Source organism: Manihot esculenta, chromosome 9, assembly GCF_001659605.2.
Source record: "Manihot esculenta cultivar AM560-2 chromosome 9, M.esculenta_v8, whole genome shotgun sequence".
In the NCBI taxonomy this organism is placed as follows: domain Eukaryota; kingdom Viridiplantae; phylum Streptophyta; class Magnoliopsida; order Malpighiales; family Euphorbiaceae; genus Manihot; species Manihot esculenta.
In genome coordinates this window covers 31049727-31120592 of record NC_035169.2, presented here as the reverse complement: position 1 = coordinate 31120592, position 70866 = coordinate 31049727, and the positions used below count along the sequence as shown (strand labels likewise).

The 70866-nt window shown below is 37.2% G+C and overlaps 7 protein-coding genes and 1 long non-coding RNA gene across 8 annotated transcripts; 3 read left to right on the top strand and 5 right to left on the bottom strand.

Moving 5' to 3' along the window:
- Positions 1-10229: 10229 nt before the first annotated feature.
- On the bottom strand, positions 10230-11322 carry LOC110622362. Its single transcript, XR_002489092.2, has 2 exons — positions 10779-11322; positions 10230-10702 (listed from the first exon to the last, which is right to left on the bottom strand). It is a non-coding gene; the product is annotated as an uncharacterized LOC110622362 (long non-coding RNA).
- Positions 11323-21729: 10407 nt separating this feature from the next.
- LOC110622449 (nudix hydrolase 11) lies at positions 21730-23162 on the top strand. Its single transcript, XM_021766945.2, has 4 exons — positions 21730-22359; positions 22440-22582; positions 22656-22775; positions 22869-23162. Exons 1-4 carry the CDS (start codon positions 21987-21989, stop codon positions 23097-23099), a joined length of 867 nt encoding a protein of 288 aa, XP_021622637.1. The 5' UTR covers positions 21730-21986; the 3' UTR covers positions 23100-23162.
- Positions 23163-24924: 1762 nt separating this feature from the next.
- Positions 24925-27713, top strand: LOC110623300 (ammonium transporter 2). Its single transcript, XM_043960263.1, has 4 exons — positions 24925-25654; positions 25721-26006; positions 26109-26212; positions 26952-27713. The coding sequence occupies exons 1-4, from the start codon at positions 25019-25021 to the stop codon at positions 27384-27386; spliced, it is 1461 nt and encodes a 486-aa protein (XP_043816198.1). The 5' UTR covers positions 24925-25018; the 3' UTR covers positions 27387-27713.
- A 129-nt stretch (positions 27714-27842) lies between these two features.
- Positions 27843-28624, top strand: LOC122724653. The gene is made up of 2 exons (XM_043960264.1): positions 27843-28380; positions 28484-28624. The coding sequence occupies exons 1-2, from the start codon at positions 28134-28136 to the stop codon at positions 28591-28593; spliced, it is 357 nt and encodes a 118-aa protein (XP_043816199.1). The 5' UTR covers positions 27843-28133; the 3' UTR covers positions 28594-28624.
- On the bottom strand, positions 28596-31422 carry LOC110623153 (BAG family molecular chaperone regulator 4). Its single transcript, XM_021768070.2, has 4 exons — positions 31097-31422; positions 30140-30459; positions 29912-30058; positions 28596-29006 (listed from the first exon to the last, which is right to left on the bottom strand). The coding sequence occupies exons 1-4, from the start codon at positions 31272-31274 to the stop codon at positions 28812-28814; spliced, it is 840 nt and encodes a 279-aa protein (XP_021623762.1). The 5' UTR covers positions 31275-31422; the 3' UTR covers positions 28596-28811.
- A 3559-nt stretch (positions 31423-34981) lies between these two features.
- Positions 34982-43913, bottom strand: LOC110622656 (pre-mRNA-splicing factor CWC22 homolog). The gene is made up of 7 exons (XM_021767247.2): positions 42686-43913; positions 42385-42574; positions 40428-40531; positions 40234-40336; positions 39828-40129; positions 38411-38716; positions 34982-35635 (listed from the first exon to the last, which is right to left on the bottom strand). The coding sequence occupies exons 1-7, from the start codon at positions 43664-43666 to the stop codon at positions 35213-35215; spliced, it is 2409 nt and encodes an 802-aa protein (XP_021622939.1). The 5' UTR covers positions 43667-43913; the 3' UTR covers positions 34982-35212.
- A 1322-nt stretch (positions 43914-45235) lies between these two features.
- LOC110623611 (UPF0098 protein CPn_0877/CP_0992/CPj0877/CpB0906) lies at positions 45236-45988 on the bottom strand. Its single transcript, XM_021768612.2, has 2 exons — positions 45534-45988; positions 45236-45463 (listed from the first exon to the last, which is right to left on the bottom strand). The coding sequence occupies exons 1-2, from the start codon at positions 45954-45956 to the stop codon at positions 45389-45391; spliced, it is 498 nt and encodes a 165-aa protein (XP_021624304.1). The 5' UTR covers positions 45957-45988; the 3' UTR covers positions 45236-45388.
- Positions 45989-54329: 8341 nt separating this feature from the next.
- On the bottom strand, positions 54330-58063 carry LOC110622288 (receptor-like protein 7). Its single transcript, XM_021766754.2, has one exon. The coding sequence runs from the start codon at positions 57903-57905 to the stop codon at positions 54528-54530; it is 3378 nt and encodes a 1125-aa protein (XP_021622446.1). The 5' UTR covers positions 57906-58063; the 3' UTR covers positions 54330-54527.
- Positions 58064-70866: the final 12803 nt, after the last annotated feature.

Sequence of the window (70866 nt, the reverse complement as noted above, 5' to 3'; positions counted from 1 at the left end):
ACCTCAAGAAGGTATAAAAATAACCAGGATCCCGAAAGATCTCCTGGCGCAAAAGCAACCGGCGAGGCCCCGAGGTCGTCCCGGAAATACAAAAATAATCAGGATCCCGTAAGATCTCCTGGCGCAAAAGCAACCGGCGAGGCCCCGAGGTCGTCCCGGAAATACAAAAATAACCAGGATCCCGTAAGATCTCCTGGCGCAAAAACAATCGGCGAGGCCCCGAGGTCGTCCCGGAAATACAAAAATAACCAGGATCCCGTCAGATCTCCTGGCGCAAAAGCAACCGGCGGGGCCCCGAGGTCACCCCGGAACAAAAATAACCAGGATCCCGTAAGATCTCCTGGTGCAAAAGCAACCGGCGAGGCCCCGAGGTCGTCCCGGAAATACAAAAATAACCAGGATCCCGTAAGATCTCCTGGCGCAAAAGCAACCGGCGAGGCCCCGAGGTCGTCCCGGAAATACAAAAATAACCAGGATCCCGTAAGATCTCCTGGCGCATAAACAACCGGCGAGGCCCCGAGGTCGTCCCGGAAATACAAAAATAATCAGGATCCTGTAAGATCTCCTGGCGCAAAAACAACCGGCGAGGCCCCGAGGTCGTCCCGGAAATACAAAAATAACCAGGATCCCGTAAGATCTCCTGGCGCAAAAGCAACCGGCGAGGCCCCGAGGTCGTCCCGGAAATACAAAAATAACCAGGATCCCATAAGATCTCCTGGCGCAAAAGCAACCGGTGGGGCCCCGAGGTCACCCCGGAACAAAAATAACCAGGATCTCGTAAGATCTCCTGGCACAAAAACAGCCGGCGAGGCCCCGAGGTCGTCCCGAAATTACAAAGAAGACTGGGACCCCCTAAGAACTCCCGAAAACACAAAACAAGAACGGTCGGTGAAGGTCCAAAAAAACCTCCCGAAGTGAAAATTCCTCATATTGTATGCAGGGACAACTTATAAAAATACTGTTCCAAACTCACAAAAATCAGATTCCGACCTCCCGAAGAGGTTCCGACCTCCCGAAGAAATTCCGACCTCCTGAAGAGGTTTTGGGGCATAACGAGCTACAAAACGTCGACCTCAAAATGACTGCTAATACTTAAAGCCTGGGTAAAAGGAAAAGGCCGAACCCCAGTTCGGATATTCCTGTATCCTAACATTCAAAGTATAAAGGCCGAGCTCCCTCTATAAAAAGCCGAGCCCCCAGCAGGAAGATAAATAAAGGTAAAAAGGCTACACTCAAAGCCCAAATCAGTTTGCATAGAACGGACATCCGAAGTCACAACCAAAGGGTAAAAACAGAAAAACAGACATTTTAGTCGCTATTAAAAGATATGAGACTTGATCTCTCAGACAATTAGCAAAGAACTGAGCTCACAACTTAAGACTGATTCAGTAGAGAAAAAAGCTTATGAATGAGAATACATAGTGTAAATATTACAAGTATGAAAAGCAGAGATAAATATGAAGAACAAGAGTAGTTCAAGGAAAAAGGAATCAAAGTTTCATTAAAATAGCTGTTACAATCTATTTTTCGGATGAAGTAGGAGGAAAAATAGTCCTTAAAGGACTCACATCTGTGAGAACATCCTCGCCTACACTGCCTTTATTTACAACTACATCTGGAGGAAGCACGGCCTCCTTTGGATCAGGCCTATCAACATTAACAACAGGAGCAATCTCTGACCCTAGGTGGGGGTCCTCCTTCTCAGAACTAGGGTCATCTCCCTCTGACCCAAGAACTTCCTCGTCCTCCCCCTCCGGCTCGGATTCTTCTGAAGAAGACACAGATGGCCGTCGGCCTACGACGCGACAATCTCCTCTGGGCATAAGGAAGTCATCTTCCCCATATAACACCTGCTCGCCATCCGAGTCCAATTCGGGCTTACGAAGCTTTTCCAAAGGAATATCAGGAGCGTGTCTAGCTTCCCTTAAACCGCGATTGTAACCGGTTACGTACATACGGAAGGCTTTCTTAAAAATAGCCGACCCCATCTCAGCAGAAGCTTTATATTCATCAAGATGTTCTTCACAAGCCTCAGCTACAAACGCCTTCAATTCAGAAGAATCCTTGTAGTCCTGAAGGTGAACCTCACAAGCCTGCTCGATTTTCCTCTTCAGTTCATCAGACTCCTGGTACTCCGCTATACATTGCTCATGCTCCAGCTGAGCCCTGTCTTCAACATGTTTTACTACCTTGAGCAGGGCTGAACACTTACGTTCCAAGGTCCTGACTTCTTGGTTCAGCTGTTGGTGGCGAAGGTTGAACTCTTCAGCCGACGAAGCCAGGTCCCTGATACGATCAGAGCTTGTACTCAACTCCTACTCAAGGACCTCCACCCGAGCTAGGGCCCCTTCCTTCTGAGCTTTCACCTCCTCCAGGTGAACCTGCAGTCCTTCAGAATCAGCCTTTAAGGCCTCATATCGACGCTGGATCTTAGTTTTCTGGCTCACAGCCTCATCTCTCTCTCGAAGGGCCCCCGTCATAGAGGACAGCTGCTTTAAAACCTCTGCACAACGAGCCTCCACGGCAGCTGCTCTCTCATCAGACTCCTTGAGAACCTTGCGAGTATGAGACAGCTCTGCTTCTAAAGACTTGGTGTGCTCTGCTGTCTCGGCCGCCTTCTCCTCAGCCTTTTTAATGACCTCCAGCGCAGAGTGCAACTCTACCTGGAGGGACTGGGAATGCTCCCGAGCCGCTGCAAGGTTACTCCTGGCGTCACTAGTTGCAGACCAATTTTCATCCAGACGTGCCTCTTCAATCTGACGGTCTACAGACTCCCGCAAGGAGTAATCACGAGCATCCACCTCCATAAAGAGGCCCGTCACCTAGCACAGAATAACAATCGTCAAGAGAAAGAAATAAATCAAACTAAAAGAGAAGTGGAAAAGTAATTTACCATCAGAAGCATCTCCCTAATCGTCGATCCGAGCTCCTCCCGAGAGCGAGACCGAAAGGACGCTTGTTCCTTGGTAAAACTGGCTAAGAGACCAGTCAGGGCAAGAAGACGCGAATCAGAGGCCTCGGTAATTCCGCCGAACATTCGCTCTCTAAGAAGTTCCGCAACAGCACTGGCCGGAGACTCAGAGGTAATGTCCGACGCGTTCAGAACGTTGTCAGAAGAAGACAACAAAGGCGTAGCAGAAACACCTTTCCCCTTCCCAATGGGAGGAAGAGCTGGAGAAGAACATGTGGCAGCCCTGGATTTCTTCCGAGCAGGAGATGGGGAAGATGTTCCGGAAGGGGCTGAGCGCTTATCCCCGGTCTTTAGTGGAATGCCTTCAGAATCCTCAGGCCCAGTTCCCATAGAGGCAGGGGCATTTTGGATAGGAACATCTGGGACATGGTCCTCTATGAGGATGATCTCCATCCCTGTCCCAGAGGCCTCCTTCTCTTCAGTAACGGGGGACTTAGATTTTCCCCCTGACACCCCTTCAGGAGAATGAACAAGACCCGACTCCACTTGTTCAACGACTTGGGTCTGCTCCACAATGGCTAGGGAGGTTTCCCTCGCACCCTCCGAGGAAGCTGGAGTAGATTTAGACCCTTCAGCGGGCTTAAGAGTTGAGCTCGATCCACCGCGGCTAGATGGCCGACATGACTTGGTGCCGCGCGAGCTTGGTTTAGAAGCCCGAGAAGACGCTTTGGCAGGAGGTCGGCTAACCTTTTTGGAGGAAACAGCTTGAACCACCTCCGCAGCAGCCTCAGCCACTGAACGCCCAGCTGAAAAAGCGTCGAAAACCGCGTGCATATTATCCCGAGACAGGACAAAATTCTTGGGGAGCTTGAGTTCATCCATTTTAACCTCAGAAGCTACAAAAAACACGAAATTATAAAGAGTCAGTATACTTTCTGATATCATGAGCAAAGAAGAAACAGAATCGCTAGACAGAACAATATACCCGTGTCCCGGACATCCCTAAGATTGGACACGAACATACACTTCTCGACGTCATACTTCCTTTCAACGGAAGTCAGTCGAAGCAACCCCACCTGCTCAATAAGGCTCAATTGGGGCAGCTCGTTGCAACCCGGATGGACCTCCTCCCAACTTAAATCCACCTCCCACGATCGGGCGGACTCTAATTTCAGCTCTACCACAAGGAAATTCTCTACCCATCCCTTTATGGAATCCTTGTAGCCCGTGAAAAGAGACAACCCACTACGGGGGGAAAAGTAATAAAAATTCTGAACCGCTCTAACCAAACGGAAAAAAGTGACAAACAGACACGCTGTGGGGGTAAAACCCCAACTCAGGCAGATAGACTCAAAACATGACAGAAATAAAATCGAATTTGGGGATAACATTTGAGGGGATACCCCGAAGTAATCAAAAACCTCAATAAAGAAAGGGGTGAAAGGAAACGGTAGATCGAAATCCCTCTGTTTGAGAAAGAACACTATACTGCGACCCCTTTGGGGATCAATCAAACCAGGAGGAGGAGGATTAGGAAGGACTATCCTTTCATTTTGAAATGGCGCTCGAATGAGATACAGAGGAGTATCTAAGAGCCTCTGGGAAATGTGCTTAGTTATGTTGGAAGGAGTAATATGCGACCTAGTGTTAACGACATCGGGGAGCTTTGGACCCTCCATAGAAGAGCAAAGAAGCGTACCTGAAAGCACAATAAGATGGAAGAAACAGAAGAAGTTGCAGGAAAACAGAGAGCAGAAGAGAGCGAGTTTCTTCAGAAGACAGGGAGAATTCGAAGGGAAAGGCAATAATGAGATGAAACGTTGTTCTGAGCAGTTTTGTCTTGGAGCGGAGCGATCATTAATTGCTCTCGAAGTTTACCCTCTCAACAGTTAGATAGTAACCGGCGAGAAGGTAAAGGGGCAAGGAGATGACCGCTGGGCTTCTCCACCTCTACAAAGGGCCCGGCCCACGACAATGGCCCATCAGCTGAAGGCCCGCACGTTATTCGCATAAGACAAACAAGTTGTCAAAACCTCAAAACCGAGCTCCAGTCGAATCTCTCCCTCAGGACGACCTGACACACAAAATGCACATCATCACCGCTCAGACAGTAAAAACTAAGGAAAAAGAGTAAGTCATAGAAAGACCCAAGGAGACAAACAGGGGGAAGCATGATAAAAGTCAGACCAGCCTATCACCTAAGAAGGATCACCATTAAGTAAAGGCCAGGAGCCCAGAACGAAGTGATGAAGACGTCTCGGAATCTTACAAAGTTATGGGTCAGAAGCTCAACCTTTTTGATTAAAAGCAAAGCTCATAGGTCGGTCAGTTCAGCTCGGAAAAAGTAAAATCGAAAGCTAAGGAAACTTAGAGCTCGGATCATTGAACACAGACAGAGCTCACAGGTCGGATAGTCCAGCTCGAAAATAGAAAAGTGAAAGTTATGGATCAGAAGCTCAACCCTTTGGTTAAAAGCAGAGCTCGGAGGTCGGATTAGTCTCGCTTGGATAAAGTAAACCGAAAGCAAGCTCGCAGGTCGGTCGGTACAGCTCGGAAAGAGTAAACTAAAAACTCAGACTGGCTAAATGGATTCCAGGACGGATCAGAGAAAATCATGCATAATAAAGAACAGTTCGGATATGAACGAAAAAACGAAAGTTTCATTACAGCACGTCACAAATACCCACATTACAGAACAAAAAGCTATCCTTAGAGGATTTACATGACCAGATACATCGTCTACGTTTACATCACTATCACCTATCACTATCCTAGTCTTCGACATAGAGGAACTCTTGAATACGGGAAACAAGCTCAGTAGGTCGGCCGAACCCTGCGTCGTTATTATAGGGGAACTGAACAAGTTGATTTCCATAAGCATTTCTCACTGTTCCCCTATGGACAGACATTCGGTTGCCCAAATGTGATGCGCGGTACATTCGAACAAGCTCAGATATTATATGCTGTCCGGATGTCGCGCATGAAAAACATAAGTGTTCGAGTTACGGCCTCAAGAAGATCACAGAGCATATATTCGAAGGCATCGCCGAAAGCTTGACTGAGTGCAGCAGATCTCAGCCTTTCATAATACGGGTACTTCACACCAGAGGGGGTAATAAATTGATCATTTTCGCCACTTCCATTTATATCAAAAGCGGACAACATGGACATCGGGGAAATTTCCTTCTTGAAGGAAGATAAAGTCAAAACAGACCTCTCAGCAGCCCATAGCCTCTTTGGAGCCCGAACAACAACCAAAGGGGGAAGCCAGCCAGACGATCTGGGTAAAACAGTTTCAACAACCTGCCGAATGACTCCACCCACCAACCGCCCTGCTAGAAGGACCTCAGAAGCAACATTCAGACTCCCTCGAGGTAATATTAGATTTTCAAGAGTTTTGGACTGATCCATCTTTATCTCAGGTACTGCAAAAAGTTCCAAAAAGAGAAGTTAGGACAATTTTTCGTTAAAATAAAGAAAGCAAGGATAAAGCAAATCCCTGGGGCAGCAAAGCAATGAAGCCTCCGGCTCACCTTAATCTGTGTGAAGAAAACGTCAAATACATCCTTTGCGGAAAAAACAAGAGAATCTCGCTGGAAGGAAAGACTCCTTTTCTCCGACAAAGGGCCTAGAAGTGAAGAAGAGTCCACACTGATATATACTCGAAATCTGAAGTCTTAGCGCAAAGTAACTCTAGACTCCAAGACCACAATGTCAGGATCTTTAACAGATATTCATGGAAAAGGAAAAAGAAGCGCGTCCAGGCAATAATGACAAGAAAGTAAAGAAGAGCAGAGTATTTGAGAGGTAAGGAAAGGCCAGAAAGGGAAAGAGGCAGATAGAATTCAAGAAATGAGGAATGACAAAAAGATGAAAGGGAGTTATGAAGGCATCTGTACGCGAACAGACGCGGTCATAATGGTTCTCGATATTCACCCCCTCGGCAGTCAGAGTAATAACTACCGAGAAGGTGAAGGGGCAATTGATGACCGCTGGATTCCTTCATCCCGGTCCAGGACCTCGTCCACAACCTAAAGCCCACAAAGTAAAGGCCCACGTACTTGGCACCCAAAGCAGGTCCTGCTCATCCAACTTCCAAAGCCGGGCTCGACCAAGCCTCCTCACCCAGATTGACTCAGTCCGCACAAAACAGGCCCTCTCCTCTCTGGCCCAATTCTCGGCCCGACCCAGTATCCAGAATGACACTCACCAGACAGCCTGGCAGATCCGTTCGAACGTACGCGCAGGGAGAATCAGAGACCGTTACGCATGGGGCAGGGGCCTGATACCCTCGTACATCCGAATCTGTATGGCAGAGACGCGTGGCCCAATCCTGGAGAGACCTTTACACGTCACCAGCAAGCAAGACGAAATAGATAAAAGGGGAGTCCCCTCCTCAGAATGTTTAAGCTTTATTCTCTAATACAAAAACCCTTGTAAAACCCTATTCTATTGGATTTCAGATTATCACATTCTACTTAATATTTTTATTATTTTTAAATTTATATCTTTAATTTATTAAATAAAATAATTTAAATATTTTTATCAATTCAAAAAAAAAAAAAAACAGAAAGTTCCCCTCTAGAAATTTGGAGCCTTTGCTGTCCTAATAAAGCTACAAGTATACTAGCTAAAATAACTTCTAGATATTTTTTTTTTTTGAAAAAATACAGTTCATTCTAATTGATATTTACATTTGAAAACTCACCCATAGCTCTAAAAGCAGACTTTAAAATCATTGAGTTAAAGGTTTTTCGTAAAATAATTCTTAAATTATATTAAAATATTATCGATATATATAATAAATATATTTAAATAAATTTAAAGCGTTAAAATTCCTGACTAGATAATATATATATTGATATTAAAAAAGAACCTATAAAAAATATAAAAAAAAATTTAGAATATATTAACTTTTTTTAATAATTTTTTTAAAATAAAATTTAAAAATTAAAATAATAAAATTTAAAATTTTTTATATTTATTTAAATATATTTATGGCTGAATTAATACAGGCTTTAGTTACCAAAATTAAATTTCCTACCACCCGTGGAAGAAAATGACAATATGCAAACCCTATCGGACATATATCAATATTCCCTCAATTATTTCATCCCCGAAAATTAAGAACCAATCAGTATTGTACGAGGGAATGCTTGGGCGCAGACATACTTATTAAATCTAAGTTGCATCAATCAATCAACCAGCAAAGAGCTAAAGACTCTCTCTCCACGTTTTAGAGAGAGATTTTTGAAAGTTTTCGTTTTTCCATTTTTTTGTGAGGTAAAGAGCGTTTGTGTTTGCTGCCTATTCGTGGCTGTTCATGCTCCACCTCCTTTGGAAGTGGATTTTTTTTTTTTTTGGAGTAAGGGTCTAAATAATTTTTAGATTGTGGCTACTGACATAATGTGATTATTTGTGAGGGAATATTTATTTTCTACTTTGAAATTTTGATTGTTTTTATATTTTATTTATATTTTTTAAATGAAGAATGATTAATAATTTTTTTTAATATTTTTTTTCGTCAATAAAATAATAATAAAAATTTATTTATTCTCATGTTTCTTTCAATATTCTTTTTATTTTAAATTTTTTAACTCAAGAGATGACCCGTTTACTCAATTACAGAAATTTTTCTTTTTTTTATTTTTTTCTTGTTCTTCGTTCATCTCAATCTTTTTGGTATTGTATACAATTTCTTTGCTTTGTATTACTCTTTATTTCTATTGCTTTGGCTGCCGAAGGCTGACTAGGGTCCTTTTGCTGGGTCATCAGTTTATGATATAATGCTTTCCTAAGACTACTATTGGGAGAAGAGACCATTTCTTATCGGTGATGGCAATGGAGCTTCTGGACAGAGGGTGGCGCTTAATCGACTTCTGGGTCAAATAGGTTATTGGATCTTAGAGTTTCTGGGATCCTTGAGCTATGTCTTTTTCTTTTCTTTTCTTTTTTTGGGCTCTAAAACCCTCTTTGTTATTGTTAGGAGGCCTTAAGGACTTTTGGATATAATGCTTGAACTTACTAGTCTTCTCTTCAATGAACCTTTCTATCTTTGATAAAAAAAAATCAACTTCAATGAACCTTTCTATTTTTGATAAAAAAAAAAAAATCAATTCATCGAAAAACACTTAGCATTTACTTCACTTTTTATTTTAATTTAAAATTTTTAATTTTAGATAAATTGAATTAATGTTTGTATTCATGCATAATTTTAACTGATATTTAAAATTTAAAATATGAGATTTAGATCTCATGCTAAATTTAATATTTTTATAATAATTTATCCAAAATTATTTAAAATAATTAATTTAAATTATTTAATAATTTTTATTAATTTTAATGTGGTTCACTTGTGCTTCAAACGACTCTATCTCGTCTCGATTCTTTTCTCGTAAACCCATTAAATTCGTATAATTTTATTGATTCAAGGTGGATTGTGGTTTAGATATTAATTGTATTGTTCGATTCAAATCGATCTAAATAACTTTTAAATCTATTTTTTACTTTATTCGAAATAATTAATCGAAATTATTTAGTAGTTTTAACCGTCTTACATATATAATTTTAAATTTTTTTTAAAATTCAGTGACGTTTTAAGTTAAATTTTTTTTTTAAATATAAACTAATTTCATATATAAAATAATATTAATATATATTTCCTAGAGTGAATTGAGATTCAATCTACAATTTCAATCGGAAATAAATTTTTGTTTTTCAGTAATAATTATAAAGATTTTATATTAGATAGCATATTTTGCAATAATAATTATAAAAATTTTATAATAATATTATTATTGAAGGTGAGGATTGCATATTTAATAATTGAATTATTTATTTTTAATTTTAAAAATTAATTAAAATTATATTTAAATATAAATATTAAATTAATTTATTTAAAACTTAAATATTTAGATTAAATTGTAAATGAAGGTAAACGTTAAATTTTTTTTTTCCACTAATTCATCAAAACAAAAATGACAAGATCTCGGAATTGACATCGCTTTCCATAATTTATATTAAAATTTCAAATATTTTATATATGATAAAAAAATAAATCATGATAAGAAATCATTCACCGATGTGTCAAATGCTAATTCATTTCATAAAAGGTAAAGAAGAAAAATAGATTATTGATGGGAATTAAAAAACATTATCTACCACTTTTGAAAAATGTGATAAAATTATACGAGTTCTTTCTATTTTAATCAGAGATTTAAATTTCAATTTTAAATATAAAATATTTTTAAAACTTGAAAAATAACCATACGAAAAAATAATAATAATATGATATTTTAGAGGAAAAATTATAACACCATTTAAACAAAATCTCTAATATATATAAGCTTCTCACAGCTTTAAATACACCAATAACGGAGAAGTTGAAAGAAACAAATTCCGGCAAAAAAAAGAAGAAGAAAGAAACAAATTTATCAAAAAATTATTTAATGCAACAATTGAACATATATTGATTAAACATTAAGCGTCGATTAAGGTGAGACTCAGTGGATTCGATGACAATGGCATCTCCTTCCCTGACCTATACTGGAAGCAGGCATGTGGTTCCATCTTCAACTTCTACAAAGATGTAAGCAATATGACTGGCAATTCCAGAAATCAGGAATCAGCCAGATATTATGGAGAAGATTGGCCTATTGCTGCTGTGGTAGCTGAGGAACTTGCATCATATTTGTCCCATCTTTAAACTGAACCTTAAACGTACTGCCGGCCGAGGGATTCACCGGCGAAACAAGTTCCGATTGACTGAGCTTTGAAGAATCATTGGACTTACTTTTACACAAAAAACAGACAATAAACAGAAGAAAGGAAGCGAACAGCAAGACTAGAACTAGAAGCATAATCTCACCATGGATGGCGAAGTTCCGGTCACCAGAGAAGAGAAGCTCGTCATTCTGGGGATTGTTATTAGGGGCCAGTGAATCTGATAGTTGGGCACCAGCATTATTATTAGCCATGAAAACAAAAGGGTTAGCTACTTCTCAAGGCAATGAACTGCAGGTGGCCGCAGCTGGCTCGTGGGTTAATAATGGGTGGTTGTGTACAATTTTTATCAACGTGGCTAGCTCATGTGGCGTCAGTTTCATTAGCTACAAAGTGAAAGCGTTCAGTTTAGGTAAACATAGAAGGGAATTGATTGATTTAATGATGGAAAATGATACAAGGTGAATGGCTGGCTGGCTTTTTGTAGGTGATGTGAGAGATGTTAGAGGGAAAAATACAGGGATTTTGCGAGGATGTTGCCAAGAAAATAAGGAAGAACAGGCTGAGAGTACGATGGTGACCATTTACCAGGGCATTCAGAGAAGCAGCCAATATTTGTGGTCCTTGTTACTGAATTTTAGTCCTATAGATAAGCATCTTCTTGCTAGATTTTTATTGCGAGGTATTTACATGATTCACTCTTTTAACATATACATAATAATTATTTAATTTCACTGATTTTACAATCTATTGTTAAACGGTAAAATTTTTCATTATTAATAGATTTTGTTGCTAATTTGTAATTAATTTACTAATGCGCTATAATAATTTTTTTTTTAAGAAATCGTTCTACTTGATTTACTAAAATTATCGTTTGATCTGATTTTTTTTAAAAAAATTATTCGACTACATTGTTTTAGTATCGTTAAATATTATCGTGATCTAATTAAACTAAAAATTGAATTCAATTTACATATGTAGTAAAAAATTTATACAAATGCTATTTAATCATAGAAAATGATAAATACAAAAATTAAGTTTAGCTAACGTTCAACTTCATAGTTTTAAGGTATTTTAATCTATAGAAGTTTTAAGTGACAAAATTGAGTTGAGTGTGAAGATGGATAAAATTATTCAAATAATTTAAATGGAAATATATAACTTTTTCTCACAGAAACTATTGATCAATGATACAAGTGTTTCCTGGAACGTGAAAATCATGTTAAAAAAAAAAAAACATTGCAATGTCCATGGGACCATGGTTCCATCGGACATAGGATTAGATTACATTGTATTGATTGCTTTCGTCTTAACTTGGAGACAGCTAGACAATTTGATTCTGGCGGCTCAGTGTCAATTATTAGTGAGATATGAAAAAACTTGCTTAAACAATTTCTTTTCTTTTTCTTTACTTATTTGTATTTTAATTTATTTAATAATTATTAATATGAAAATTTTTTTTATCATATATATACAAAATTGGCCACGTAGGATGCCAATGGTATGACAGGTGAAGAAGTGAAGTTCAGACATTTTTAATTATCCTTGGTTGGTTTTGTGAACTTCTCACTTTCATATCCGCTTGGATTTTGGCACAATGTGGGGAAGGTGACTTCTGAATCATTATCCAATATGGGAAAAATCATAAACAGAAGAAGAAAGCGGCAGATTCTTAATGTGGGCTTTCTCAAATCTAGCTCCGACGAGTTAATAACAAAGATATCTAAAACGGTACATTCTGGGTTGAGTTTATGTTGAATGGTTTATTCATATGGGTCGGGTTATTGGGCCTGAAATTTGTCTGATCTCTCGAAATGTTGAATGGTTGAATTCCCAATTGTTCTCAATTTATCTATTACTATTTGCCTTTTTTAATATTATTATTAAGGGCATGTGTATTTGATTCAGCAAGCTTCGATCAACTGTTTACAATCAACAACTAATATTTGAAGAATAAGTAATAATTTATTTATTACTAATATAATTATAATTTTATTCTATGTATCTCTGATTTTAATTATATACAAATTACTATTAACAACGGTGGCTATTGAAAAAGGAAGAAAATTTCTCAATAGGACAATTCGCAGTCGTTTTTGCTTCTTTAGAATCCCATTCTTATTCCAGCTCCACTTGAAGCTCATTGTTATCCAAAGGAATCAAGTGTGGAAATTGGTTTCAAATGAAATCCTTGTCCTGCCAAGTAGAATCCTTGTCCTCCACTTGTTGGCTTTTTATGCGAATTGATGACTGCTGGATTTTTTCACCCCGGCCTAAAGGCTAGGCCCACGAAAACAGTCCATGATCCGAAGGCTTCAATATTCCCCTCGAGAGTCAGGTCCAGCCCGCTCAGTCACAGGGCCGGACTCCGCCTAGACCCCTCAATCAAGCCGGCCCAAACCTCTCGACCCAGTAATCAGGCCCTCACCAGGCTCAACTTCAGCCCTACCATTCAACCCAGCCCGGAAAGGGGAAAATGACCAAGATGCCCCGCTGGTAGGTCCTTCCGCATGCGTATCAGAGGAGAATCATACGTATCAGAGGAGAATTAATGGCCGTTACGCATGGAGCAGGCGCCTGACACATCCGTACATACGGAGCTAGGCGACAGAAGACAGCTAGCATTGTGGCAGAGAGACAGATATATATATCACGGTAGAAGCCACGCAGAGGGGGGCTCTCTTCTTCTTCTTTCTCCTTCCTGGACACCATTTTTATTCTTTCTGTAACCCTTGCCTAAATATACTACTCTGAGCCATAAAATCTGACTTGAGCGTCGGAGGGCCTCTGCCGGGGCACACCCGGTAGGCCCCTGACCATTCTTTCTTATTTACAGGTCCTTTCACCAGGTAGAACATGGAGAGACCCATCAGGGAGCCCAACAAGAAAGGACCCAGAGGAAAACCAGATCTATCATGGACCAGGAAGAGGAAAATATTTATCAAATGGCGCCGTCTGTGGGAAACGAAGGAGATCTTTTCATCACCGGAGTTTTCACTTTCAAAACCCACTGAGATCCACAATGGCAAACCACCAAGAAAATAACCTTAACGTCATTCCAAATAATCTGAGCTCTGCCCAAGAGGGGCAACGGTTCTTATTTTCTAGTCCTACAACTCCAAACAACCAACCACCCATTCCTTTTAACCCCTCGCCGAGCTTGGCCGGGAATGTGCCCTCCACAAAAGAGATTTTACTATCTCAAAAGTTTTCAGATCCACCCATTGAGATCCACATAAGATACGAAAGTTTGAGCAGATAACCCAGCTGAAAAGAAAGGTTCATTGTGCTAAAGAATATTTTGATGGTCTTTCAGATAATTTATTTTAATATTTATTAGATTTTATTATTACTAATCTTTTCTTTGAAGTCTGGTGAATATTTTCTGTAAAAGAAAAGAAAAAAAAAAAGGGTGAGGAATATATGTATTGTTGAAATTATGAGGTCCGCTGTATATATAAAAAATAAAAATAAAAAATAAAAAAAAAAGAAGAGAAGAAGAAGGTGAGAGAAAGAGAAGAGGAGTCCGTGAGAAAAAAGGAGGTCGGAGCCGTGTTTAGCAAGACAGAAAGGAACTCAGCAAATCCGACAACCACAGCGATAGATTGCTCGTTGAGGTCGGATCCATGTTCGAAACTAGATTCGTGGTCGAGGTTGGAGTCGCATTTCAGGACAGATGGAAAGCATCGGGGTGACAGGGAGACAATACAAAAAAGAAAGCTTACACGAAAAAGAAAGCTGGAGATTTACAGTAACCCAGCTGAAAAGAAAGACCCAGCTGGTGTAAGAATATCTTGACAGTCTCTTAATCTTCATTTTCCTACCCTCGTTGTTTATTTTAACATTTATTGAATTTTATTACTAATAACTTTTTCTTTGAGAACTGATGAGGTGAAACTTCAGATCGAAATGCTTGTCTCTGAATGTAGATTTTAATCTTTTCTGTAAAAGGAAAAAAGGATGAGAAGTATATATATATATTTGTTGAAGTTGTGAGGTCGGCTGTAAAATATCAGGTTAGCAAGTTAGAGAGAAAATTAATAAATGAAAAATAGACAAGGTCGGACTAACATTTCAGGTCGGAGGCATGAGGTCGAATGGGACACGATCCACAGCCATCCAACTTGATTGCAGACAACGTCCCTCAAGTATCGGGGTGACCTGAAGACAATAAGAAGTGATCAAACATCCAGGCAGATTAAGGTGGATGAACTCAGACTTCAATGGTTTTGCTGACCGGAGTAGCAGGACTAAAAAGAAGCTCGACAAATCCAACAATCACAGTATTATTACTTGTTGAGGTTGGATCCGTGCTCGAACTTAGATCTGTGACCGAGGTCGGAGCCGTGTTTGAGGTCGGGCTCACATCCCAGGTCGGGTAAAATAATGTTGCCAAACTCATATTCAAAGGCGAAGTAAAACAGATGAGTATTTATAGAGCAACCTCGATCGATCAAGCAATGCTTGAACTGTCCCGAGGCCGCGCCAACGAAGTGCTTGACCGTCCATCTGGTGCCATCAGAAACCGTGTAAATGGAACTTTCCACCTGTGACATCCACGCCTTCGTCATCTCTATTGCCCGCTGTTACAGTACTAAATCCTTTCAATTCGCTTTCTCTGGATTGTTGAGGTGGGGGATTGAGCTCGGCCACCTGAGCCCGGTGACCTGAGCGGTCTAAAAAACGGCCAGAGCGGATTGCTCGAGCTCTGGACCACCGGTTAAGCCGAGAGCTTCCCTTCAGCTTCCGAGGCTGAGGCTTGTCGTCTGAGGCAGAACAGGCTTGGGTCGCAGGTAAAGGGAGCGATTTAAGATTGGACCGAGGTTCGGCAAGTGAAGAGGACAGCGGTGCTAGACGAAGGCTCAGGCTCGGCGGTCTCAAGGTTGAGAAAGAAATCATCTTTGCTAATGCGTCATTCTCTGCCACGAATGGGCTGCGATGTGGAATACAGTTACACGTGGATCTCAGCCATTGGGAGTATTATCATAAATGCCTTCACTTCAAGAGTTTTTAAAGAAGAGGAAAACTATTTGAGTCTATCAGGCAACCGTGTAACCACCCCAGCCACGTGTGGCTGAGAATGACCCTTCGATGCTCAAGGTCAGAACTCGGTGCGTCGTCCAACTTGAAGACGAGGTCGGTGAGGTTACGAGGTCGGCAATCCTTTAACCTCTTATTAACAGACCTGCTCTAGTACCAGGACGCTTGATCGAGGCATCGAGGAATCTGTATAGTTAAGACCGTAGGTCGGAAAATCAAAAGCTCAACAGGTCGGTCAGGGTATCAGGTCGGCAAGCCTTCAACCAGAACGACAAGCATTCAAAATTGAATTGTACAAGCTGACGATGCTACCCGATTGGCAGATCTCAAGAGAAGGCTAAACAGGTTGGGTCCTCAGCAACCATTTTGCTAAAGCCCTATATATATATATATATATATATATATATATATATATATATATATATAAAAGGAAAAGAGAAAAAGAGAGAGACAGAGAGAAGAAGAAGAGAAATGGAAGAAAACTAAAATCAATTAGCCACTAGCCAAGCCAGGTGACGTGGGTTCGTAACCCAAGGGGGTGGGTCCAAGAGGGAGGCCCGCTCAAGCGATTTCTGCAAAGTAAGCGGCGTCAACGCCCGGTCAGCCTGTACCTCCTCCACAAATTCATGCACACAATTGATTTAGTGGTGCGGTGAGCGGATCGGCGTAATTTCTGGCACGACCTGGAGTTTGAATCAAGGTATTCAAGCGCTCGTACAGTGGAGGATGCCGCGTGAGGTTGGCTTCACAGAGTAGAGGCTACCTGGGTCTACACAATCAGATGGGAAACTTTGGACCACCAGATCTTAAGAAGGGCCTCCATGATGAATTGGGTCTTTTGACTAATTAAAAAACCATTAATCAGATACCATGTGAGCAGATCGGCGTGAACCCGCACACCATGGATTAGCGTGAACCCGCACTCACTCGATTTTCGAGAATCTGCACTGCTGGCTATATTTTGGACAATCATGCCAATTAATATTGAAATAAGGTACACAACTTGCCACGTGACATTAACACAATTACTGTTTGAAAAATTTACAAAGCCCTTAATTACTTATCTTAAATACTCGTGACATATATATGCTCCAGTTACCCGAATCGTACTTTGCTGTGTATATTTATTATTTTGCTTCAGAATTTCAAGAATGTCTTTAGTTATTGGCAGTCATTTTTAAGTAAATATTATCGAATACAAATGACTTCATAGATCATTAAAAGACATGTTTCGCATGTAAATAGTAAGACTAAATTTAATCAAAATATACCTCTATGAGTTCAGATATCTTGATAACTGCCTATGTTCTATAGATTGAAAAATCCTGGAGAAAATTTACACATGCAAAAATATTGTTCATTGCATCCCTGAAATTGCATGAGTTAATACTTGCATGTATCTGAAAAATAAAACTAAGTGACATGTGCGACATATTATTGATTGATGAATATCATTGAATTAACAACGAGCACCCTCGTTATATGTGCTCTGTGCAAGTTCTTATTTTGCAGAAAAATTCTGAATCTTTCAGAAGACTCTGAGACATAGAGACCTCAGAGGTACAAGGCTGGCACAAAAGCAACCGGCGGGGCCCCGAGGTCACCCCGGAACAAAAAGACCAGGATCCCGTAAGAACCTCCTGGCACAAAAGCAACCGGCGGGGCCCCGAGGTCACCCCGGAACAAAAAGACCAGGATCCCGTAAGAACCTCCTGGCACAAAAGCAACCGGCGGGGCCCCGAGGTCACCCCGGAACAAAAAGACCAGGATCCCGTAAGAACCTCCTGGCACAAAAGCAACCGGCGGGGCCCCGAGGTCACCCCGGAACAAAAAGACCAGGATCCCGTAAGAACCTCCTGGCACAAAAGCAACCGGCGGGGCCTCGAGGTCACCCCGGAACAAAAAGACCAGGATCCCGTAAGAACCTCCTGGCACAAAAGCAACCGGCGGGGCCTCGAGGTCACCCCGAAACAAAAAGACCAGGATCCCGTAAGAACCTCCTGGTACAAAGGCAACCGGCGGGGCCCCGAGGTCACCCCGGAACGGCCGGTGAGGATCTTAAAAGACCTCCCGGAGCATGAAGACCGGGATCCCCTAGAACTCCCGGGAAAACAAAATAAAAACAGCCGGTGAGGATCTTAAAAGACCTCCCAGAGCATGAAGACCGGGATCCCCTAGAACTCCCGGGAAAACAAAATAAAAACGGCCGGTGAGGATCTTAAAAGACCTCCCGGAACATGAAGACCGGGATCCCCTAGAACTCCCGGAAAAATGAAGAAGACCGGGATCCCCTAGAACTCCCGGGAAAATAAAATAAAAACAGCCGGTGAGGATCTTAAAAGACCTCCCGGAGCATGAAGATCAGGGTCCCCAAGATCTCCTGGCAAGAGAAGACCTCAATAAGGTCTTGACAAAGGAAGACCTCAATAAGGTCTTGACAAGAGAAGACCTCACTAAGGTCTTGACAAAGGAAGACCTCAATAAGGTCTTGACAAGAGAAGACCTCACTGAGGTCCCACCAAGAGAAGACCTCACTGAGGTCCCACCAAGAGAAGACCTCAATAAGGTCTTGACAAGAGAAGACCTCAATGAGGTCTTGACAAAGGAAGACCTCAATAAGGTCTTGACAAGAGAAGACCTCACTAAGGTCTTGACAAAGGAAGACCTCAATAAGGTCTTGACAAGAGAAGACCTCACTGAGGTCCCACCAAGAGAAGACCTCACTTAGGTCCCACCAAGAGAAGACCTCAATAAGGTCTTGACAAGAGAAGACCTCAATGAGGTCTTGACAAAGGAAGACCTCAATAAGGTCTTGACAAGAGAAGACCTCACTGAGGTCCCACCAAGGGAAGACCTCACTGAGGTCCCAACCAAGAGAAGACCTCGATAAGGTCTTGACAAAGGAAGACCTCAATAAGGTCTTGACAAGAGAAGACCTCACTAAGGTCTTAACAAAGGAAGACCTCAATAAGGTCTTGACAAGAGAAGACCTCACTGAGGTCCCACCAAGAGAAGACCTCAATGAGGCAGAAGACCTCAAAGAGGCAGAAGACCTCAAATGAGGCAGAAGTCCCCAATGGGGCAGAAGACCTCAATGAGGCAGAAGACCTCAAAGAGGCAGAAGACCTCAAATGAGGCAGAAGACCTCAACGAGGCAGAAGACCTCAAAGAGGCAGAAGACCTCAAATGAGGCAGAAGACCTCAACGGGGCAGAAGACCTCAATGAGGCAGAAGACCTCACTGAGGCAGAAGACCTCTCGGAGAGGTAGAAGACCTCATTAAGGTAGAAGACCTCATTAAGGTAGAAGACCTCACTAAGGTAGAAGGCCGGCGAAGATCTCAAAGATCTCCCGGACCAAAAAATGGCCGGAATCCCCAAGATCATCCGGTGCTACAAGCAAAAACAACTCATAAGAACACAGTTCTGATCTCACATAAAAGATTGGGGCACGGAATCATAAAAAGCTAAACTCCGACCTCCCAAAGGACCTCGAGTCATCAGGTAGAGAGACTTTGATCTCACACAACAGCCAAAAGTACCAAAGCACCATGCCAATCTCAAGAAAACGAGCGCAGTACTGGTAAAACCAATAGGCAGACCGAATTAAGGCAAGGCGATTCTTAAGCAAACTGCATACCAAAATACAAAGCCAAACAGAGAATCAGGGGCAATCATAAGAGGCACCGATCTCGAGAATTGACCACTCACACTAAACCAATTCAGCTGACCTAGAGAGAGGTCCGGGCAACAAAGAGCCCGCAAAAGGCTCGAGAGCAGACAACCCATAAATACTCGGGGGCAAAAAACATACACGAGAGTCCAAACGCTCAGATAAAGAATCAAGAAGGCAAGACGGTCAAATCCAAAAACAGATAGTCCGACCCTTGCAATTCAAGGTCGACCTCCCCGGAAGCCTGGAGGGGCCCCACATCTGGACCGGCAAGGCTATAAGCCTATAAAAGAAAAGTTAAAACCAAACAAATGAACAGTCAGACTGAAACACAGCCCGAATAAGGCTCGACAAGAAAGTAAGAAATTAAGTCCGACTTCACAAAAGAGCTCGGGGCACCAAAGTAAAGAAAGTGAAATTTCGAACTTCGGAGCTCGCGATATAGACACCGTCACAGGCTATAGGCACAAAAGCCTAAACGAAAAGCAAAGAACCGAGCTCCCAGCTCGGATGAACTCGTAACAGGAAAACAACAAAAGAACGAGTACTCTATCCCAGTGGAGCTTACAGCTCAAACCACACCGATTACCGGAAGGATATCTCAAGAGGAACAAGGTATTATATTCCTGAGCTCGCGACAATGACGAGATCGCGAGCCAAAAACAGAAATGCCCTCATGAGAATAAGAAAAACTCGCAAGTTAGAAGCTTAACCAGACTCCGAGCTCTTAGCCCGGATCGGTTCAACCAGCAAAGACCCAGTAGAGCCGGCCTGATCCAACAAATAAGTAAAGTTGACAAAACCAGAAGACATTGTGAATAATGATGAGGTACATGCCGAGGTGAAATATCATTTGTCATCGAACACACATTCCCATAACGCCATACATTTAAACATCAAAGTAAAGAGACAAAAATAATAAAAAGGCAAAGAAATGGTACTTTTGACAAGAGCAGTTCTCAGACCAACACGGTCATAAATAGAAATTAAAGATTTATCCCCTCACCAGTCATGGAATAACTGCTGAGGAGATAAAGGGGCAATTGATGACTGCTGGATTTCTTCACCCCGGCCTAAAGGCCAGGCCCACGAAAACAGTCCATGATCCGAAGGCTTCAATATTCCCCTCGAGAGTCAGGTCCAGCCCGCTCAGTCACAGGGCCGGACTCCGCCTAGACCCCTCAATCAAGCCGGCCCAAACCTCTCGGCCCAGTAATCAGGCCCTCACCAGGCTCAACTTCAGCCCTACCATTCAACCCAGCCCGGAAAGGGGAAAATGACCAAGATGCCCCGCTGGTAGGTCCTTCCGCATGCGTATCAGAGGAGAATCATACGTATCAGAGGAGAATTAATGGCCGTTACGCATGGAGCAGGCGCCTGACACATCCGTACATACGGAGCTAGGCGACAGAAGACAGCTAGCATTGTGGCAGAGAGTCAGATATATATATCACGGTAGAAGCCACGCAGAGGGGGGCTCTCTTCTTCTTCTTTCTCCTTCCTGGACACCATTTTTATTCTTTCTGTAACCCTTGCCTAAATATACTACTCTGAGCCATAAAATCTGACTTGAGCGTCGGAGGGCCTCTGCCGGGGCACACCCGGTAGGCCCCTGACCATTCTTTCTTATTTACAGGTCCTTTCACTAGGTAGAACATGGAGAGACCCATCAGGGAGCCCAACAAGAAAGGATCCAGAGGAAAACCAGATCTATCATGGACCAGGAAGAGGAAAATATTTATCACGAATAATTAAACCTAGCATATAATCAGATATAGTTTCCATATTGATTTAAGATGAGAATGACGTAACCTTTATAAAATTTGGACGCTTTTCTCTCTTTAAACTAACTTTTCGATTGTATTATGTGTTTGATTCTTAAGTTGATTTAGGATAGAGTTAATAATGTTTGTTTATAAAGTCTTGTGTACTTTTCTCCTCTTCAACAAGCATTTTACGGTGAGCTAGGCACATCTTCATAAGAGCTTTTGCTTGCAAACCCAGGAAGACAGTAGTCAACCAATTGTTCAAGTCCTATTAAGTAAAGAAACATGAAACAAACTATGAATCAATGCATCAGTAGGTATCTGAAGTTTGTAAGAAATAACTATAGATGGGTGAAATAGGTCAGCAATTCAACATACTTTTTCTGATTAATTCAGGGAAAATTTATATATTTTATTTGGGTTTTCCAATGGAAAATATTATGACTCTGTTAAAATTTGATAATGATATAACAAAGAAAGCAACCTTTGCTATTTCGAATCTTGGAACATGTTGAGCATTTGGCTTGAATGAGCATCTTGCCAACATTCCATAGGTTCGGCTTTTGAGCTCCAACTTTTTGATGAGTTGAGAAGAGCATAAGAGCTAGCAAGCAATTATTCTTGCTGTTAGTTTATACAGAAAGCAATCTTTCTCATGAAGTAATGTGCAGATTTTGTGAATCAAGTGATGGGCCAAAGAGATAGATGTAGATCATAAGCTTGCAAGGACTTGGAAGTCAAATATGTAAAATACATGAGGGCAAAATGATAAAAGAAACAAAACTCATGTTTCAATTAGGGAATGTTCATATAAATAGTGAATTGGGATTCCTTTTTAATATGTAGATAACAGATAATAGCTGCAATCTCTCAAACATGCATGTGAATAACTTGCCAACTTCCAACTATGATGTGGCTCTTGCTCCATCTGTGCCCTCTACGTGCATGGAAACAGACATGGCTTTCTCCACAGAAGATGTTTATGGCAGCTCAACACTCCAGAAACTGGCCAAGCAGCTCCAGTTTTCCACCCCAATTGGTTTCAGACAAGTAGACAAACAGTTTGGTGAAGCCACAGGATCAAAGCATGAGCAAAAGGACTCATCATCAGCAGAAGAAAATGATAATTTATCCTTCTTAAATTGGAGGAAGACGAGAGCAGCTGTCTTGATTTGCCTCTTCGAGGGACATGAAGGCGAGCTTCGTGTTATTCTTACAAAGAGATCCATGAAGTTATCTTCTCATCCAGGTAATAACTACGGATTCTTTTACGTCTCCCCCCATTTCAGGCATGTAAGTTTACATTTTATTATTTGCTGTAAGAAACAGGGGATGTAGCTTTACCAGGTGGAAAGATGGAAGAGGGAGATGCAGATGATTCTGCAACAGCATTAAGAGAAGCCATGGAAGAAATTGGCTTGGATCCTCATCTCGTAAAAGTTGTTGCAAAATTAGAGCCATTCATTTCCCAGGTAACTGTTAAACCTCATAGATTTGAAGCTGAAACCTTGTAATGATCCTAAACTAATTATGGTTTTCTTGCAGCACAAACTCAGAGTTGTCCCGGTGGTAGGTCTACTTTCCAGGATAGAAGATTTCAAGCCTGTACTAAACACTGATGAAGTTGATGCCATTTTTGATGTTCCATTGGATATGTTTCTCAAGGTCAACCCGACCAATAAAATATGATTAAATGTGGAGCCTACCATAAATACGGTTTGAGACCGTAACTTATAAGTTCATGTTGTTGTTATGCAGGAAGAGAATCATGGATGGGAAGAGAAGCAATGGATGGAGTGGAAGTATGTTGTGCATCTGTTTGAGTTTACATCAGAGCAAGGAGTATTCAAGATATGGGGCTTAACAGCGAGCATTCTTGTTCAAGCAGCCTCAATCATCTACCAGAGGATTCCTTGTTTCAGACAACATCTCCCTGACTTTCAACAACTACATAAATCTTTGAATTATGAAACCTCACAATTGCAGTAATGTTTTAGCTAAGATTAAACCTTTTTATATTAGTCACATGTATTATTCAAAGATATGAGTGATTTTTTTTTTTAAATGAAAATCAGAGGAGTAAAAACCTGAAATCTTTACTCAGATACATCTAAATCTATGAGTGCAAATATATCAGTGATTATAATTACTAAGAAAATTTATATTTCATCCGTTTTATTATTTTTATTTATTTTATTTTATTTTATTAATTATTTTAAAATTATTAATTATTTTTTTAATATTATAATAATATATAAATTAAATATTATAATTTTATTTAATTTTAACTTATTTTCTTAAATTAAAAGGAATTAGATGAATGAAAACTTGCAATAAATTTAGTTTCCCAAAATAAAAATTATAAAGAAAAAATAGAGCTACTAGATGAAAATCATCATCAAATTTGTGTGGGAATCAGATGGGCCAGAATCATAATCTCTTAATAAAAAATCAGTCACTGTTGATTAATGGGCGGGTGGCAAGTGGTAATTTGTCATAAACCCACAAAAGATGCACGGACTTGTACGGTCCAATTCCTTCTCGATGGACTAATACCGAAAATGTTACCTCATCTTTCCCTTGCGTAACAATCATGACATCTTGCTCTTCTTCTTTTGTCCTAAAATCACTTAAAAATACTCGAAATAGATTTATTTTTTTATTTATCTTAAATTATGGAAAAATTACCATTTATTTTTTTATATAAAACAATTTACTAATTAATTCTTTAATTTTAAGAATAAATTAAATATTATTAAAATTTTAAAAATTATATTAATTAATTTTTTTATTAATTTTAATTGTTAAATAAAAAAAATTTTAAAATATTTTCAGAAATTAATTAATTTATATTTTTATAAAATTAAAAAATTAACTAATAAAAATTTTCATATTAAAAAAAGGTTAAATAATAAAATTTTTAATATCTAATATATAAATTTAATGAAAAACTGATTAATAAATTTTTTTAATATTTTAAAGATATTGTAATATATTTTTTTAAAATTAATAGATTAATTAATAGTTTTTTTATTAATAAATTATATAATGTATATTAATAAAAATAATATTAAATTTAATACAAATTTGAATTTTCACAACAGATATTATAAATTTATTGAATTAAGATTAAACTCTGTTCACGTCGAGATTTTGTTGAAAAAGTTAAAAAGTCTTTAACTTTCAAACAGGCAAGCCTACTACAACGCTGCCGTTTTCAGCTACGTGTTTCTTCCCCTTTCTCGCGATAAGGATATTAATTAGTCAAATGTTCACTAATTTGTCTACACTTGAATATTCTCCCACGCGTTGACCGACCACACAGTGCAATTTCATTGGAGCTTCTTCACGTGGAGACTGCCTTCCATTTGCAAAGCCGGAGGCATAGGTGCATGCATCCAGGTGTAATTAATTTTGAAATTGATTGATTGCTATATGCATTAACAGTTTTGGATTAATCAAATAAATAAGTTCCAAATATAATTTAGTATTTAATCTAAACAAAGGCAGAGTAGAAATAAATTTGCAGGTACAACAACAACTGGTTAGATTAATAGAAAAAAATTGATTCCTATTAATTTGATCAGTTTATTATAATTGTTATTAAAATTATTTTAAATTAAAAAATTATATAAAATTATTATTTATATAAAAAAAAGACTATTTGTAAAATAAAATGAAATTGTAAAAAATATTATTTAAATCAGTTTTGGGCTAATCTTTAATTAAAATTATACTCCCTTTTTAAATAATAAATTTATTTTTATTTTATGTTTCATTCATACATTCAAATTACAGTCCACTTTCTATTTCCATAGAAAAGAGCATTAAACTTCCCCATATATAGGAGAAGTATTAGCAGCATAAACGCTAAATAGAGGAACTTTATATAAGGAGAGGCGGAGGCGATGGACATCTCAAAAGCCTACTCAGAGGTGACTCCAGCAGTTCCTTCATGGCTAAACAAAGGGGACAACGCATGGCAAATGACAGCATCGACTCTCGTAGCCATCCAGAGCATGCCTGGACTTGTCATCCTCTACGCAAGCATCGTCAAGAAAAAATGGGCTGTCAACTCTGCATTCATGGCCCTTTACGCCTTCGCCGCCGTCCTTATTTGCTGGGTTCTTCTGTGCTATCGGATGGCCTTCGGAGACCAGCTTCTCCCTTTCTGGGGTAAGGGTGCTCCAGCTTTAGGCCAAAAGTACCTCGCTGCCCGAGCTAATGTCCCTGAAAGTACCCACGAAAATGAAAATGGCGAAAGTGAGACTGTTGAGCCTTACTACGCCATGGCAACTCTCGTCTACTTTCAATTCACTTTTGCTGCTATTACGCTTATTCTGCTTGCGGGTTCAGTTCTTGGTCGTATGAACATTAAAGCTTGGATGGCTTTTGTGCCTTTATGGCTTATATTCTCTTATACAGTTGGTGCTTTTAGTCTCTGGGGTGGCGGCTTTCTTTATCAATGGGGTGCAATCGATTACTCCGGTGGCTACGTTATTCACCTCTCCTCAGGAATTGCAGGGCTAACGGCAGCTTACTGGGTACGTGCTACAGATTTCCTAAGCTTTAATCAACTCTTTATTTAACGTCGGAAACAATATTGACAGGTTGGGCCAAGGATAAAAAGCGACAGGGAGAGATTTCCGCCGAATAACGTATTGCTGATGCTCGCCGGAGCAGGGTTGCTGTGGATGGGGTGGTCGGGCTTCAACGGTGGCGCACCATATGCAGCTAATATCGATGCTTCGATTGCGATATTAAACACTAACATAAGCGCAGCTACGAGCTTGCTAGTGTGGACGTCTCTAGATGTTGTGTTCTTTGGGAAACCGTCGGTAATAGGAGCTGTTCAGGGCATGATGACTGGTCTAGCTTGCATTACACCAGGCGCCGGTGAGTAATATGTTATAAGGTATTCTAATAAAATTTCCGGCGAATCAAAATAATTAAGGAAACTTTGATTAGTAATTGGTAGTGTTGATGATGATGATGCAGGGCTGGTTCAATCTTGGGCGGCCATTATAATGGGAATGCTTTCTGGAAGCATTCCTTGGGTGTCTATGATGGTGCTTCACAAGAAATCTACGTTGCTTCAGAAGGTATTTTTGTTATATTATCAAACCGAAACTAGTATTTTGAAAGATAAAATTATAATTTTATTTTTAAATTTTTTAAAAACTTGTAAAATATAATAATATTTTAATAATTTAAAAAAGTTTCCTCCCCTTCATAGAAAAATAAGATTGAAATGTTATTTCCGTTTCAAAATTTTATTTCCTTTGAGGAATATAAGGTGATGAAAAATAATTTTATTTTACTCTAATTTTTCTTCCTTCATATTTTCTCACCATCCAAACATGAGGTCAATGATGACCAGTCTTTTTCTAAGAAATTAAATGCATCACATGATAAAACTTTTCGTACTCAAACATTAAATCGGGTTACCAACCAAAAAGTAGAGTCTTAAATAAATAAATATATAAAGAGAGAGGGGTAATTTTCAGAGGCAGAAAGGCTAGGAGATGATGATGGTGATGATAAATAAGCCATTCAATTAAATAAATCACTTATATCATATAAGTTAAGCTGCTCAGAATTTCCAGCAAGTCTAACAAGCAGTTAAGACTAGACATACACCATGTTTAACCATAGCATTTCATTTCAAAGGAGAGATAAAACAAAAAAAAAAAAAAAAAAAAAAAAAAAAAAAAAAAACATAAAAGAATACAATAGATGACATGAAATGCATGAATTTAAGACTTAGATGGAATAATACATAAAAACAGAATTTTCCCAAAAGAAAAATTCACAATATTTAATTCATTAGTACGGCAACAGGTGGATGACACTTTAGGTGTATTTCACACCCACGCGGTGGCCGGCTTGCTGGGTGGGCTGCTCACAGGACTCCTAGCAGAGCCAGATCTCTGCGAGCTTGTTCTACCAAAGAAAACAAGAGGTGCATTTTACGGTGGAAACGGTGGGATGCAATTCTTGAAGCAAATGGCTGCAGCCTCGTTTGTAATAGCATGGAACATAGTCTCCACAACAATAATTCTTTTAGCTATAAGGTTGTTTATACCGTTGAGAATGCCGGAGGAGCAACTTGAGATCGGAGACGATGCTGTTCATGGAGAGGAAGCTTATGCTCTTTGGGGTGATGGAGAAAAATATGACCCAACTAGACATGGTTGGAACACATCTATGCATGGAGTGGAAGTTACACCTTCGCCTTATGGTAAAGGTGCTAGAGGTGTTACCATCAACTTATAAGATTGCTTTGCGTATGTTAGTTGGATAGTGAGAGTGTTAGAGGTATGCGATATTAACAACTATCCACATTAATTGTTGTGTATTGTTGGATGATCTATTACTTTCTATAGTTTTGCCTTTCTTCCTCGCTAGAAGTGGTGAGTCTCTCTTTGGACATTTCATTATGTGGTGATGGACTGAAAGATCACACAGCGGCATGGTTGATTGAGAAGATGTATCTCGTATTGGAGTCTTCTCTTAGATTTTCTTTGTAAAATTTTCACCCATTGCATATCTAAGTAGGCGTTTAAGCCTCTCTATTATTCGAAATTTATATGTTTGTTGATGAGATTTTGCTTTATATTAATCTTTTAATTTTAATTTTAAAAATTAAAATTTTGCCCCGAAATTGAGAATTAAAAAGAAAAAAAAAATTCAATTTAGTTCTTATTAAAATTAATTTTCATTTTATTTTATATTTTAAAAAATTTAACCAATTGAATTGGTTCAATCTAAAACCGAAGCAGTTCTCAATACTTGCATGACCACAAGTTTCCTTGCATGGACCTGTTGGATTGAACTCTTCTTCAAAAAAACCCAGTGATTGGAGTCACCAAGGGAAGGATAACATGGGTTGGTGTGTATCAATCCTGCTGCAGGTAAAACATTTCTATTCAAAAACCAAAACTTTTGAACTTCAGTACAAAGCTTCTTCATTTCTCAGAATTTATGCCCTCAGATACTGTTCAAGAATGAGCAGGACTGTTAATGGGTTTAGCGTCAGGAAGCATCCTCTGTGATATGCTTGAGCCAGAAGCTGCCCTTGCTGCAGATCTGATGAGGCTCTGCGTCAGGGTGTACTACATACTCGTACTGTTGCTGGACCTTAGGTGGGCTCTGACAGGACTCTCACATCCATACCTCTATAGCTTGTTCTTTGTAGTCTCCAACTCAAAAGGGCCATTCCATGGCAGTCAAGGTGGAAATCAATTTCTGAAGCAATTAGCAGGAGCAGGTGTTTGCATTAGTTACATTCATCATTCTCTGTGCAATAAAATTGTTAATAACCTTGCAGATAACTGGAGACAAGCTAAAAGTTGGTGATGATCTGCTCACAGGGAACAAACATACGCTCCAACTGGACAAGGACAAAATGAAAATTCTACGATGGTTGGTGAAAACCACGACGCTGTGCAGCTCCATCACCCATGTTCAGTTTAAGAAGTAATATGCAAATATCAATTGGCAATTCCATAAACAAGTTTTAAATCAAAAGTGTCAAGTAATAGATGTTCTAGCTCTTAAAGAACAAAGATCTCTATAGCCGACAGGAAGGGGAAAAATATAATATAAATGAGACATAAAAATTATAAAAATGTCTTCTACATTCTAAATATTATGTATTCCACACTTTGTTCTGTAGGCTAAAATAGTCTGAGAAGGTTCCTAATCAAACCTTTCCCAATCCTGAGTAATTCTTGTCGAAGATGACGCTGGGGGTGGACTCGAGCTTTCTAGACCAGAGTCGAAGGTCTCCCATTCAGTTGTCACTGACACAGTATTACTGCTATTGCTAAATGGCTTTGAATTACTTGACTTTAGGTTGTCCAGTAGATCATGGTAGTTCTGGACACGACGTACCTGTTCAGGGAAGCAATTTTAAGCTGCTCAGGGAAGCAATGTAGTGAGCCAGCAGCATTCATCAACTATGTAAATTATTCTCTGACTAATCAATTATTACAAATTTCTCAAGTTAAAATCTGGTTATAAGAGAGAATACAAATCAGTATTAATACAAGACAAATGAACAGGCAATAATTTCCAAATCACAAGTGTAGAGATGATGAACAAATTCATTCAATCAGAAATTCAAAAGCTCAACCAAATTTATTTCAGGCTTCTGGGTTTTTAACTTGCCGAGTAAAAAGAGGCAGGGTAATTTCCAAGCTCTACGAACAAACCCCAAAAGAGGAAATTACAGTTCGTGTAATCAGAATAAGGATTACATTCATCCACCGAATGATTATGCCAAGTCATGAAAACCAACCATGCATCCAAAGAAAGGAAAATCTAGAGAGAGAGAGAGAGAGAGAGAAAAGAAAAGGAGAAAAGAAGAATAACTAAACCCACCTTCAGCCAGGATATGCTAAAAACGAGCAAAACAAGCTTTCTTACTACATAGAATAGCCTTGCATTGGCATCCCAGAAATTCTAAGAACTCATCTTACAGGTTATCAATATGAAGACTTCAAAACCTCAATTATTACAAAACATAATAATCAAAAACACTATAACGAGCATGCACACTAATAGCTACCCCCCTCATTTCTTCCTAATTGACTGCATTTCCCTCAACCTCAGTGGCACAGCCATCTGTAGCATTTGAAACCACATTTTTCTAAGTGAAAAAATTTGATCTCAAATACTGGAGATGCAAGCCAAACTAACAAGCACTTTCAGTTGAAACTCATCAAGTAAGATTATCTAGAGGATAATGTGATGAATAAACTAAATCAAATGTGATCTCAATGGCACAAAATACTAACCTCAGCCTTCCTCTGCACCTTTGCTTCTCCTTCTGCCTCAATGGCGTCCAATTTCAGCAATTGCCTCATAAGCAACTCTGATGACATACCAAATTCCTCCTCTGCAATCCTGGTCCCACCATTCACAGCCACCTGTAAGGCAGACACCTAAAAGAAATGAAAATAATAGTAAGCCACAGAAGAAAGGCATCCATGATTAATTAGCCATTGTTGCAGACATAGACCCACTCTTTCTGCAAGCTTATCGACCTCCTCTCTGACTTCGGCAATAGCTTGAAACGCTTTTGACGTCTCTTCTCTTTCCTTCATCTCTCTCTTTGATATCTCCTCATTTTCCTTTACCTCAGACTTAGAAGTTCCCTCGTGTTCCTTCATCTCTGCAGGCTTCTCTTTGCTCACTAGGTTTTCCAAAACCAAGACCTTTGACTTATCCTTCACACCTGCCTCGTGCAAATATTCCCCATCCTCTTTTTCTTGACCCCTAAACAAAATCTTTTGCTGTTTAGGCTCTAGACCTATTTTTGATTCAATAATTTCTTTCATATATCCTGAAATAGAAAGGAAATTATTGCTAAAATCAAATGAAACCGATATGTAAAAAGCCTATTCACACTCCAAACTAGATCCTTAAAGGCATAATCTTGTAAATTTTCTAATTTATAAAACTGAAATTGCTAGTATGATAATTAAAAGATATTGCCAACTTTCTATCAAACAAGAAAACAGTCATTCAACTATAATAAAGCAGGAAGAAAACAATTTCAACAAGTAAAAAAGAATGGCTTAGAGTCAAGTTCGATTAAATGGATACGCCAAAATATGCTAAAGCGAAACTTTACTTCAAGAAAATTCTCTGTCCATACAAGGAAGCAAAGCATATGCCATGCTTTTGCTAAAAAATATGCAAGTTAAAGGAGCCCATTAAAAGTTAAACACAAAAGAATCTCACTTTAACAACCCAAAAAGAGGAACATGAAGGAAACAGGCAAAACCTCACTTGAAAAACCCTAATTTCACAAACGAATAAAACAACAGAAACTCCTGTAAATCAAATCTCCCACAACCGAGATCAAACTCTTCAAGCTAAAGCAATGCAATTTCAATGATCAATGATAGATTAAAAAGAAGCAGAGAATATAAAATATAAAATTAAAAATTTTAAAAAGAAAAGAAAAAGAGAATTACCGAAAGTAGATTGAGCGGGTATATGGATTTCGTGGTGGGAGGGACCATAACAGACGTTGATCTTGATCAAGGGGCCAGCATCATCACTACCATCAGCAACAGCTGATTCTCTTCTCTGGACGAGCATGCCACCTGGCCTCACCTCCCAATCTTCATTCAAAGAAGTCGAATTCTTCATCGTATCCGGAATTAGAGTCGGTGGATGAATGTGTGGTGCTTTTTTACTTTCTCCTGTTGCTTTTGTGTACAACTAAAATCAAGTTGGATGGGATTCTTAGAGATGACTGACTGCAACTACAATGTTAAATCTACAGTTTCCTTCTATTTTACTTCTCAACAGTGATTAGTAGGACCCTTCTGTTCGGGTTCTAATACTGGTTTAAGAATTAGAACAGAATTTTAATAAATCATTATTTGAAACTAAATTTACATACAGTTCTAAATAATTTCTGATTTGATTTTAATTTTAATTTTTATAATTTTAATTTTAAATCTAAATTTTTATTTTTACAAATAAAATTATAATATTCATATATTTGTTTTAAAATATTAAATAACTAACATTGAATATTATTAACATTTAAATAGTATTATTATTAATATTAGTATATATATAATTTATATAGTTATTAATTATATAATTTTAATTAAAATATATATATATATAATTAATATATAAAAATATATTATTTTATTAATATATGATTCACTCATATAATTAAAAATTATAAAATAAATTTTGATAAAAATCAGAATTAAAATCAAATAATTAAATTTAATTTATCATAGTTCAATTTCTATAATATTGATTATTTTTAATTTTGGTATGATTTTTTCAGTTTAATTTGAAATTTCAAAAATCATATCTTAATTATTAGATATAGGATTTTTTTTATTAAAATAAGACAATTTAAAAGAGATTCCCGAAATATAAAACAATTTTGAAACAATTTGCAATTACACTCAAAAGGACATAATATTTTTTTACATGAGTGTGTTTAAAAAAATCAATTGAATTAGTATTTTTATATGAAAAATTACTATTTAGTTTATATAATTTAGTAAAATTAATTAGTTTGTACTTTAATTATTAAAGATATATTAAATATCTAGTCTCTCGTGGATGATATGAACTAAATAGTTATTATTTTAAAATTATAAAGACTATATAATTATTTTTTTTAATATTATAAAAATTAAATTGTTATATTTTAAAATTATAAAAGTTAATTATAAAAAAAAAAAGCATTTTAGTCATTTTATATATAGGTAATACTTTATATGTAAATAGAATAAGTAAATAGTTAATTACTTAAAATAATTACTATTTAATTCTAAACTTTTAAGAGATATTATTTTATGTTATATTTGGCATTGTAATGAAAATATTAATAGTTTACAATTTTATTATTATTAGGGTTGATTTGATTGAATTGGAATGGTTTAATGGTTGCTTAAAAAAAAAAACAAATTCAATGAGCATTTGGCATAAGCAACTTGATCTCTAAGCCAACTCAGAAGCTTTTATCTCATTTACTCCAAAACCATCAATCTTCTTCTAGAAGATTTCGGTTATTAATAGCATGCTACTGAAGGGGTAAAGAAAGCTTTTACAAATCAACAAACATCGGTTAAGGCGGAGAAGAGGAGCTCTTCAATTACTCATTTGTGCCTTTTAAGACTTTGTTCCGTGAGTCACCGCTCACAACCTGCTGATAATCGATTAAGGGTGAGCACTGTTCGATTAAAACTAAAATAATCAATCGAATCGATTTGATTTAATAATTTGATTCGATTTTAAAATAATATGCGATAGAATAAAACAAATCTCTATCTCTATATATATGCGATTAAGGAATAAAACAAAAGAGAAAACAAAAACCATCCATCTAAATTTGAGGAGGGATCCACTCTCCAGGCAAGAGGAACAATAGACAAGACTCCCCTTTATTTGAACAGGATAAAGAAGAGTTAACAAACCGTAGAGGTAAGGAGACGAGAGCTACCAAAAAAATGAAGCAAAAAAAAATGAGTGAGAGAATCTCTCTAGAAAAATCGAAAAAGAGAAGTTACATGATATTAATTTTTTACTCTTAGCCTTTATACAACTATAGTATTCTTATCCAAATTAAATTACATGCAATTTGGTGAATAAATAAATAAATTTAAGCCAAAATGTCAAGGAAAAAAGAAATTTTTATAAATATGAATAATTCTTTTTTGAATGATATATTTTATAAAAATAAATAAAAAATAAATTTAAATTCCATTTATTTGCAGAAAATAACTTATTTTTTATGAAAATAATTTCTAAATTTATATATAAAGGACTTAATAAGAATTTTAAGAGTAGAAAATGACATTAAAAAAGGAAATTATTTTTTTTTAAATTGTTTTTTTTATTAGAAAAATATTTTTTGTTAATTAAATTTTTATAGTATTCTAAACACTAATAAATAAGTATTTTTACGTGAAATAAATGGAGTTTCAAAATTGAAATTTTCAAAACCAAAAGTAAGAGGAAGAAAATTAAGTCCACATCCTCTATGTGATCTCTTAGAACAAAAACCAAAGAGACCCTAATTTCACTATCAGATTTGTCTGGTAAGGTCAAGGCCACCACCTGGGACTGTGGGAGTTCTTGCCAAAGAAGAGGAGAGATCAGATGATTGTGGTGAAATGAGTTTAGAATGGATCACTATGAAGGGTCATGCGCACAGTTAGTCTAATCGAGTGAGAAGGTATGAAGATGATGTGCTTTATTATCTAGATCGGTGCATGAGAGGAACCAGATGAGGTTAGATAGTGGCAATATCTCTAATTTCATTCGTTTTAGAAAAAATTTTATTCATATAAATATTAAAAATAAACTTTTCACATTGTAATTTATAATAAATCATAAAAAATTTGCATAAATAAAATTTTATAAGTGAGAGAGCGTTTTTCTAATATTGGTTTCATGAGTTGCTGCAAGCAAAATGGCATCGGTTTATTAACTTCATAGTTGATGCAAGGGATATTGATTCTTTATGATAGTATGTTTTCAGAATAGTTGTTTTTCCCCCTCATTAATGCCTATATTTTAGTAAAATAGTTTTAATTAAATAAAGGATTAGTAAAAATATAATTTCATTATTTATACACCTTTATCGTATCTTACCGATTAATTTATATGCAAAATTTTTATAAATAAGATATATAAGAAAAAAAAACAATGAAAGATATAAAGTAATTTAAAGTTTCATTGCAAAATATATATGTGTATAAACACATAATAAAGTTCAGATTATTCAGATAACTATGAAGTCTATGAATAGCCTGTTTAGCATTTAGAATGGGCCATAGAAAAAACCTTTAAAAAATCATTTTAAATATGGTTTAAAAAAACAATTAAAAATAATTTTTAATATTTTTCAATTAATATATTTAAGAAACTTTTATTCTCAATAGCAATGTTAAACAGACCTATGCTTCAGCTGTGTTCCGCGCTCTTAAGTCCACAACATAAGGATATTGGATGAGTATGATTCAAATCCAAATGCACATTACATACTGCAACGCCTTCCTCATACTGCGACTGGAACAAACCAATGAAGAGGCATCAGGGTTCAGGGTCAACAAGCCTGAACCAGATACGACCGGCAAGGCAACTCCTTTTCAACGTCAGTTCTTAGCTACTTGAAATCGCCTTCATTTATCACAGCCACTACAGCGGCAGCATCTTCCAGGCTTGGAGTAAAATAAAGCTCCATGAACAAGATAACGGTCAAATCTCTGGAGAAAAAGCGCAATCATAATCATTTCCGGACATGTTTCCAATAAAGTTTCTGATCATTTCCATGAACCCAAAATATGCAGTAAAATCGATGTAGTTTCTTATCGAAATTTCTTAAACGAATCTAAATTATATTTTTAAATGATAACACTAGTATACAACACTAAGTACAGGACAGCCAACTACTTGAAATAAACTGGAAGCATCCAACTGATTAAGAAGATTCTAATCCAAAAAAGGGTTTTAGACAACACTGCCACATTTACAGGATGGCCTCAAATAAATAACTAAAAATTAAACAGTTAATTCTTGACCTTTGCAGCAGATGGTTTTCACTTCCCCTAATCTCTCCTACTGTGCTTCCTGCTTCTTTCATCCCCATCACTTTTACTTCGCTTCCTACTTGTGTCATCCCTATCACTTCTACTTCGCTTCTTGTGTCTCTCATCCTCACTAGAACTTGATGAATCCGACTCTGATTCTGACTCAGACTCTGAGTCTGACGAACCAGAACTTCCAGATTCGCCATTTGATTCAGATTCTGAGATGGGTTTTTGCTGTTGCATGATAAGCCGCGGCATATTCTTCAAGTATTCGCGCAAATTTTCAGTGATGCCTCCAAGCCCAATGGATGTAAAGAAGTTGATAGCAAACCGTGTATTCTTGGGATTATCTCTAGGGAAAATAGATTCAAATGAGTCGTGCATGGCAGGATCTGTAAGGCGTTCATTCAATGTACGGATGCCAAGATGTTCTGACAACTCCTGCACCAGACAACACAAAGTTGAACTTAGCTATCAAAAAGAACCATAATTTTTTTTTTTACAAAGGAAAAAAAAAGAGTACAACGCCATCAAGTTTCTCCTGAAGTAAATTTTCTTTAAACTTGTTCTAGGATGAAAATGATGCATAACATATAAACATTTACATTATTGCTCTCATTTTTCTCCATCCTTTGGGGTTTGTTATTTGGAGCCAGCAAAATTTAAAATCATAGATTCTCTCATCTAGAAGTTAAAAAGGGCTTCAAATGGCACTAGTGATAAGTCAATTTCCACTACAAGCATTCATCGAATTAGTAAAGCATATTACATGACAGATTTTACATACAAAGATATACAAGAGGGTACCATCTTAAATTTAAATCCATTTTCTCACACAATTTTCACATCAATGCACAGTAGAATAAAGAGCTAAATAAAAATTATTATTTCAAAGTTAGAGAACAGACACTTTGTAACTTATTGAACCTATATCATATACTTGTGGAGTCTCAATGAATCCACAGTTCGAAAGAGAGAAAAGCTAATCAATTCTATAGTCAGAGTATGCTTCACAGATGCTTACAACATCCTACAAACAAATAGAAACTTGAATACGCTTTGCCTCTCCTTATAGTTGTCTAATGCTATTTATTGGTTTTCATGAACTTGGAGCAAATTATGTTTTCAATCAAAAGTCTCTTCTGCAGAAGATGTGTGGTGAAAGTGTGTTAGGGTATCAAGCAGCATGAAAAAACTGGTATCCTTTATTCATATACTGGAGAAAGAGAGAGACGAAATGCATGTGCTTTTTTCTCATATTTTCTCTTGAACAGTCCTTGTGACCATGACGAACCAATTTCAGGAGGTATGGAGCAGTTTCATGAGACAATTTTTTCCCCAATCTAAACCCTAAATTCCCTGAAAAAATATTTTCCAGAAATAGAGTATTTTAAAAAGTTAATGGCCAAAAAAACCCTGTATTTTTTATTTTATTGCAGTTACACCCTGCATTTTTTTTTGCCAATTAAACCCTGACCTTTTAAAATTGCTCCAAGTGTACCTTGCAGTTACTCATCATTAAAAACTTACAGAATTGCCATATCACTCACCCCATCAATGCCACCTTAATATGCCACATCAGCAAATTTCAGGATAAAATTGATAATTATTTAGAAGTTTATGATAGAATTGCAACAAAACTAAAAGTATAGAATTTTTTTTTACAATTATTTATTTTATTAATAATTTTTTTAGGAGATGGAGGAATGGAGACTGAATCTATAATTTTAGATGAATTACATATTGTTTTAATCACTTAATCAAGTCAAGTTAGACAATCAAATACTTAATTCATATGGTATTAATTTTTTTGAAACTCACTCTAAATATTAGTATAATTTAGAAAAAAGTGATAATTAGCATTATATTTGAAAGTTAAAAGAATAATTTAAAAAAAGCATCTTAAAAAATTATTTTATTATTTTTCATATTTTAAAGCTGAATCATGTTAAATATTATTTTAAATTAATTTTTAATACTTCATAACTAATATATTTAATAAGGTTATTTTCTTATCGATAGTTTTAAAAGTAACGCTAAATAGTAAGCATATTAAACAGATTCAAGAAAATCGGTTGATAATAATTATAGTCAAAATAAGATCAAGACAAATTGTTATTATAAAATTATTAATTAAAAAAATTGGATAATAATATAAATAGTAATTTTTAAATACATTTAATAGTGAAAAGGCTAACTTGAAAATTTTATAAGTCCCCAACTATACAAAGTTGGGTGCATTTGGTAAGACATTACATTAATAGGATAGAGTTTAATTGGCAAAAAATAAAAATACATGGTGGAACTGCAACAAAAGTAAAGTACATGGATTTTTTGGTGATTAATTCTAAATTTTGCTAACGTAGTGACATGGCATTGACTTGGCTGAGTAACGTGGCGATTCCGTTAATTTTTTAATGGCACAAGTAACGGTTGGGTGTATTTGGAATAACTTTAAAAGGTCAGGGTTTAATTGGCAAAAAAAATAGTACAGAGTATAATTGCAACAAAATTAAAAGTACAAGGTTTTTTTGGTGATTAACTCTATTTTAAATCAAACAAGGCCAAAAATTTAAATATAGTATCAATATGTGATCAATTTACACCCTAAAAGCTGAAACTCTAAAAGGCTGACAAATTAAAATAAGATAATTAAGGCAACCATGTTAGTGATACATTTTCACCAGAGTTTTTCTTTAAAATAAACAAGTATCTTTAGGACCCTCCAAGATGTGTAGACAACTTTCTGGCTCACCATTAGGATTTTATTTTCCAACCCGTGTAACTAATTCACATTATAACTTCTCTTTCTTCCTGTTTCCACTACCTTTCACTGCAAACCCGTAACTCTCTCTCTCTCTACATATCTTCTCTATAGCTACACCTAAACTTGTACTTCTATGCTGGTTCTTTCACTGTCCAAATTCAACATCTCATCAATCTTATGTCTACTTTTTGGGCTATGATTATCATTTCAAAACCAACTTGGCAATAGAACAATGAGGTAAAGACTTGGACAATGTTTGTAGCACAGTAAGGGGAAATGTGGGAAACAGAGAGACTCTGGTACCCTAAAGTTTCGGTGTTTCATAACCAAACGATAAACCAACTAAAAAAGGACAACTTAAATCAGGACAATATGCATTTATACAAGATAAGACCTAAGAAAATGGAAACAGAAACAGGTCTAGTGTCAAAATATGGCTGTTCAATTACCTGGAAGAGAATTTTGATGAATATTCGAGAAGAAGAAGTAGTGTCCTCTTCAGTTAAGCGTATATAGGCTAACACATGCCAAGGCAAGGCGTCAGTACCAAGTAAATGAGCAAAAAACTTTGCCACATTACGCAATTTATTTGTTTCTAGCCGATGAATCATGGAATATTGCTGAACAAAGCACTTCTCAAAATTTTCCTGGTGGACTTTGTTGATCATGCAAAACCGCTGCCCCAAAAGGCCATAGTACCGGAGATAAGTTCTCTCTTGACTGCAACATTCCAAAAGCATGATGCATAATTCCATCTACAAACACAAAGTGAAGATGAAGAACATGTTGAGTCACCAAGTAGTATAAAACAAAGACCAATACAACACCATTACAAACCTAATAATGCATTAGAATGTAATAATCATCTAGAAAAAGATATACTTGAACACACAAAGACAACAGATTTAACAGAGAAGAGCCTAAGGAAAGAAATAGTCCAGCCACGCATACAAAATAAAAAAGAAAATTGCAAATCCTACAAAAGTTAATTGACATAGAAAAAGCTATAAACCTACAGTGGTTCAGTAAATTTTTCAATGGAAAATCATTCAGTAAATCCGAGCTTCCTTCAAAAGCTGCCTTTTTTTTCCTCATAAAGCTACTAGAGAAAGAAGTGTGATCCTCAGCAATCTTCAAAAGAGTGCACATCATGTGATACATGTTACTCATACCAAATTGCACCAGAGTCTGTTCATTTATCAAGATGTAGTTAGGATCAACATTTTGGATATTAGACTTCATTGTCCTAGGAATAGGTCGCTGTGAGGTTAATCCAAAAAGAATCTTGGGACTGGAGGAGTATGTACTCTTCTATGAAAAAGGAAAAAGAGAAAAAAGAAAAAGTAAAAAATAAAAAGAGTTGTGTTAAATTCCCAAAGCTGGTTTAGGAATTTGAGTTTTTAAGAGAGAATAGTTGTCTTTCTCAGCAACTAAAAGATAAATGGCAATACATGTTGATTTTTGGTTTAGTAAACTGTAAATAGACATCATCAGACTTTCTTCATATTTTTTTCATGCAGGTGATTGATAATACCATACATCGTTTGAGAGCGGACAGCCTGCAGAACCCTTTCGCCTTTAATTCATTTCATACAAGTTACTGATAGATAGCCTTTAATTAGTCCAACCCTTTCGCATTAACTCTGAACAGAACAAAAGTAAAGAGCAAAATGTCTAAACTAATGCTCAAATTGAGTAGCATGAACAAATAACTTGCTATAGTAGCAAATGGCAGCACTTGCTACTTAACTTAATTATGTTCCTCCAAAAAATACTAAGTTCAAATGATTCTCTAAGGGGAACATATAGCTAGCACAAAATCATAGTTGTAGTGCATTATATGCAAGCAGACTTTCAGTTGCTTACCTCCTGTCCTGGCTCAAGTTTAATTTTCAGCAGCTTGTGGCCAGCCTCCTCAAAGTCTACACTGGACATTATGGTTAGATAAATGGTCCTCCGAAGATTTACAAGATTAGTTTCAGTCTCATCTTTTATTTGCATCTGCTGTTCATCTTCCTCAGATTCGTCGTCATCATCATCCTCATCCTCATCACCTGAAACTGCATCAGAACCTTCTTCATCCTCAGACTCATCACCGAGGATGCTTTTCTTCAATTCTTCATAGCGTTTCTCATTCTCAAGGAAATTTGGATCTGGCTTGAAAATATCTGAAAATACACCAAAAAAGAAAGAATAAAACAATATTTACAACCATATACAACAAAAGATAAATAATCAACCTGCTAAATGCTAGTTAATGTCTACCGCATACCAAGGGTGATCTCAGGCTCTATGTCCTCTTGAAGCGATATTTCATGTGTTAACTGGTCTTCCTGCTCCACAAGGTCCAGTTCTGGACGAACAGCAGGGTATCCCTGAAGATGCATACAATCATAAAAGCAGTTTAGGTATTGCAAACCTTATGATAAGGTCATACAAACAATCAATGAAGGCAGAAGATCACACCTGAAATTTGGCTTTTCTGATGGCAAAAAGGCCTTCAATCAAAAACTGCACCCGCTTGTCAATCTCTCCTTCATGAAGAATTCCACGAAATCGCTCAAAAGCTCCTGCAAAAATTACAAGCCACAAATACCATACATAAATATCAGTACAAAAAGGGTAACAAATAGCATCTAATTTAACATGATCAAAGGGCAACATTTCATTGCAAATTCATTGAACAGTAAAACAAAAAATTTACAGGCACCAAATAAAAGATCACAACACAGAGCAAGGAATCAAATAATGGCCGTTATATAACATAAAAGCTGTTATTTAATGGGATGTTGGGGAGCCATTACGCATTTCACTGTTATTTACAGGCTCCCCCGTAACTTAGGGATGGAATGGCCATTATCGCCACTACATAGCGGTAATGGTGTCGGTGATGGCCATTACCAATAATTGACCCTTCAAAAAATCACATGCAACACTACAATCTGCCATTTCCTTCTTCCAGCGAGCTCCAGACACTAGCATGGATTTATACTTCACAATCTCTCAATTACTTACTCAAATTTCTTGTTCTTTCTATGATTTTCTCCCTTTAAGCTCAGAATCATCAAGCAATATGTAGCTAGTTCTTCCAAAAAGTGAGTTTATTTTTCAGCTCTTTTTATTTTCTTTTCATTATTTATTGTTTTTAGACTTTTTTCCATTATTTGTTGATTAAACTCTTGTTAATGTTAGTTTTGTTAAAGTTACACTTTAACCTTTATTTACATTAGGTATTATTTTTAGTTTTTAGCCTTTTTTGCTAGCTACATAATTATTTTAGCTATAAATTAAAGAAAGCTTAATGATGTTTAAGAATGATAGAGTTATAGTCTTTATGCCCATTATATAGTTGTGTATCTTAGGCTTAATTATACCTATCAATATCTATTCATTTCATGAACTATGCAAATTTTTTTGAAAAAAAAAAAATTGCATGCCAGGCCATTACAGAATATTACGGCTGCTATAAGCCTGTTTTGTTACTGCAACAGCAGCCATGGCCACGGCCACAGCCATGTTTAAAATCATGCCACAAAGCCACCTAAGTTATATTCTTATTTTTCACCAAAAAAAAAAGGTGTAACAAACCTCACACTGCAAGTTCATGCACTGTTAATTTTCCGTTAAGCAATTGGTTATCACAATCACACAATTAATCATCAGTCCATACACCACTGGTGACAAGCCATTGGCCAACATGAAAATGTCTCATGAGTAAAAACAACATGAAAATGTCTCATGAGTAAAAACACTCTTTTTTTTGTGAAGATAGAAAGGTTTTTTCTAATGATAAAAATGGTGAACTAATCTTTATTGGTAACAATGCTATTACCATATTAAACACTTACACTAGTTCACTATGATGTACTTTTACTGAAGTAGTGAATCTCTCTATCCCAACCTAGAATCTGACAAAGGGTTATAACATGGCCTCAAAAGATATTCATTATCATAATCAGTGATGGAAATGATTCTCCACGCACATTTATTTCCTGCCTATTTCAGCAATGGATACTCCTATTTATCAAAAAGCAAAGCAAATTTCAGATTCAGGCACTAAATGTAGGCATGAAGACCATCCTCTACATAACCTCAAATTATATACCTGAAAAGAAAAGGAACATCTCCAAAATGAGATTATAAAATAAGTTCCTTAATTTTATTAGTAAGTAACGACAAACACATTATCCAATGCAAACAAGATAATTTTTAATGACTAGAGCAAAATAAACAACTAAAAGGAAAGGTAACTTGGTTGCAAATATATGATCAGAATATACATATACACACACTAAAAAGTGAAAAGTTAGTAAGAGAACTGTATATTTCATGATCACATAAACATTTAAAATAAGAGCAAAACAGCACCATTAAAAAAATAAAAATCTGGCAAAAGCAAATCTAAAGAGATTAGCAGACTCACCATCCAGTCCTTTTGGTGACACATCTTGAAGTATGGATCCACACTCTGTGACAAAACCCACAGCTACCTCGACGCTGTCATCAGTAGGATTCTCCAGCAAAACCGCAAGAAGTTCAAGAGCAACAATTTCATGAGCCACTTGCTGGTTCACTAAGTGTGCTATAAATTTAACAGCAGCTAGCAATTGAGGCTGTCCAAACATTAAACAAAGTAAAATGTATTCAGAACATAAACAATTCAAAAAAGAAGAAATTTCCTTACAAGCACAATCCAGACGTGATAAATAAGTTCAGACACACACCTTGTCATTCCGTTTATATGCTCTCTTAAGCTGCAAAACTATCCTTCTCAACAAAAGATCGCCCACCTCAGGGAATTTGGTGTTCACTACAGCAACCAAGGCAGCAAAAACATCAGTGAAACCCGGAGATGCCATCTGAGACTTCATGCATGATCGACAGAAAAGACCCCTCCCTCGAATCAAATTCTCAGCAAACAGCTCTGGGATAATGTTCTTTATGTTAGTGGCATTAACCTTGTTCACAAGCCCGTTAATACTCTTACGAAGTGCATCCCATGTCAATCTTTGGTATTCAACACTGCTTTTATCTTGAACTTCCTTCATCATTCGAGCCAACTTAAAAGGAGGAATGTAAACCCCCCCACTCCTACCCAAATTTCCTGGTTCATTATCCATTTTTCCTTCTTCCGTTGTCGTTTTCCCAGGTTTTGAGTCTTCAACCACCTTTCGTCGATCACCATCTCCCCGCTCTTCATTTTTCTCGCTACGTCTCCCATTCTCACCATCATCATCTCTGTTTCTATGCCTCCTGTGCCTTTCATCATCAATTCTATCCCTCTCTCGTTCTGATTTCCTGTGCTGGTCCCTATTTCTATCCTCAACTTCTCGCCTTCTATGTCCATTCTCATGCCGACGGGTTTTCTCTCTCTCACGCCTGTCTCTCCTCCGCCGCCGGTCATCATCCTCATCAGAACTTCTATTATACCCTGTAAACCTATCCTTAAGCTCACCGTTTCTCTCTCTATCTCGCTCGCCCTTTTCTGTCTCCACCAATTCTCCTTCTTCATCAGAACTTTCCCTCGATGCCTTCCTCTCTCGAACCTCTCTTCCCCTCTTTTCCTCGTGATCCCTAGATTCATCGTCACCAATTCTATCATCGTCCTTATCATTATTGTCGCTGCGTCTATGCTCGCTTCTACGCTCATAGCGGCGATACCTCCTCTTTTCGTCGTCACTGGAATCACTGTGCTTTCTCGCCATTTGCTCTTTGTTTAGCAACAGAGATCGCTAAAATGGGAAGATGGAAGGGAAGAAGAGAACTTACACAAATAGTAGAGAAGAGTCAAATGGATTCAAACAAAATCAAAAGGCGAAAGTAATGCGACAGAAGCAGAACCCTATAACCGGATTGCGCGTCGGCTGCGCACCTCTACTCGTCTCCAGGCTCTAGCTTTCTTCCCTCAGGCGAGGAAACGACCGCGGCGTCGTTTAGAGAAAAAGATATTTTGGAAGAATTCCAATCAAATCTCTAGATTTTTTTAAATATCAACTTATTTTTTTATTATTTAATTTTTATTTAAAAAATAAAATATATTAATAAATTTATACATGAAATCGTTACAAAATTATAAAATTATAAAAAATAATTTAAATTTTTTATAAAAAAATTTTCTATTTTAATTTATTTTTTTAAATATTACAAATGTCATAAAATTTAAAAAATAATTTTTAAAATTAAAAAAAAAAAAAGCACTCACATAATTTATGCATCCAAAGAATAAATCTTCTCAATCTGAGAAGAGATCACCTGTTTACTCTCCGATCTCCAATTTTCGGTAAAAAAAAAAAATTCTTAATAGCGATTCCCATCATCTTTTCTTTTTCTATTTTAATCAGTTCCTGTACAAATCATATACTGAAAAATATTTTCAGAGAAACAAATAGAAGTTTAATAATAACTCCCTTTTATCTTTTTTCAATCTTCACCACCTACACTACTTGAGAAGAAAGAAAGACCACTGCCTCACTCAGAAAGAGAAATGCAACTGGAAAATACTCAGTGCAGCAAATGGAACCTCAATAACAATTCCCTTCATCTGTTTCTTCGTGTACAAAGTATACATGAGAGAAAATTCTCTCTCCCTGAAGTTATTATTGAGGGTGATAAAGATTCGACTCAAGAAAGCACCGATCTAAAATTTTAGGATAATTCTCGTAAATTGCTAGCTTTGAAAACGCTCGACATGAGCTTGCGGAAGAAATTTCTTTTGCGACATTAATGGCTTCTCTACAAGCGTTAAAATCAAGTTTTCATGCGCTTTCGAAATGTCTTATTTTCTTTGTTTTATGAAAACTAAACTTTTCACTTAAGGTTGTCTTTGTCTCGATAGGTTCCCTCTGAAATAATTAGTTTGGATATTAAATTATCTTCGTCGGAAATTGTGAATCACCTATCAGGACTGTAGGCATAATGCTACTCGTCAATCCTTTGCAAAACCCTTCCATTATTGCTTAGAAATTTTAGAGCTGTGCGCCTCAGTAGCTCAAGTTCCCCACCATTCACTCTTGCGCCTCTGCTGGCACCAGACACGCCCAATGATCACCACCATGCATACGAAAAGATGCTCAATTTCTCACAGAAATAGCAAGAGCTTTAACCATGATCCAATTTCTAAAATGTAAGAATTGCGTACACATCAATTACCGTGAATATTTTATTCATTAAACTTTTCTAAGTGTTAGATTTTGATATATAATCATCGATTATATACATTATATATTATCGATCCAACTGACAAAGCTCTTTCTTGTGTTTCTTTACAAACAAGAAAATCAAAGCAACTATGATTTATTTTCTCGGGAAAATACTACAATTGGGGGCTACATGCATGGCTCTCAAGCTAAAAACTGTGCGGATCACCCTCTACCATAATTACCAAGAAAGATAAAAATTTCCAGTGTCGCACTAATTTAGACTTTATCTCAAAACTTGCACATGAGGACTGCTTCTCCCAGAACATGCCCCTCAACTGCCTCCAACAGCTTCTCTTTCGTAACCTGCACAACCCACCAAAATCTCGAATCAATTTGAGCTTCGACACAATCGATTTATTATTACATGGCATACCTTCTTTCCAAGATTCATTTCCTCATCCAAAGCAAAGAGCTTGAACTCGAACCTATGTCCATGACTAGGAAGCTTGGGTCCACGCCACCCTGGAACCTTATAATCATTGTTGCCTTCCTTGATCCCTGCATAATCACCCCCAGTTTCCTCTTCTTTCCCCGAGAAACCCTCAGGCAGATTCTTTAACGTAGGGGGTATATTAACCACGACCCAGCAGGTCCAGGGAACGATTGGACCATCTGGGTCAGGTGCATCTATGTCTTGCACCACCAGGGCCAGGCTCTTGGTTCCTTCTGGCACATTATACCACTCCAGAGGCGGAGATAGATTCCTGCGTGCTCCTTGACCCTCGTCTGTGTACTTCCTTGGTAACCTTCCTTCATGGTCTATTGCAGGGGACACCAACCTGAACTCATCCGCCATGGCTAGAAAGCTTTCTGACAAGAAGAGGGGGTTGCGTGAGATGGCCCTATAAGTAGGCGTTTTGGTGTTGTATAGTATATGGAGACACGTGGACGAGAAGTTTCGCGTGTCTAGAGAAGATGCAAGAAGTAGAATTATGTGACGCGTGGAAGGCATGTGGAACATAACGGAGGATTCTACATAACTTGTGATATTTTTTTTAATATAAATTATTTAATATCTAAAATTTAAAATTTTAATTTAGACAGATCCGTTTTTTTTTGAAATAGGGGTTGGAGAGTCGAACTTTAGACCTTTCAAAACTACAGAATGTACTTTCAAAACTACAGAATATATTTTTCACCAGGTTAAATTTTGGAGTGCAGACAGATCCGTTTTATAATGATGCTTTATATCAAAATTCAAATTCATCGTAATTAAGGATACTTTCAATTTTTTAATTTTAATATTTTTTTTAAATCTACATGACGGATAGATTTTCATTTCTTATTACAAGGGTATTTTTACTGCATATTAATAGTTATATAATATAAATATTAATTGCAGGTTAAAAATACTTACTTTATTTGCGTATCATATGGGTTATATATTTATTTTATTTTATTTTAATATCATTTAAATATTTGTAAATGTTTTATTTTTTAAATAATATCATAAAATATTATTAATATAAAATTTAGGTTGCATATTAATTAGATATCAATATTTGATCTTAAAATCGAACTGGATCGAATAAACTAAAAATCAAAATTTTAATATTTATGAAAATTAAATCGAATCAATTTTGATTAGAAATTAAATCAAATTAAACTGATCTGATTCATTTTAATTCGATTTAGTTTAATCGGTTTGAATTTTTAATAAATTTTTTATATATTTAAAATTTAATTAAAATATTTTAATTTTAATATGATCTAATCTCTATATTATTGAGAATAATATATTATTATCATTAATCGGTTCGGTTCAATTTTTTTAATTTTTTATTAAAATTAAATCGAATTGAAATAACCGAAATTTTTAAATTAAAAGCAGAACCGAACCGAAATGAATTAAATGTTGAAAAAATATGATAAAATAATGAAATCTGAATCGTGTTGAACATTGTTTTTAAGGATTTATTTTGTAATTCTTCATAATTAAACAGATTTTTCTGAGATTTAATTTTTAAAATTAGAACAATAAGAATTTATTTTTAATTTATAATCCAGCAGAAAATACAGAGAAAATAAAAAATAAAATAGAAAAATGGAAATCACTATTTTTGTAAAAGTAGAGGCTATTTACAGTGAAAAAACGATCGTTATAAACTGTTATAAAAATCTTGAAATAATATAATAAAATCATAACGGTTAGATTTAATATTATATTTAAATCTCATAAATAAAATTTTTAATAACCATAAAATCATTTACTGACCATAAAATCTTTAACGACTATAAAATCATTTAATGATCATAAAATCTTCAACGATTATAAAATTTTTAATAACTATAAAATTTTTAAAAATCATAAAATTTTCAACAACCATAAAATCATTTAATGACCATAAATAAAATCTTTAATAATCATAAAATCTTCAACAACCATCAAATCATTTAATGACCATAAAATCTTCAACAACTATAAAATCATTTAATGATCATAAAATCTTCAACGATCATAAAATCTTCAACAACTATAAAATTTTTAACGTCCATCAAATTTTCAACGACCATAAAATTTTTAATAACCATAAAATCTTTTGAAATCTAAACTAATTTTACAACAATCCCCCATATATTTCAAAAAAAATTTCATTGTTGGATTTAGAAATTGGAGATTTATAATTTAGTCCCTGAGTATTGCCATTATTAACAAGTCAGTCCCTGTATTTTTAAAAACCTATTAAAACGTCTTTATCTTTTCTCTCTATCAACGAAATAGTCCTTCTGTCTATTTTTGGCGTTAAAAATATAGTAAAAAACTAAATTACCCTCATTTCTTTTCCTCCTCCTTCCTTTTCTTCTTCATCAATTCTTCTTGCTTCTTCTGCTTCTTCATCAATTCATAAAATTTTCAACAACCATAAAATCATTTAATGACCATAAATAAAATCTTTAATAATCATAAAATCTTCAACAACCATCAAATCATTTAATGACCATAAAATCTTCAACAACTATAAAATCATTTAATGATTATAAAATCTTCAACGATCATAAAATCTTCAACGATCATAAAATTTTTAACGTCCATCAAATTTTCAACGACCATAAAATTTTTAATAACCATAAAATCTTTTGAAATCTAAACTAATTTTACAACAATCCCCCATATATTTCAAAAAAATTTTCATTGTTGGATTTAGAAATTGGAGATTTATAATTTAGTCCCTGAATATTGCCATTATTAACAAGTCAGTCCCTGTATTTTTAAAAACCTATTAAAACGTCCTTATCTTTTCTCTCTATCAACGAAATAGTCCTTCTGTCTATTTTTGGCGTTAAAAATATAGTAAAAAACTAAATTACCCTCATTTCTTTTCCTCCTCCTTCCTTTTCTTCTTCATCAATTCTTCTTGCTTCTTCTGCTTCTGCTTTTTCTTCTTCTTCTTTTTCTTCTGCTTCTGCTTCTTCTGCTTCTGCTTCTTCTTCTTCTTCTCCTTCTTCTTCTTCTTCTTCTTCTTCTCCTTCTTCTCCTTCTTCTTTTTTTTCTTTTTTTTCTTCTTGTTCTTCTCCTTCTTCTTCTTCTTCTTCTTCTTTTTTTTCTTCTTTTTCTTCTTCTTCTTCTCCTTCTCCTCCTCCTTCTTCTTCTTCTTCTTCTTCCTCTTCTCCTTCTCCTTCTTCTTCTTCTTCTCCTTCTTCTTCTTCTTCTTCTTCTTCTTCTTCTTCTTCTTCTTCTTTTTCTTCTTCTTCTTCTCCTTCTCCTTCATCATCATCATCTTCTTCTTCTTTTTGGAGGAGGAGGAGGAGGAACTATTTCGTTGACAGAAAGAAACAATAAGGACATTTTAATAGATGTGAGAAAAGATAATGACGCTTTAATAGATTTCTAAAAATGTAGGGACTAACTTGTTAATAATGGCAATATTCAAGGACTAAATAAGAGGTTTTATTTGAGGGTAAAATTGAATTTTAAAAATTTTCTCTCTCCTCCTTTATCTAATTTTAACGGAAAAAAGGATGGAAGGACTATTTCGTTGACGGAAAGAAAATATAAGGACGTTTTAATAGGTTTCTAAAAATACAGGGACTGACTTGTTAATAATGGCAATACTCAGGGACTAAATTGTAAATCTCCCTTTAGAAATTTAGTGTATATGTTTCGAATTTGGTGTCTTTTAGACTATAAACCAAACCTAAATTAATAAGACTTAACATACAAATTAATTGGTGAAACTTTTGTTTCTATGAACCAAAATTTTTTTTTTATATGCTAATATCCCATCAATCTCATAACACTCCACAAATTTTGTTGTCAACGTTGTTTTGCGCTAATAGGCCATGCGCGCCCCTGATAGTTCATAAGTGTTCTAGAGAGTATGCCACAATCTCATAGAAGCGGCCCCACTTCACACTTATATAGGTGATATCATCAAGTGTATACTGCAATTTGTACACCACCCATAAGGGATATGAATATCATTAAGAGCTTTCATCACATTCTCTCATTAATGCAGTCTAGCACTTCTCACACCATAGGAAGGGACAATAATAAATAGTGCTAACAGAACTAACAAGTGACTTGTTATTACCCATATGAACCTTTTTCATGAGATCCCCTATAACAAAAGTTGGGTTTTCATCACTGTTAATTTCAAATTGACTCAAGTCTCATTCCCCTCAATGTTTCATCTTTTAGTTTTCTCCCTAAAGGTTTAGTCAGAGGATCGGCCAAATTCACTTCTGACTTCACATAATCAATGAAAATAGTTTCACCTTTCAGCAACTACTTAATAACATTATGTCTTAGACGAATATGTCTATTCTTACCATTGGAAGTTTTATTCTTTGCAATAGCTATTGCCACTTAGCAATCACAATGCATTGATACAGATGATGTTGTTTTTATTCTTAACGGAATATTTGCTAAGAAGTTTCTTAGCCTCTCAGTTTCAGTTCCAGTTAATTCCAGAGCAATAAACTCTGACTCCATTGTGGATTTAGCAACGATACTTTGTTTGGTTGATTTCCATGTAATTGCACCACCTCCTATAGTGAATATATAACCACTAGTGAATTTTATCTCATCTAAATCTGAAATCCAGTTAGTATCATTGTATCCTTCTAATACAGTGAGAAATCCACTATATAAAATATAATAGTTCATGGTACCTCTCAAATATTTCATTAGTCTAACTAATGCAGCCCAACAATCAGTATAACCTATAAGCATGCAATCAGAAGTTTTTGAACTTATTTTTCATTTCTTAGGATCAGGAAGATTTACTTTTGCAAGACACCCCCACACTTTTAAATATTTTAAATTAGGTGTATAACATTTCCAAAGTTCATAGAGTGTTTTATCAGATTTCTTATAGGGTATCCTATTTTGTAGATAACAAGCAGATAATAAAACTTTCCTCAAAGATTATTAGGTAAGGAGGAACTTATTAATAAAACATTCATCATTTCTTTTAATATTCTATTTTTTTTCCGCTACTCCATTGGATTCAAGTGAATAAGGTGAAGTAAATTCATAAATTATTTATTATTTTTCACAAAAGTCATTAAATGAGATATATTCTATATCTCTATCAGATCTAATCCTTTTTATTTTCCTATTTAATTGATTTTCTACTTCAGCATATAATTGAAATATATCAAATGTTTCTTCTTTGTTTCTAAGTAAATATACTTTAGTATATCTAGAATAGTCATCAATAAAAATTACATAATATTTTTTTTGTTAACCACCTCTAGTCATTGTTTGTTTTAAATCCCCTAAGTCTGTGTGTATCAAACTAAGCAATTCAGATTATCTATGTGTAGTGAACATGATTTTTTGGTTGACTTAGATTCTACATAAATCTCACATGTATTACCAGTGTCAGATATTATACTAAGATATTGTATTTTTTTAATATAAGAAGCACTAATATGTCCTAATCTAGCATGCCATAAATCAAAAAAATCAAGCAAGTAAGCAGAAGAAGATGTATTTCCATTTGTTATTGTAGAAATATTGAGAACAAAGAGTCTCTGATTACAATAATCTTTTCCAATAAAAATGTTATTTTTAGTCTGTACAACTTTGTCTGACTCAAAAGACACCTTAATCTCAGTCTTTCCCAATAGAGCTACTGAAATTAAATTAGCTCTTATATTAGGTACATAAAGTACATCATTAAGTGCCCAGATTTTGCCAAATGTAAGTTTACTTTCCCTTTACCAAGGACACTTGCAGTCCTAGAATTACCCAAATACACATGTTCTTTTCCTTTTTCCACTGTAGTGTAAGAGGTAAGTGTATTTCTGTTTGCACAGATATGCCCAGTAGCACCAGAGTCTACTACTCATTCTTACACATTAGCTACAAAAAAAGTTTGAGAAATGACCGCAGCAATAATGTCATTTCCTTCAACTAAATTCACTTTTGGTTTAGGAGAATTGTCATTTATCACTCTTTTCCTGCACTGAGGTGCATGATGATTCTGCTTACCACATACAAAACAATGTCATTTCTTTTTAAAGGTGGGATTATTAAACTTAGATTTGTAGTCAGATTTCTTATTTTCGTACCTTTTATTTGATTTGTGCACTTTTTCTTGTACAAGATTTGCTCTTGTAGTCAGCATCCTCAGCAATATATTTCAGATTCATTGAATCCCATATTTCATTGTATCCCATATTTAATTGAATCCCATATTTTCTTGGCTTCCTTGTAGGAACAGTAAATATCAAAGAGATAGTTAAAAAGAGTACCGATAATTGTATGTCTATATACCTTATTAGAATAGGCTCAGATTTCATGCAATTTTGGATCAACAGTAGGTATAAGTCTTGATTCTGTGAGCGCTGAAGCAACGCAATGCATGTCAAGTATTGAAAAAATCATCTCTTGTCATCTTTTAAAATTCTAACCATTTGCAGAAATAGTGACAACATTTGGTTCCATTTGTGTAAAGATAAATCCTTAAGATTGTTGGAAAAATAGGATAAAATAATAAAATCTTAGTCGTGTTGAACACTGTCCTTAAAAATTTGTAATTTCCCAGAATTAAACAGATTTTTCTACAATTTAATTTTCGGGATCAGGACAATAAAAATTTATCTATAATTTATAATCCAGCAAAAAACAGAGAGGAAAGAAAGAATAAAGTAGAAAAATGAAAGTCACTATCTTTGTAAAAATGGAGACTATTTATAGTAAAAAAACGACCGTTATAAGTGATTATAAAAATTTTGAGATAATATAATAAAATCATGATATTCATATTTAATATTATATTTAAATATCATAAATAAAATATTTAATGACCATAAAATTTTCATGACCATAAAATCATTTAATGACCATAAAATCTTCAACGATCATAAAATTTTTAACGACTATAAAATTTTTAACGTTCATAAAATTTTCAACGACTATAAAATTTTTAATGACCATAAAATTTTTTGAAATCTAAACTAATTTTACAACATTAAAAAACTAAATCGAATTCTCAAATTAATTCAGTTCGATCGATTTTTTCAAATGCTGCTCACTTTAATATTAATCGTTTTTTTTTTTAAATGTTCTAATAATTATAATAATATAATATTTTATACTGTAATAGCAATTAAAAAATATCTTATATGTGATTTAAAAATTCCATAATAGCAAATATAGCCTTTTTTTCGTTTGTTTACTTTCTAAATGCATTACAAAATTCAAATGAACTAAAAGCATACAAACAATAGGTGTTAAACAAAGTTCAAAAAGTCCATCTAATTCTTTTTAGACAAACAATCCAATTAAACAAATCAACTCAAATATAACCAAATCAAACTCAAACTATTCAGAGAATACTGCAGACGGCAAAGTTACATCATCAGCAAAAGGAAAACAACCAAAACAAATATTATTCTAATATTCAAAATAAAAAAAACGTTTTTTATATTAAATTTTTATTAAGTAAAAAAATAAAATTTTTAATAATTTCTATAAATATTAATCAATAGAACCGAATAAAAACAAATCTTAATCTCAAAGTCTTAATAAATAAATTATAATTAATATACCCTATTATGATTTATAATAGTTGCTGATATAATTTTATGTAATAAGAATTGATATAAAATTTTAACATCTAACGATTACCCATTTCCCAGGCTACGAAGCACATCCAAAAGCTTTATAGTTTTTACTATTTAATTTAAGGCATATCAATAAAGTGAGTAAATGTATTTAATTATTTTTTAATTAATTCATTCAATATATCTAATAATAATCAATTAATAAATAATTTAATTTCTTAATTAAAAATAGCCCGTAATTCATGCTAGTGGTAATGGGAGTAGGGGGGAGCCAGCAGGGCCGCAAGAAGCCGAAATTTTTAAAATTTTTTAAATGTACATGAGTAATTTTTTATAAAACATTAGATTTTTATATATCTAGAAAATTTACTAACTCAACTTAATTCAAATTATTTAATTAAATTGTGATTATATTTTATAAATTTAAATTCTTTAATTTATTTGTTAAAATTTTTTTATCATTTAGTTCTTTATTTTTTTTTTATTTTTAATTTAAAAAATTTATTTCTCATTTTTTAAAATTTAAATTCTAAATTTTTATTTAAAATTTTTATATTATTCATCCATTATTTAATTTATTTTATATATTATTTTTATTATTAAGTAATTTTTTTTATTTATCTCATTTAGTTATTTATTTACTTATATGATTAAAATTATATGAAAATAAATTTTAATAGATTAAAATATTTTTTTAAAAAATTATATTTTAATAATTAATCATGTATTAAATTATTATATTATTTTAATAATATTATTTTTATATGAGTTTATCTATTACAATTGGGCAAAAATAAATTTTTTTAAGGTAAATATCTTCAATAGAATCAATGATAAACCATTGAATAATTAGTTAATGACTTGAAAGATATATATATAAATATTGATAATCATATATTGAATATATTTCGATTACTGAAGAATATGTAAAAATATCATGATTTTATTATAATAGTTTATTATTTTTTAAAAATATATTTATTTTATATTTTCACCATTTTTATACATTTTATTTTTCTAGACACAATCAATACTCAGCTCGAGATTCAAATTTTGGGAGGTAGCAGAAAAAGCACTTTAGATGGTGATGGTGTTGGTATGGCCTACAAATAGGGCAGAGTCAGAGGGTGAGAAAGCCTACAAATTAGTAATGTATGTGAAAACGATCCCAAACTGTTCGATGTAATTCCTGAACGATTTCCAGTATGGCCAGGCCATGCCTAGCTTACAAGGCAAGTAGAATTGCATATGTGCAGGTTATGTCTCATCAACAAGCATTGCTTTCTACAATATTTACATATTAGAAAACAGTGATAGAGAAAAAAAATGTTAAAAAAGGACAAAAATGTGCCTATAAAGAAGCAGATGAAGATAAGGAAGAACAAGAAGATGAAGAAGATAACGGTGGTGAGTGATAGCAAGTACATTTCAGATCATGAATAGCCCGTTTCCTTGCAATATCGAGTTTTGTACATAAAACACAGAACCGTCCTCCAATATCATCCTCACTTTCATCAGCTTCACTTTCCTCATCTTCAGCATTTGTGCTATCTTCTTCAAAATTTTCCTCAGGTGCAATCCTCCAATCATTACTAGTGTAGTACACCAATCCCAACATTGGAAGAAGAACCATTAGAATTTTATCTATACGATCATCACACCATTCGTTTGGCTTCTTCCAGAATATTATAGGTGCAACAACAGCTCCTGCTCCTACCCCAAATCCCATGCCAGGGACTAAGAACTGCCAGTCAAATCCATTTCTTTTGTGGATGGTTTGTCCAGCAGGTGGTAATGAATTGGTACTCGAGCAAGATTTTGACAGAGGCGGCCCGCATAATCCCCCATTACCTCTGAATGAAGTGTTCTCAAATGTAGAGAATTGATTGCCTTTTGGGATGTTCCCTACTAAATGATTGTCCGATACATTCAGGAATGAAAGGAATGTTAAGTCTACAAGCTCCTGCGGAATTGTTCCATTCAACTGATTAACTGAGAGGTCTAAGGACTCAAGCTGTGACAAGTTGCCTAAAAATGGTGGAATTGGGCCCGTGAGAGCATTGTGTGACAAGTTAAGGACATAGAGAGCACTAAATTTGCCAATGACATCAGGTATTGGCCCTACAAAATGGTTGTCAGAGAAGTCAATGGACGTGAAAAGAGTTAGGATCTTCACCAGCTCCATCTGGAAACCTTTGCTTGTAACTGTTATTGAATCTTGATAATACAGCCCACTCAAGTATAGGGGCTCAAAACTAAGGCGATCATGCATTTCATTTCCATTTCCTATCATTGCCTCCCATGTACTCAAGCATTTGTTCGGTAGAACATCACTGAAATTGTTGGAGGCTAGATCGACGATCTGAAGTGTTGGCCAAGGACCATGGTTTTTTGGACATCCAATCTTGCCATAAAAAGTGTTGTTCCGTAGAACAAGGACTCGCAAACTGGATATGTTCTTCACAAGGCATGGAAATACATCATTCATTTTATTGTTCCCAAGGTCTAAAACCTCTAACTTTGTGCAATTAGCAAGGGATTTTGGCATCTTTCCCTCTAATAGATTTTCATTCAGATCTAGAGTCTTTAATTCACAGGTGCTTGGAAATTTGTCCGGAACATTACCTCCAAAGTTGTTTCTTCTTAAATTCAGGACACCAAGAGTCTTACTTCTCTCGATTAAACAGGGTGGTATTGTGCCACTCAAACTGTTGTTGGACAGATCAAGGACTTGTAGATAACTAGCATTGCATATCGATTGAGGAATAACTCCTACAAGACCATTCTTTGAAAGAGAAAAGAAAATGGTGAAGGAGAGAGACATACCAATGTTAGGTGGGATGGAAGAAGTAAAGTTATTGTTTGAGCAATCCACATAGGTAACAGATGTCGGAGGAAGTGGAATATTTCCTTGGAGCAGGTTATTGTGCAGGTCCAACACAGCAAGACTAGTAGGAAGAGAAAGAGGTTCTGGTAGTCTCGCCAGCAGATTATGTGAAAGATTCAAATGGAGGAGAGTGCCACTACCAACTTCTCCAATCCATGGAGGTACTACCCCACTTATTTGGTTATCTGACAGGTCTAAATAGATTAGTTTCCACTGATTTCTTAGATCGGGAAATACTCTCAGATTGCAAGAAGCCAGTTTCATTGTCCTCATCTGCGGAAAGGAACACCGTGTAACATTCGCATCCACTGTCAAGTTGCTGTATGAAAGATCAAGTGAGGTAAGTTTATGAAGCTTCTGAATCCAATCTAGCTTTATAGTGCCACTGAACTTGTTGGACGAAAGTAAGAGGACGTTGAGTCTACTGACATCAAATACCCAACGGGGAATAGGCCCTTCTAGTTTGTTGCTACTCAAATCCAGAGTATCCAAAGAAGAAGATGCGCTTGAGATATTAGGAATTCGCCCTGTAAATTGGTTGAAAGAAAGCTGAACCTTCTGCAGTGATGGGACTGTGAAGAGAGATGACGGAATGTTCCCAGTAAGGGAGTTAAACCTCAAGTCGACATAGGTAAGATTCCAAAGGCCTTTCGATTGAATGGATGGTATCTCACCAGACAATTGATTGTGAGACAAGTCTATATGCACGAGTTTCTTGGACCAGCCAAAAGATGGGATTGGACCGCTGAAATTGTTAGAGGTGAGGTCCAAATAGACAAGTTCAGTGAGATTGGCCATTGAAATTGGAAGTGATCCATTGAATTTGCAATATGCAAGCTCTATTCTTGACAAACTCCCAAGTCTACCGATAGAATGGGGTAGACTTCCTGCAAAAGTTGTGTTGCTGAGTACCAAGGTCTTCAGAGAGGCATTCTGTAAACGATCTGGCAAGTATCCACGAAGTTCTAGGTTGTATGATAAGTCCAGAATTTCTAGTGTTGATACCTGGAACACTTCTGGAGGAAAAGTTCCCCGTAAATTGCAATTGCTAAGGCGTAAGATCCTCAAATTGGAGAAATTTGCAAAGAATTCTGGAACTGGACCAGACAAATTGTTACCGTCCAAACGAATAACTCTGAGAGATTGAAGCTTGGAAAGGGAAGGATCAATAGGTCCCGAAAGAAAACAATTGGACAAGCTCAACACCTGCAAATTAGGCAGAGAAGAGGATAAGGCCTGACACCATTCATTCCCATTTGCGGATATATTTACACCGTCAAGATTAAGTTCTCGCAGCATTATAAGGTTTTGAGCCAATGTTGCCAAATTTGGTTTCTCAAGTTTCAGTGTTGGAACTCCAGGGAAGTAGAGGATAGACATATCAAGAGTCACCAACTCTCTCATCCTTGCAATTTCAATTGGAATTTGACCCATAAATCCAGCGTTGGACAAATTCAGAGAAATCAAACGAGTGAGGTTGGCAAATCCAGCTGGAAGACTAGTGTTGAAGTTGTTGAAAGACAAATCTAGACTCCGGAGGTATTGAAGGCTGAAGAATGCCCTTGATTTCTCAAGTCCGCCAGAAATTGATTCGTTGCTTAAATTAAGGCCAGAAACATGACCCAGACCACTCTCATCGCAGGTTACACCAGCCCAGTCACAGCAATCTGCGCTAGAATCCCATCTCACCAGTCTGGTAGACTTGGACTGATTGAATTTAAGACTGTTACGCAATTGTAACAACAAGGATTGCTGGTCGCTCTGGCATACAGCAGAACCCAAAACTGCATGGAAGCCAAAGAGCAGTAGCAGTGGAAACCAGAAAAATAAAGGAAATTTCATTTGGAGAGAATTAGGAGACACCCATGCAGATCAAATGAAAATTGAAAGAGGTGATTAATTTGGTATGCAAAAGGACGGTTGTGAAAATTCATTAGACGCGTTTTTTGTCTGCTTGTCTTCCTAGACTTTTGAGGGCTTTTTAGTTGTGGAATCAGGAAAGCTGAAAGTGGTGAAAATTCAAACCAACGACATGGAAATCTGTTTTTATTTAATCTCAAAATTTTGAGAAATATCTAAAATATTGGTGAATTTATTTTTTTAGAAACTAATTTAATTTATTACTAAGTTTTATATCGTCTAAACATATATATTTTTTATCAGTTATTGTATTAGATATAAGAAAAAGCTTTATTCATTTGATTAGTTTGATTTTTATTTTTCTTTTGACAACGCTTAAATAGGATGTCAGGCGGACGAGTTTTTACGGGTACCCAATCCGCCCAAACCCTATTAGAACGGATTTGAGTTTTTACAAAACGAATTTGGACGGATTCGGATTTGAAAAATTTTACCCATTTCGGATTCGAATAGGGTTCGGAATTAGATGATCGGATACCCGTTATTCGAACCCGATTAGCTATATTAACAAAACTAACTCTAATTTCCTTTTTCATTTTACTCTTTCCTCTCTCCGTCGGCGCCTCTCTCCCTCACTTCACTTTCGACGTCTACTTTCTCTCCCCGATAAATCTTCTCTCTCCACAGTGCGATATCTCCTTCTCTCTCTCCAGTCGGCGACATCTTCCACTTCCCAGTCAAGGCCTCTCTCCCCCACTTCACTGACGAGTGCCGGCAGTCGGCACCGGCGACGTCTCCTTTCTCCCCCCAGTCGACGATAAATCTTCTCTCTCCCTCCTTCTCTCTCTCCAGCGGCGGCATCTCCCACTTTCCAGTCGGAGACAACTCTTCTCTCTCCCCGGTCAGCATCGGCGATATCTCCTTCTCTCTTCCAGTCGGTGACATCTACTCTTTTCAATTGACGCTTCTCTCCCCCACTTTACTGACGCTGGACCCTTGCCTCTCCCCAATCGTTGTCGGCGACATCTCCTTTGACTGGAACTTTCTTCACATTTGCAATCAAATTTTTTGATAATCAAGATCTTTTATGTGCATGTTGTTAAAAATTTTTAGTTGCTATTAAAGATTTTTAGAATTTATAGACTATTAATCTGATTATTTGGATACTTTTAAAAAATTTAATTATTTGCTATTTGATTAATGTAATATTGTTAATTTTTAGAATTTATGAACAATTAATCTGATTATCTTATTATAAATCATTATTTGCTGGGTTTGCTGGGTTGTGTAATTAGGTAGATTATTTGGTAGTTTTTATTATTGAATTGATTATTTGGATACTTTTAAAAAATTTAATTATTTGCTATTTGATTTGATTAATGTAATACTGTTGATTTTTAGAATTTATGAACAATTAATCTGACTATCTGATTATAAATCATTATTTGCTGGGTTGCTGAGTTGATGTTTCTTGTCATTGAACATTTCTCCTTCTACTGCTGGGTTTGCTAGGTTGTGCAACTGTTAGGTAGTTTATTTGGTAGTTTTTGTCATTGAATTGATTATTTAGATACTTTTAAAAAATTTAATTATTTGCTATTTGATTACTGTAATACTGTTGATTTTTAGAATTTATGAACAATTAATCTGATTATCTGGTTATAAATCATTATTTGTTGGGTTGTTGAGTTGCTGGTTCTTGTCATTGAATATTTCTCCTTTTACTGCTGGGTTTGCTAGGTTGTGCAAATATTAAGTAGTTTATTTGCTAGTTTTTGTCATTGAATTGAATTTAAAAAATCGAGTTAGGATATTGTGCCCGTATTGTTAAACGGGTTTGAGACGGGTTTGAATATTTCTCCTTTTACTGCTGGGTTTGCTAGGTTGTGCAAATGTTAAATAGTTTATTTGCTAGTTTTTGTCATTCAATTGAATTTTAAAAATCGAGTTCGGATATTGTGCTGGTATTGTTAAACGGGTTTGAGACGAGTTCGAATAATAAAATTAAAATATTAAACGGGTTTGGAACGGATTCGAAAATTGTATATATAATCGGATTCGGATTTGGATACTCTCAATTTTGCAAATACCCTACCCGTTTACATCCCTACGCCTACGCCTAAATAGTATGAATAGAGAGCTTTGTAATTTTTTTATCTAAATTCTATTTTTGAGATATAAGTATATAAATTTCATTTATTTTTTTATAAAAAAAAAATTTTCATTTGCTTATTTGTTTTAAATTAAATCGATAACCTGAGAACAAACGACCAAGTCAAATTTGAGTGCGCGATTTCAAAGACTCATCCAGTCTTGTAAGTAATGAACAAGACTGGTCGTTATTCTTGTTTTGTAATGATGTCATCTCTTTGTTGCTATTCAAAATCAGAGCTTCGTAGTCTTCCTTGAATTAAATTACACACAATAATAACGGGTCAATTTTCCATGGCGAAGCTAATTTTAATTTAAAGAGATAAATTTTGATACTTTATTTATTTTATAATTAATATTTATTGTAAGTCTTTTTTAATATAATTTATTTATTAATATACTTATATTTAAAATGTATTAAAAAATAAATAAATTAATTTTAAAAATAATTTAACATGTAGAATCGTTTAATTCTAATATGTTAATATAAGCTTATAATATATTATGAAAAGATTAAATAATATTTAATTTTTAAATCTATTAACTACAGTTTTTTAATAAATGTAGAAGTAAAGTTAATCTATTTTTATAGAAAAAAGATCATTTTTATAAGTATAAAAAATTTATTGTATAAAAAATTAATAAAGTTGAAAAAATATATATCTCTATGAATTTCTATAAAGAACTTAACATAATATTTTAATAGTTAATTTTATTAAAAATATATTTTTTAATATATGTGATCAACTAATATTTAATTATTAATAATCAATTTTATTATATAATCAATTATTCACGATTTCTAATATAACCGTAATAGATAATATTTATTGAAAAAATAAGATAGAATAATAAAATCTGAATTGTGTTGTACACTGTTTTTAAAAATTTATTTTATAATATTTCAGGATCAAACATATTATTTTGAAATTTTAATTTTTAGTATGAGAAAATAAAAATTTATCTTTAATTTAGAAAAAAGAATGAATAAAGTAGAAAATTGAAGTATTTTTTTTATAAATATACAAACTATTTATAGTTGAAAATATAATTGTCGTGAGCGGTTATAAAAATTTTGAAATAATAATAAAATCATAACGGTCAGATTTAATATTAGATTTAAATATTAAATATGGAACAATTAAAAAACTCACAAATAACATCTTCAACAACTATAAAATCTTTTGAAATTTAAATTAAATTTACAATAATTTTCCACATATTTCAAAAGATTTTTCATTGATGGATTTAAAAATTTAGTATATATGATGAACTGAGATCCAGAAAATAGAGTTTTACAATAGGTTTGTGAACTTAGGAAAAACTTAGCCCTAGAAGAGGGTATTTCCTCCCTTTTATACTTTTTTCTTTCCTCACGCGAGATGGCCATTCCGCTACAAGACCGCCTACCTCTAGTTGCAGGTTCATATGTATAGATGACCTCAGGATCATCCCTGTGTCAGACTAGCATTTAATTCCCTTCAGCGCGTGAGTAGACAGGGCTGCGAAATGACTGGTTCCGCAATAATTTCTTTTTGTGCCCGGGTTTGAGGGAAAAGGACCGAAACCCAGGAAGGTCTGGCTTCAAGGCTGAACTGGGCTGGGCCGGCCTGATCAAGTGACTTAAATAGAAGTCCAGTCTGGAGGATGAACGGGTTGGGCCCGGCTTATTTGAGGGCTTAGGAGCCTCCTGGTTGTGGGCTGCTCCTATCGGCCCGGCCTCATGGTGGGATGGAGAAGCCCAGCGGTCATCAAATGCCCCTTTACCTTCTTAGCAGTTATTGTCCGACTGGTGAGGGGGTAAATACCGAGAATCATTATGACCGCGTCGTCTAAATATAGCTTGCATCAGAACACCCTTTCACCTTTTCGTCATACCGATTTTCGAATCTTCCTCGTCTTCTCCCAGTCTCTGCTTTTCTCGGTCATTCGTACACGCTGCTATCTGCGTTCCTCTGTCTTTATTTCCACGGTACGTTTCTTCTTTTACCTGGGATAGCTCTAATCTCTCGGATGTAGGCAACCTAGAGTTTAGTATCATCCCGTCCGACATCTGAAACTTCATTTCCAGAAAATACCGAACGTTCCCCTTTTTAACGTTAGTGCCCCTTGCCAAAATGGGAGAATCGTTCTCCTCACCCTTCATCCTTCTGGTTTAATAGACTCTCAGAATAATGTGAGCTTGATTTTGCCTTCCTTCGAATCTGCGTGTCTGAGCTGGGGTTTTGCGCCCACGGCGTGTCTTGTTCATCGTTGTAATACCCGGCTAGACTCCGGTATCGGAATTCCTACCATCCGGTGGAATCTCCGATGTCGGAAGCCTCTAGTAGGGTAGAAACATGTTTTCATAAAATGTTTTAAGGTATTTCATGGTTTTAAGTAAAATGGAAATGAGTTTTTGCATTAAAACAACCTTGGAGGAAAACTCAGGTTCGGCCGCCGAACCTCAAGTTCGGCCGCCGAACATGCATGCCTTCGGGAGCGCCTTTAGGCCCCCGAAAGCACAAGTGAGGGAAGTCCAGGTTCGGCCGCCGAACCTCAAGTTCGGCCGCCGAACATGGCATGCATGCGGAGGCACATTCGGCCCCCGAACGTGGCCTGGCCAGCCACTATAAAAGGGTCCCTTAGCCTAAAACGGGCGAGCTTTTCCCCATTTTCGGCCAAGGTGAGCTTTCCGCCGCCCCTCACCGATCTTTGATGTTTTTCCTCTAGATCTTTCAAGTTTTTCACTTGTTTTAACTTCGTTTTGAAGATTTGAGCTTTTGAGCAAAGTTTTGGAGCTTTGAAGTTCAAGAACTCGAATCTCTTCCAACTCCAAGTTTGGTCGCCTCTACTCTCGATCTTCAAGAGGTAAGAGTCGATCTCTAGCTTATAGTATGTTTTAAGTAAGTTTTATAAAGTTCATGGGGGTAGAATGCATGTTTAGGTCATAGTTATGTTTATGGGTATAAATGTATGTTCTTGAGCAATGTGGCTTGTAATGTGTGTTTGATGTGTTGTAGTTGGGGCTTAAGGTAGTTTGAGACCCCTAGGAGCTTGAATGCATGTTTTGGTTGAGCTAAATGAATGTTGGTTTGAGTTTGGAGGCACAAATGCATAAGGGAGCTGAGTTTCTGCCATTCTGGGAGAAACCAGGTTCGGCAGCCGAAGGAACTTTCGGCCGCCGAACGTGCTTGTGGAGGCAGCCTTCGGCTGCCGAAGCTTGCCCCCGAAAGGAGACTTTCGTCTCTGTCTGGGAGTTTCGGCCGCCGAAAGTGCCGCCGAACATGCATGAGTTTCGCCTCTGTCTGCGAGTTTCGGCCGCCGAAGGTGCCGCCGAACCTGCCTGACTTTCGGCTCTGGAGGGACTTTCGGCCGCCGAACCTGCCGCCGAAAGTGCCCTGTTCAGCCTTTTCTTGCATGTTTTTCTATGATGTTTTAGGGGGTTTTTGGGGAATAGTTTAGAGTTATGTTCATGTATGTTTGGTCCCTCATTTGAGTCCACCTGTGTAGGTTCGGACCCGAGGAACCGAGGACCCCAGCAGTGAGTCTGTTGCCTCAGTGTCTGGTCAGAGCTATCCAGAGGTGAGTGGAATAACCTACTATGTTTTAAAGCAAATAATGTACTTTTTAGCATGCTTCATGCATCATGAATGCCATGTGATGAATTAGGTTGCTTGCATTAGAATTCACGAATATGTTGCATTGCATATGTTAAATGTTGATGTGGATGAATGTTGGATGATCCATAGCCCTCGATCTATGATATGACGATGGGATATGTACGGTATGGAATGTAAGACCAGTGGGATCCATTCTACGTTCACTGGCACTATGTAAGGGAAAGACCAGGACCCATTCTACGTTCTGGCACAGTTGGACACTGTTATGTTATGATATGTAAGGGAAAGACCAGGACCCATTCTACGTTCTGGCACAGTTGGACCATGTAGAGGGCTATTGGTGACAAGTTCATCCTTGATGTGATTAGCTGTGATGTGATGCATTCCATGATCCATATGATTTAAATGTTTTTACTATTCTGCTCACTGGGCTCTAGTAGCTCACCCCTCTTCCATTTCCCCAGGATTGCAGGTACAGGGTAGACCAGGAGGTTTACAAGAGTAATGAAGTCTGATTTATGTAATAGATAGTGTGGACATGATAAATGTATTAATGTTATGTAAAAGTACAGTTTCAAAGCCAACTCATCTCATGTTGTATCGCCCGCTGGGGCATTGATGAGATCCCACAGAGGGATCACGATTATGATTATGACTATGTACATGTATGTTCAGGTTGAGTTGAATGTTTGAAGGAAAAGTTTTAAATTTTTATGCATGTTGTTGATCATGTATGGGATTATACAGGTTTTCAGGTTGCATGTCAGGCTTGCTATGGGTCCCGGCGGCCTTAAGCCGATCTGGATCCTAGCGCTGGTAGCGGTCCGATTTTCGGGTCGTTACAGAATGGTATCAGAGCCCTAGGTTCATAGGATCGGACCTAGAGTGTCGGGCTCATAGATGTTCTAGAAGGTCAAGCACAATAGGAAAGATCATGTCCACTAGGATAGGATGTGGAGTCTTGTCTTGTATGATGATGTGAAATGCCATGATTATATACATGTGCATTGATGCTATGATATGAATGATGTATATGTGATGAGGGTTCATGTGTGCCCACATGAACCATATGATGCTAATGTTTGTATGATGTGTACTGTTTTTCAGAAAACAGGATGAGAGGAACCCGTCGATCGGCAAGATTGACTGGAGTGCCACCTAAGGATGAGGGCACGAGCGCCCGTCCTCCTACATTGCCTAGGGCAATGTCTTGTAGAGCAAACAGAGAAAGAGTGTCAAGGGACCCTAGAAGGTCTTTTGATGCTAGCAGAAGGGGGACAGATAGAGGAGGAAGTTCGGCAGATGTGAGGGAGGTTATGGAAGAGGAGCAGAGGAGGGATGGGAACCTGGATGTGAGCATGGAGGAAGAAGGGACAGGGGAGTCTCAGGGAGGCGTTCAGGCCTCGGGGTATGGTTTTCCACCCCATTATCCACCCTTCCCACAGGGTTCAGGGTATCCGATGGGAGGTACATCGGATTACTCCAGCTTTAACCCCTACCCTACCTACATGCCTTATCCACCTTTCTATCCACCTTACACACAGTACCCAGCTTATCCACCCTCACCCTTCTATCCAAACCTGGCAAACCCCACCTCGGGGAATGCTGTACCCCCACCTCCACCACCTACAGAACCAACAGCCCCAGTTACTCAACCTTCTAGACCTAGCTCAGCCGATGGGAGCAAAGTAAAGATGACAGATTACCTTAAGCTGGATGCTCCCAAATACAAGTCAGGGGATGACCCCTTTGAGTACCTGAGAGTAGTGAAGACAATTACTGATGAGCTAGGGGCAAGTGACAGCAGGGCCATTCAGATGGCAGGGTTCACTTTAAAGTGCAAGAAGGCACGGGAATGGTTCAAGTGTTATGTGGACCCGAGACTAGACGGTATGACATGGGAGGAATTCGCGAATGAGTTCGCGGGATGGGCTTTTTCAGATAGTTCCAGAGAATTGAAGATGATTGAGTTTGAGCAACTGAGGCAGTCAGAGCACATGGGTGTAGAGGAGTTCACGGATAAATTCTTGGAGCTATTGCCTTTTTCAGGGCAAGCTCTAGATACGGATACGAAGAAAGCCAAGAGATATGTTATGAAGCTGCATTCTAGGTACTCCTCGTTGATTCAGTCAGCTGAGAGAGAAAGTTTCCACACTGTGGTGGATATGGCTCGAAGGATGGAGGCGAGTGCTATAGTTGAGGGGTCAGTGAAGCAGTCAGTGACCCAGTCTTCAGGGGTTAAAACCCCAGGCAGAGGAGGGCCAGGTCTCTCTTCTCAGAGCTCAAGTAAGAAGAGGTGGGATAACACCACCAAGAAGCCGAAGAAGAATAAGTTTTGGAACAAGTTGAAATCCGGTCTGGGATTTGGTGGTGGCTCGAGCTCAGGCTCAGATGGTACAGAAAGCCAGAGATGTGGAAGGCCGCACAGGGGAGTATGTCGAGCTGGGACTAATACATGTTTTAGATGCGGACAGGAGGGACACATAGCTCGGGAGTGTCCTAGAGCACCTTTTATGGGCCAGCCCCAGCAGACAGCTTCTGGTAGTGTGGCACAGCCAGCAGCTCCAGCCGCAACTCAGGCCAGTGGCAGAGGTAGAGGGAGAGGGGCAGCCTCTTCTTCTGGTTCCCGAGGTGAAGGTCCATCAGCTCCAGCCAGGATCTTCACCATGACTCAGCAGGAGGCTAACACATCCAACACCGTGGTGTCAGGTAATCTCGTCATTGGGTGTTCTGATGTGTATGCTTTAATGGACCCGGGTGCATCTCATTCATTTATTGCTCTGAGAGCCGTTGAGAGGTTGGGTCTGATAGTCTCTGGGTTAGAGTGTCTCCTATGGGTCAGTGGACCCAAGTGTGACCCGTCAGTGGCAGTGTCAGTCTGCCAGTATAGTCCAATTTTTGTTGAGGGAAGATGCCTCTCCGCCAACCTTGTGGTTCTAGATTTGACAGACTTTGACGTCATTCTAGGGATGGATTGGCTATCTACCCATGGTGCTACCTTGGACTGCAGAGACAAGGTAGTCAAGTTCAGAGATCAGGACGGGTCAGAGGTCGTCTTCAGAGGAGACAAGAGGGGCACACCTAGAGGTCTGATATCAGCTCTTCAGGCTCGTAGGTTGCTTAGGAAGGGATGTCAGGGGTACTTAGCTCATGTGAGAGAACTAGTCAGTCAGGTCAGGGAGCCAGCCTCAGTGCCAGTTGTCAGAGAGTTTCAGGATGTCTTTCCTGATGAGCTTCCAAGTTTACCACCTGCTAGGGAGATAGAGTTCGAGATAGAATTGATGCCTGAAACCCGACCGATCTCTATCCCTCCCTACAGGATGGCTCCAGCCGAGTTGAAGGAATTGAAAGAACAGTTGCAAGAGCTGGTAGACAAGGGCTTCATCAGACCGAGTACCTCACCTTGGGGTGCTCCAGTCTTGTTTGTGAGAAAGAAGGATGGATCCCTTAGACTTTGTATCGACTACAGGCAGTTGAAGAAAGTCACTACCAAGAATAGGTACCCTCTGCCAAGGATCGATGATCTATTCGACCAGCTAGCAGGAGCGGGTTGTTTCTCCAAAATAGATCTAAGATCGGGGTACCATCAGCTAAGGATAAGGGATGAAGATGTGCCGAAGACAGCTTTCAGGACCAGATATGGGCATTTTGAGTTCCTTGTGATGCCGTTCGGGTTAACCAACGCCCCTGCAGCATTCATGAATCTCATGAACAGAGTATTTAGCCAATACCTGGATCACTTTGTTATTGTCTTCATAGATGATATCTTAGTGCATTCTAGGAACGCAGAGGAGCATGCCCATCATCTGAGGTTGGTTCTGTAGAATTTGAGGGAACATGGCTTGTATGCCAAGTTCTCTAAGTGTGAATTCTGGCTGAGGAGCATTTCGTTCTTGGGGCATGTAGTGTCAGAGAATGGTATAGAGGTAGACCCCAAGAAGACAGAAACTGTGGCTAACTGGCCTAGACCCACTTCAGTGACGGAGATCAGAAGTTTCTTGGGTTTGGCAGGTTACTACAGGAGGTTCGTTCAGGACTTCTCAAAGATAGCAGCTCCTCTGACCAGACTAACCAGGAAGAATCAGAAATTTCTGTGGACCGACCAGTGCGAAGAGAGTTTTGAAGAGCTTAAGAAGAGGTTGACTTCAGCACCAGTTTTAGCTCTGCCATCTAGTGATGAGGACTTTACAGTCTTTTGTGATGCGTCCCGTGTGGGACTGGGTTGTGTACTAATACAGAATGAGAGGGTGATCGCTTATACTTCTAGGCAGCTGAAGAAGCATGAGTTGAATTACCCCACACATGACCTGGAGATGGCAGCAGTAATCTTTGCACTCAAGATGTGGAGGCACTACCTCTATGGGGTTAAATGTGAGATCTTTACAGATCATAAAAGCCTGCAGTACATCCTGAGTCAAAGAGATTTGAACTTGAGACAGAGAAGATGGGTGGAGCTGCTGAGTGACTATGATTGCAAGATTCAGTACCATCCGGGTAAGGCGAATGTTGTGGCGGACGCCTTAAGCCGGAAATCACTCGGCAGTTTATCCCACATATCGGCAGAGAGGAGGCCAGTGGTGAAGGAGTTTTACAAGCTTATTGAGGAAGGTCTACAGATGGAGTTGTCTAGTACAGGTGCCTTGGTGGCCCAGATGAGAGTGGCACCCGTGTTTCTGGAGCAGGTGGCTCAGAAACAGCATGAGGACCCGGAGTTAGTGAAGATTGCCAGGACTGTTCAGTCAGGCAATGATAGTGAGTTCAGATTCGACAGCAAGAGGATCCTCCGCCATGGGAGCAGACTATGTGTGCCAGATGACATAGGGCTAAAAGGAGACATTATGAGGGAGGCTCATAATGCAAGATACAGCATTCACCCCGGAGCCACCAAGATGTATCAAGACCTAAAGAAGGTTTATTGGTGGCCAGCTATGAAGAAAGAAGTGGCACAGTTCGTGTCAGCCTGCGAAGTGTGTCAGAGGGTGAAGCTGGAACATCAGAAGCCGGCTGGAATGCTTAACCCGCTACCTATTCCAGAATGGAAATGGGAAAATATAGCTATGGACTTCGTAGTGGGGTTACCGGCGGCGTCCAACAGAGTGGACTCCATATGGGTGATTGTGGACAGACTCACCAAATCTGCTCACTTCATTCCTGTCAGGAGTGGCTACTCTGTGGACAAGTTGGCGCAGGTATATGTGGATGAGATCGTCAGACTGCATGGGGTTTCTGTTTCGATAGTGTCAGATAGAGGGCCCCAGTTCACCTCCAGATTTTGGCGGAGTCTGCAGAACGCCATGGGTACCAGGTTGGATTTTAGCACTTCTTTCCATCCACAGACGGACGGACAGTCAGAAAGGACCATCCAGACCATAGAGGATATGCTCAGAATGTGTGTGCTGGACTTTGGCGGTTCTTGGAGGCAGCATCTACCTTTGGTGGAGTTTGCCTACAATAACAGCCATCATGCTAGCATCGGGATGGCTCCATATGAAGCTTTATATGGAAGGAAGTGCAGATCACCTGTTTGCTGGGAAGAGGTTGGAGAAAAGGCCTTGGCAGGGCCTGAGCTTGTAGAGATTACCAGCAGGGTAGTACCCATAATCAGAGAAAGAATCAAGACTGCTGTAAGCAGGCATAAGAGTTATGCAGACGTCCGCAGAAGACAGTTAGAGTTTCAGGAGGGGGATCTGGTATTGCTCAAGGTGTCTCCTATGAAAGGAGTGGTTCGCTTCGGGAAGAAAGGTAAACTAGCCCCATGATACATCGGACCCTTTGAAATCTTGCAAAAGATTGGGAATGTGTCGTACAAGCTGGATTTACCTGCTTCAATGGAAAGAATCCATCCGGTTTTCCATGTTTCAATGTTGAGGAAGTTTGTGTCAGATCCGAGCAAGGTTCTTAGTGAGCCTGATGTGGAGGTCCAAGAGGATCTCACCTATGTTGAACAGCCAGTACGGATCATAGACACCCAGATCAGAAAGCTAAGAAACAAGGAAATCCCGATGGTGAAAGTCCTGTGGAACCACCACAATTTGGGGGAATGCACTTGGGAGACACGGGAGTCTATGCTCCAGCAGTACCCTCATCTCTTTTAAGGTTAGATCCCTATGTGTTTATGTGCTATGTATGTATGTTATGTTTTATGCCATGCTATGTATGCTAGTTGAGGTACATTCGGGGACGAATGTTCTTAAGGGGGGGAGAATGTAATACCCGGCTAGACTCCGGTATCGGAATTCCTACCGTCCGGTGGAATCTCGGATGTCGGAAGCCTCTAGTAGGGTAGAAACATGTTTTCATAAAATGTTTTAAGGTATTTCATGGTTTTAAGTAAAATGGAAATGAGTTTTTGCATTAAAACAACCTTGGAGGAAAACTCAGGTTCGGCCGCCGAACCTCAAGTTCGGCCGCCGAACATGCATGCCTTCGGGAGCGCCTTTAGGCCCCCGAAAGCACAAGTGAGGGAAGTCCAGGTTCGGCCGCCGAACCTCAAGTTCGGCCGCCGAACATGGCATGCATGCGGAGGCACATTCGGCCCCCGAACGTGGCCTGGCCAGCCACTATAAAAGGGCCCCTTAGCCGAAAACGGGCGAGCTTTTCCCCATTTTCGGCCAAGGTGAGCTTTCCGCCGCCCCTCACCGATCTTTGATGTTTTTCCTCTAGATCTTTCAAGTTTTTCACTTGTTTTAACTTCGTTTTGAAGATTTGAGCTTTTGAACAAAGTTTTGGAGCTTTGAGGTTCAAGAACTCGAATCTCTTCCAACTCCAAGTTTGGTCGCCTCTACTCTCGATCTTCAAGAGGTAAGAGTCGATCTCTAGCTTATAGTATGTTTTAAGTAAGTTTTATGAAGTTCATGGGGGTAGAATGCATGTTTAGGTCATAGTTATATTTATGGGTATAAATGTATGTTCTTGAGCAATGTGGCTTGTAATGTGTGTTTGATGTGTTGTAGTTGGGGTTTAAGGTAGTTTGAGACCCCTAGGAGCTTGAATGCATGTTTTGGTTGAGCTAAATGCATGTTGGTTTGAGTTTGGAGGCACAAATGCATAAGGGAGCTGAGTTTCTGCCATTCTGGGAGAAACCAGGTTCGGTAGTCGAAGGAACTTTCGGCCGCCGAACGTGCTTATGGAGGCAGCCTTCGGCTGCCGAAGCTTGCCCCCGAAAGGAGACTTTCGTCTCTGTCTGGGAG

Coding starts and splice junctions, on each gene's coding strand:
- LOC110622449 (XM_021766945.2), top strand. CDS start 21,987: ATGCATGTGAATAACTTGCCAACTTCCAACTATGATGTGGCTCTTGCT. Junction 22,583..22,655: donor TAGAGCCATTCATTTCCCAG/GTAACTGTTAAA, acceptor GTTTTCTTGCAG/CACAAACTCAGAGTTGTCCC. Junction 22,776..22,868: donor CATTGGATATGTTTCTCAAG/GTCAACCCGACC, acceptor GTTGTTATGCAG/GAAGAGAATCATGGATGGGA.
- LOC122724653 (XM_043960264.1), top strand. CDS start 28,134: ATGGGTTTAGCGTCAGGAAGCATCCTCTGTGATATGCTTGAGCCAGAA. Junction 28,381..28,483: donor GAAGCAATTAGCAGGAGCAG/GTGTTTGCATTA, acceptor ATCTGCTCACAG/GGAACAAACATACGCTCCAA.
- LOC110623611 (XM_021768612.2), bottom strand. CDS start 45,956: ATGGCGGATGAGTTCAGGTTGGTGTCCCCTGCAATAGACCATGAAGGA. Junction 45,464..45,533: donor AAATGAATCTTGGAAAGAAG/GTATGCCATGTA, acceptor TGGGTTGTGCAG/GTTACGAAAGAGAAGCTGTT.
- LOC110623153 (XM_021768070.2), bottom strand. CDS start 31,274: ATGAAGAATTCGACTTCTTTGAATGAAGATTGGGAGGTGAGGCCAGGT. Junction 30,059..30,139: donor TCGATAAGCTTGCAGAAAGA/GTGGGTCTATGT, acceptor CATTTCTTTTAG/GTGTCTGCCTTACAGGTGGC. Junction 29,007..29,911: donor AGGTGCAGAGGAAGGCTGAG/GTTAGTATTTTG, acceptor TTCCCTGAACAG/GTACGTCGTGTCCAGAACTA.
- LOC110623300 (XM_043960263.1), top strand. CDS start 25,019: ATGGACATCTCAAAAGCCTACTCAGAGGTGACTCCAGCAGTTCCTTCA. Junction 25,655..25,720: donor GGCTAACGGCAGCTTACTGG/GTACGTGCTACA, acceptor CAATATTGACAG/GTTGGGCCAAGGATAAAAAG. Junction 26,007..26,108: donor TTGCATTACACCAGGCGCCG/GTGAGTAATATG, acceptor ATGATGATGCAG/GGCTGGTTCAATCTTGGGCG.
- LOC110622288 (XM_021766754.2), bottom strand. CDS start 57,905: ATGAAATTTCCTTTATTTTTCTGGTTTCCACTGCTACTGCTCTTTGGC.
- LOC110622656 (XM_021767247.2), bottom strand. CDS start 43,666: ATGGCGAGAAAGCACAGTGATTCCAGTGACGACGAAAAGAGGAGGTAT. Junction 40,130..40,233: donor AGAGCCTGAGATCACCCTTG/GTATGCGGTAGA, acceptor GTGTATTTTCAG/ATATTTTCAAGCCAGATCCA. Junction 38,717..39,827: donor AACTTGAGCCAGGACAGGAG/GTAAGCAACTGA, acceptor TTGTGTTTGTAG/ATGGAATTATGCATCATGCT.